The sequence below is a fragment of the Mytilus edulis genome, chromosome 8, assembly GCF_963676685.1.
Source record: "Mytilus edulis chromosome 8, xbMytEdul2.2, whole genome shotgun sequence".
Lineage (NCBI taxonomy): Eukaryota > Metazoa > Mollusca > Bivalvia > Mytilida > Mytilidae > Mytilus > Mytilus edulis.
Genome location: NC_092351.1, coordinates 73,251,550 through 73,323,638, shown reverse-complemented (window position 1 = coordinate 73,323,638; position 72,089 = coordinate 73,251,550). Strand labels below are relative to the sequence as shown.

Sequence of the window (72,089 nt, the reverse complement as noted above, 5' to 3'; positions counted from 1 at the left end):
TATAGTAGCCTTCAAAGTAATAATGTAAACTAATAATCGCGTATGTTTGGCTGAAGAACTATAAGGATTAAACACATTTTTTCTAGAGGTTATTGATGTGTAACCCGGGTCTCTAACTCACAAACTTGACATAAAAGTCCTTCGGACTTTTATTCAGTTTGTGAGTTAACCGCCCCGGTTTACACAGCAATAACCTCTAGAAAAAATGTGTTTAATCCTATAATAAAAACTAAAAGGGATCATTTGAAAAAGAAAGTTTGTTATTTCCAATAAAAATATTTACACGTATTTTGTTTTATAAAAATAAAATTATCGTTGTCTTCGAAAAATATATCTATCGCTCCGTCACACTCATCACCTAACAGAGAAATACACATCTTTACCCAAATCACTGTAAGACAAGGTCGGGTTATTAACAGGTCCAGTGTAAGGCAAGGTCAGTTTATTAACAGATCCATGTCAGGCAAGGTCAGGTAATTAACAGGTCAATGTGGTAGGCAAGGTCGGGTTATTAACAGGTCAATGTGTAAGGCAAGATCAGGTTATTAACAGGTCAGTGTAAGGAAAGGTCAGGTTGTTAACAGGTCAGTGTAAGACAAGGTCAGGTTATTAACAGATTGGGTTATTAACAAGTCAGGTAATTAAAAGGTCAGGAAATTAAAAGGTCAGGTTATTAACAGGACAGATAATTAACAGGTCTGTGGGTTTAATGCATTTCATGTCAAAGGAATATTTTAGATTGGAACAGAATATTCATTGCCGAAGGAACATCATGTTTTCAGTCGATGAGTTTAATGATATATCATGGGAGCTACACGTGTTTGTCTGGGGACTGAAATATCGACAACAAGTGAATAAAACTTTACTTTGAGGAAACGAGCAACTATTTATTTTATGTGATTGAGATAAAATGTTATTTTGATTGTGTATTCAAAGCTATGTATAGCGATATATCTAAAATAAGAGTTATAAAGCGTGTCTTATAAGACAAAATATATAATTACATTGTTTTTTTTTGTAATGAAAAACAGACACTCAACATATAAAGATGACAAAATGACAAAACATTTACGGAAGCAGTGAAACATTTTCAGTTAGGATAGAATGTTGGTGAAAAGTTTCTATTTGATAAGTCTTTATTAGTATTCATTATCTTTGTGGTAAAAATCAATTTCAAAATCTCACTCCACTCAATGAACCCATTTTTCCAATTCTGTGGAGAGCTTTGATTAACAAAAGCAGTGTTGGTTTTGGTTGCTGCTTCTTACTCCAGATCTGCAGAATCTCCTTAGTCTGTTCCAGCAGTTTGGTTTTATTTTTATACTGTATTTGTTGAATAGTAGTTGAATCTAGATCCAGCTCGATGGCAAGTTGCATAGAACTATTTCCAATATGATTCGATAAATCCAAAAGTAATTTGTTTGATGGAGGGTTGTTCAAAGTATCTTCTGGGATACCTAAACAATAAAATGAGTGTACTCCAGAATAGTTTGGTCAGTTCAAAAATGTATAAACAGGTACAGTCTTTGTAGTTTAAAGAGACATGCATGTTGTTTTAATTATATACACTACGCTATGATGTTTTCACTACCTCTTTCCTTCTTTTCTTACGGTTTCCCTTTATTGTCAGTACAATTACTGTGTTTAATAGACTTGTACGGAATCAAAGACTTTAAAAAATGATCCCATTTGTATGTATAAAAATACAGATTAAATAAAATGAACATATATTACCTGATACATCTGGTTTGACATCTCTAAGTACCTGAAGTAAAACGATATTACTTTAAAACATCACCAAGGATACCTGACTTTTAATTTAGTTCGCAAGATACTCGAATCAAAACATTTAGAAGACTTTGAAGAGTAAAAACAACACATTTCCAGGATCTCGTGCTAAAACTGGCTAAGGCAACTAATAACAGGGATTAATGTTTCAAATGAATGATTAACCCGTTTATTTGAACTTATTTTATTTCAGTGTGTTGGCATATAGGTCAGCATATACAGTTGGTGCATTCAAGGCGTTGTTCGGGATTTAATTTTATCAAGAACGCTTCAATCATTCCATAAATATATAGTTAAATTTGTCAATACAACGGAATTATAAACAACCGTCATACAAATGAGAGGTTGAGCTAGCTATAATACCAGGTTTAACCCAATATTTACACCCGAACACTCATGTACCAACATGACCAAGTCAGGAATAAAGCATTTTTTACTTGTTCAGTTGATTGAGAGCGTTTGATTTTGTCAGTTTTATCATACCACTGCTGGTGAACGTTTCGTTTCCGAGGGTATCACCTCCCAACTAGTCAGCACTTCGGTGTTGACATGAATATCAATTATATGGACATTTTTATAAATTTCTTGTTTTAATTTTTTGCGAACAAATAAGGATTTTCTCATCCCAAGAATAGAATACCTAAGCCGTATTTGTCATAACTTTTAGGAATTTTTGGATCCTCAATGCTGTACAGCTTTGTTCTTGTTTGGCTGTATTAATATTCTGGTATGAGCGTCACTAATGAGTGGTATGTTGAAGAACCGCGCGTCTGCCGTATTAAATTATATTCCTGGTAACTTTGATAACTAATTATGAAAGTCTTCTTTTTTGAATTTACCTTCAAGTTCGTCTTTGGTATACATTTGTTTTGTAGTGTTATTATTTTTTATAACCTACAAAACATCACCAAAGATACCTATGACAAGTATTTGTTACGCCAGACAAGTTTAATAAACGACTGAAGATTCCAAGATAAAAAAGAATAAGTTCAAGGAATTCAAAACCGACAATATCATGGCCATTAAGAAAAAGAGATGAGAAGACAAACAACAATAAAACACAGAAAACACTAACAAAATCAAAACCGTTGTCACCACAGGTGGTCCTGAATTGTATGCAGATATGTATGTAACTGACAGTTGGAGACTTATTTACCCCCATTGTTTTAAACAACATTAAACCGCATAAATCACTAAGCAGTCAGCATAAATCATCGCTGAAATTACAACATGTACGACAACATGTGAGATAATTCTGTATATACTACAAAAAATCTCCCGTATTAAACTTGACCACTGGTTTAATGCCACTGATGGTTGAGGTTTCACCTTAAGGTTATCAGATGCAGTACATTAGTCAGGACTATCGTGTTGGCATGAATTATCATTGGTCAAATTAGTACATAACTGTTTACAAGATATTAAATTTTTCGAAATACTAAGGATTCTCTACCCAACGAATAGATAAAAGCTGAATTTGGCAAAACCTTTCGAAATTGTGTGTCCTGATTACTCTCCAACTAAGAACTTTCTTTGGCCTTTCTAAAAAACTTATTCGTTAAAAGTACTGGTCGCATGCCTGGATCATAGTTGGTACTCTTTTATTTGTTAAGTCATGTTTTGCTTTCAACTTCTCAGATCTTTACGAGAGGTAACATCACAGATTATGATTTCATCAAAATTAGGAAATACATAAAACATTCTTACCTTACAAAGCAGATGGTGACTAAGCTCTAGTTTCTCCAGAACACGAACAATCATGTGAAAAGTAAAGTTTCTAATTTTTTCCCTGCAGGACCGAATTGCTACGAGTTTAAGATCATCTGGAATTTGAAACTGAAATTGGTATTCGAAGTTTTCCCATTCGTTTACACTTAGACCTAATTCAATTGCAAGTTCACGACACTTCCCTGGAGAGAACTCTGCAACCAGTCTACGCAAGTGTTTGTCCGACGGACATCGTTCTAGTGCCATTCTTCCAAGTCCTAAATTGTTAAATTTGCTAATGAGTTAAATATTTTAGCACACACACACACACACACACACACACACACACACACACACACACACACACACACACACATATATATACTACACTTATACGTAAAAGTACTAATATCTGAAATAAAATGAAAGATCAAATTCTGAAAAAGGATGAATTTGCAGATTACCATTTTTGAGAAAAATTCCATCATAATGACGTCATTATAAACAAAACCAGTTAAAACATCCATCAAATAAATATTAAATGAATTTTAGCTGTAAGAATTTTTAAATTGATTAAAAACTAAAACATGTAAAACAAGAGGCTGTCACAACGACAGCAAACCGGATTTATTAATATTTATTTGTGTCCTGGCAATATCACAAGAACCATTACTGATGAATGGTGAAAGTGAAAATCGTCAATATCAAATTTGACCTCCATTTTGTCATCAGTATCAACATCTTAAAATTTGAAAAGCTTAGATTGAATGGTTCATGAGTAAATGCAACAACGTGAATGGAAACGCCATTTCACAATCTTTCAAGAACCATAACTCCTGAACAGTAAAAGTCAAAATCGTCATAATTGAACTTGACTTTTAATTTGCCATCAGTAACAACATATAAAAATTTCAAAAGCTTTGGTTGAATGGTTCATGAGAAAATGCACGGACACGACGGGAAACACCATTTTTCAATCTTTCAAGAACCATAACTCCTGAACGGTAAAAGTCAAAATCGTCATTATTGAACTTGACCTCCATTTTGTCATCAGTAACAACATATTAAAATTTGGGAAGCTTAGGTAGAACAGTTCATGCGTAAATGCACGGACACGACTGGAAACTCCATTTTTCAATCTATCAAGAACCATAACTCCTGAACGGTAAAAGTCAAAATCGCCATTATTGAATTTGACCTCCATTTTGTCATCAGTAACAACATATTAAAATTTGGGAAGCTTAGGTAGAACAGTTCATGCGTAAATGCACGGACACGACTGTAAACTCCATTTTTCAATCTTTCAAGAACCATAACTCCTGAACGGTAAAAGTCAAAATCGCCATTATTGAACCTGACCTTCATTTAGTTGTCAGTAACAACATATTAAAATTTTAAAAGCTTTGGTTGAACGGTTCATGAGTTAATGCACGGACAACATTTGATTCCCGCCCGCCCGCCCGACCGCCCGCCCGACCGCCCGCCCGACCGCCCGCCCGCCGTACATCCCCAAATCAATAACCGACATTTTTGTCACAAAAATCCGGTTAAAAAGCAAACAAGTTTTGTTTTTGTAAGCGTGTACTTAAATTAGCCTGTCACAAGTCAAGCATTTAGGAAAAGAAAATCTTTGATTAACGTGTTTGTGTGGTAAAGAATATGATGTCGATGTTAAAACTGTAATAGTCTTGGTAGAAATTATTCAGAACATGCAGACTCGATTCAATACTTGGGGTTTGTCTTGTTGATTTACCTGTTAGTGTCAAGGCTTGTTCAATTGTGTGGTTCTGTTGTCTTATTGATATGAACCCGAAATCTCATGTTCTCATACTAAATGCATTTGTGGATATCATTTTAACATATTTATCAATATGTTTGTTAAGGGAGTTCAGAACACACAAGGGAGTTTACTCTCAAATCAGCTGAGTGTTTTAATCTAATACTTTTAGTCAGTAGGAATCTACCTTTACAACGATCAAAATTAGTGTTTTCAAACTGTTATGTCTAAACAAACTATTTCTGTAAAATCCTCGTTTAGTTTTTATGTGATTTACTTTTTATGTAGTTCAAATTTCTTGCATTATTCATATTTTCTTTTAAACAGGTCAAAGTAAAATTTTTGTTATAACTTAATAAAAAAAAATCGAGCCAAATCTGTTTTAATCAAAGTGTTAGGTAACCCCATAAACTTTTCGTAGAAAACAACGAAAACCAAGCGAAAGTTATGCAGTGTCGATTTCAGATATCACACAATCTTGTTTAAGCAGTTATTGTGTAAAGAGGACATCCTTAATTATGAATCCGGATAGTATAAAGATGTATAAGTTTAACATATCACTTGATATACTAACACGCCATGTGATCGGGAAGATGGTTTGTTACTGCTGTTTAAAATTTAAGTGGAATACTAGAAATATGCAATAATAATGTTGGTCATAGAATCTTGTTTGTAGTTGTTAATTTGTGTCAATATCGAGGGAAAGATCAAGACATGCGCAAAGCAGACCTTCTAATAAATGTGACAATGAGGTAGTAAATTATGCAAAATTATAGAATCGAAATGACTTCTGCAGTTTAAACCTCTGATCACGGCTAAAGCCCTCATAAAGAGTGATGTAAAGCCAGTCTTGTCAATAGAGTTACCTATGCAAGTGCTGAGACATTTATCTGAAGGTTCCTGGAATAAATAAAAAATAAAATCATAAGTAAGACTTAGTATGCTCTACCGGAGCATTAAACTTCATCATAAGTGCCTGAAGGTGATCGTGTTTGTCAATATCTAATCTTATTTCAATAGTATTTATTTAATATCTATTAATCGGCCATTTATAAAAAATAAGAAGATGTGGTCATTGCAAATTAATCGTTTTTTTATATACTTCTCACTTAAATTCAGTTGTTCATATGTATTCAGTTTACATAGAGGCTGCAACTTAAAAAAACAATATGTATAAAAATTGTTTTGATTTTCTGAGGATATTTGATCTTCTCTCTTTTTGATAACTTATGCAAAAACGTGTCTATCTACCTTTTCCGAAAACCAAGCTTGAAGGTATCCAACTTCGTTTTTCTTTCTGTGCTGACTACAAAACCACGGCGAGTTGGGACGTATTTCATTGTGATGGAAAAAGCATATATCGGACTTGCAAAATACACCTAATTCAATTTCGAATGGCATTGCCTGATGTTTTGAAGAACTGTTTTGAGCATCTGACAAGGTAGAGTAGAATTGGCAAATTCCAAACATTGCCGTTGTAAGACATTCTTGAATAGAAGACGCTAGAGTTGGAATAATGTTCTTCTTGTTCACAGTATGTACAAGTGAAACCACGACTCTGTTGCCTTTCACCTGGACAGCAATTTCGTGACTGTTGCCAACTTCAACCACATAAAGATCACTGAAAAGCAATGTGTTTTCTCTTTTATTCTCTGTAAATGCATATTGCTTTACGTGCCACATGGTAACGAGGGAACCAAGGAAACGATAAGACAATGCTGGCGGTATTATTTCCTCTATAAATTTATAGGCCATGACAATTGAATTATTATAATTCCGAAACTTTTCCAAATACTTTGTGTCGTTTGTTCTGGTTATCATACATGGAACAAGAAAACGCGAAACATCTCTCAATGGTCTACTGGAAAGTTCAAAGCTAGTTCTCGGAGCGATGATAACGTCCAGATGTACCAACAGATCGACCATATATTCCTTGTATTTCAAAATATGCATGAACTCTTTTTGTGTCCACAAATGATATATATCTTCTCTGTCGATGAATCCAGTTTCTTGGATGATTTTCAAAATTCTAGGAAATCGCCCGCTTTTACACCAAAACTGCTTTTCTGTCACTATAGATCTGAGAACTTCCACTAAGTAGGCTGGTGATATGATAACATAGTCACGGAGATTTTCTACATTAAAGTACAGAAGCTTTCCAAGTGAATGCTGAACTTCTAGAAATGTTACAATTTGCTTCTCAGATAACGCCATTGATTTTTTCTTAGAATTTAATGATTTGATCTGCTCTAGCGAAATGATATTAGTACCTTCTTCAACTTTCATGGTCAACTGCAGATCTAGTGGAATCCATGCTGTTGGCATTTCTTCACCCCATCGTGGATGCTCAGTCGCTCTTTTCATTAGACGTTGTTGAAGCTCTTTAATTTCTGGATCTTCTGGATTTGTGGAGTTGATGAAGAGTAAGGGTTTGAATTCTAAATGCTTCAAACCGGCGTGTGATTCGAATATCTTTTGTATTTTATCTTCAAGCTTTCTTCGGTATGATTTGAAACTTAACTGAAATAGGAAAAAGGACGAATCATATGTACATTGATTAAATCATTACAAATTAAAGGTAACTCAAGTTTACGGTAAAGATTTTTATGGGTAATAATCAAATTCTTTTGTTTTCATACTTCATTCAAGAATAGGCAATACATATTTACACAAGCATGTTTGTATCAAATAATTGAGGAATGATCAAATTACAACAATAACTCAAACTTGTATAAATATAAAAAATAAAATAACAAAAATGCCGAATTAGGAAAATTCAAGCCCGAAAATCCCTTGTTAAATTGAAATAAAAGCTCAAACACAACAAAAGTAAGGAAACAAACATCGTGCAGAAAATGATGGATAAAACCTTGTTTTGTAGCTAGCTAAACCTAATACTTGTATCACAGTCGTAAATAATTTCTTTGTATTGAAAAATGTGTGACAAACAAGCTTGCAAATCGAAAGTTGTAACAGTATATATTAGACCTCTTTATTTCACTGACGAGGAAATGTAACACTAGGCCACCGAAAGCTGAATTAATAAGTTCAGTGCAGATGGCCGAGAGGTCTACAGCGACTGACACAGTGCATGCGGTGTTGTCTCGATATCCGAAAAGTGCAGGTTCGAATCTCGGGAAATTTGCAGTTATATACATATATGCAGACATGTATATAGCTATCTTTACTGTTTGTTGTAGAAAATTGAAAACAACACGTTTAATAATTTCTTGCGTCCGAAGCGTTTTTCTGGATTTACCTTCATCAGAAACGCTCAATTCCAAACATTTGGAGGTTTTAATACTCCATATAATGGTTTGGAGTCAAAAGATGGCATTAATTTTGAGTGGCAATCTGGAAATTCAACAGAATCAAACATGTTTATCAACTGGGACACGTGCCACCCTGATAATTTTGAAGTGGGAAGTTGTGTGTTAATTTTTAATCTTAAATGGTATAACAATCGGAGAACAATATGCTCCAGTCCCCAATTTTTATTTGTGAATACAGGTAGGTTATGTTATAATTGTTAATAGTTCTATATTACTGAAATTTGAATTTTTTGAATTGTTTTTTAAATAAGGTATTTACGTTTATATAAATCTGATAGTTTCAGAAATGTTACCGTGTTCATAAATGATACTATTGATTGGGTTTATTTGGTTCAATTTTTTTTTACACTTATCGTAAAATAATTTTAAAAAAAATCACGAATAAGACAAGACCTTATTTATTAAAATTTAATAGAAGAGAGGTGATAGATACCAAAGGGGCATTCATACTCATAAGTGGAAAATAAACTCACAACGCCAATGGCAAATAGCGGAAAAAAATAGAGGCTCTCAAGAGCCTGTGTCGCTCCCCTGACTCTACTTTGGATTTGGAAATCGTGTAAAAATAGATAAATATTATGACATAACCAAATAATGAATTTTTAAATTTTGGTCGACTTATTTCATAAAAAAATTTCCGGGAGGCCATCTTGAACAGTAAATCAACAACACTTCATCAGCATGAGTTTGACTGTCCCTCTGGTATCTTTCGTCCCTCTTTTGCACCTTATAAATGTTATAAGGAACATTCAAGTCATGTTTTGTTACATTCTATTTAGTAGTGCTCAAAAAGAAGTTCAAAATGTAAAATGTTAACGACGACGACAGACGACGATGACCTAGGTGAGCAAACAATTCCAAAAACAGCGGTTCACAAAACACAACTTAGAAAACTAAAGCCTTAGCAATACGAACTTGTGAAAAAGAGAGTGAAGGTACTAATGGCATGACGTGGAAATATCTAAATCATGTCTAATAAAAGGGAACAATATCATGGCCAAAATCAAATACGAAAATGGAACAAACACCAATAACAAACATAAATATAACACGAACCCTTTTAAGTTGATCTGTATTAAAGAAGTTAAATTACTTTCGATGCCCAACCATTTTATATTGAGAACGGGTTATAAACAAAATGTCTTGCTCTGGTTTGGGTTAAAAAATATATAATCTGTCAATTATATAAAGATTGCCGGCGCTCCTTATCCCCTCGAATCTTATTGGTCTTCCCCTTACATACATTTTCATTATGACAGCTATCATTGTTATATAATATGTATATGAGATATTATGATGCATTTACCTTCGATATCAACGAAACCATGTCCTTGTGAGTAGCAACAAATATTATTTTAGGAAACCCTTCTTTCGATCTTTTACAGAACGTCAATATTGAATTCACCCAGTGTAATAGGTAAACTGAAATAAAATAGAACAGCATACTGTAAACAGTTTTTTTTTCTCCAGGAAACCTTTGTTCGCTTTCTTGATGACTTGCAGCAATGTATTGTTTTTGCCTATGTATCCACATGTGATCAATAAAAGCAAAAATCAGTGATGGTTTTATTCGCGACGATTTATACTTTCATGTTTTACTTTCGAATGTCATGTAAATCAATAACGCGCCAAAACTTGGTATGCTATTGATGGGATGCTAATTTAATGTTTTGATTGTCAAAATATATAATGATCCAAATGCTTGGTTAAAATGTTCTTCAACTTACCAATATATTTTGCCATCCAACTATTTTGTTTTGAGCGTTATTGATGTTTCAAATTAGGGTGAAGGTTGACCCACGTTAAAACGTTTAAACCCGCTGCATTTATATGCACCTGTCCTAAATCAGAATTCTGTTTTTCAGTAGTGGCCGTTTGTTAGTGTGGTTTAGGGTCGTTTCTTGTTTCTCGTTTTTATATTGATTCGGCCGTATTTTTTTCCTGTTTGGATTTTATTACACTAGTTATAGGGGAGCGGTTTATAGTTTGCTATTCGGAACTAGTCAATGCCTCGTGTTGAATGCTATACTTTGACCTATAATTGTTTACTTTTAAACATTCTGACTTCAATTAAGAGTTGTCTCATTGACACTCATACGACATCTTCTTATTCTTATATAGTTTGATGCCTAGGTTAACCAAAACTCATTTTGTTCTCAAACATTAATGACACACAATGCCATACATATCTCTATAATTTTGATTATTTTTATGGTATGTCGTATATGACTCCTTGTAATTTAGTTCATTTTCCTACATATTATGCAGCTAAAACTTTTCAAAGTTATTGGAATAAATACGTTGCATTCATTAAATATCTTAGTGTGTTTGAAATAGTAATTTGATTTCCATTATCGACCAAATTGCAAAGCAGTGCGTCTACAGATAGATTCAATTCTGCTATGCAGACATCAACAAAAATGCATACTATGCACATTCCATTGCACTTAGATGTTTAAGCAGGTTTTGAAAGATTGTTTGTTAGTTTATTTTATGTTTACCTGCCGCTGTTGGTTTCCCAAAGTGTCCTGGTAGAAATCCAAGGTCAGATCTGTGCTTGTGTATACCAATACTTCCATCAAACATCAGAATGAATATACCCCTGCTGGTAATGAACAACTGGTGCGTCATATGATACTCTTTCTGGCCTCCAAAGTCCCAGATATCTATAGGTACTACCATCTGCTTGTATTTTCCTTCTTTAACTGCTTTAACCATTAACTCATGTAGTTTATCGATAGACATATCGCTTGAAATCTCCTTCAGCAACTTGCTGTCAAGTTGCCCCGATATCATTTGGTTTGTTTGTGTTTTTCCTGTCGATAATTCTCGGATAAGTTGTTTCACACTTGAATCGAAAACTGATGAAGTTTTTATCTTATCAGAGGTAGAAGACTGACCATCAGGTCCTTTGTGCTGATTATATTTGCTATGCTCGTCTTGAATACCCTCTAGTGTGGAAGTAGGATTATTATATCCTTCAGATCGCTGATTATCAATAAAATTGCCTTCATATGACTTCAGATCTACAATTATATCCGCAGTTTTTCTCTTTGAATCATTATGAGATGATGCATTGGGCGTGGAAACTTCTACACCTTTCAATATACCACTTCGACGATCGTAATTTGTTTTCATTTCTTGATATTCATATTTTCTTGTGGTAGCTTCTTTTGAATGGAGATTTGGTCTCTTATCATCCATTTCTCTTTTTGATTCCTTATTAGATGATGAGTTGTACTTGATTGCTTTTGCACCATTCAATGACCCTTTGTTAAGATCGTTTTCTTCTTCTTTCATTTCTGGATATTTGCATTTTTGTTTTGGTTCCAAAAGCTTTTGTTTTGTATGGAAATTTGTACTGTTGTCCCGTGCTTCAGAGGCAGCCTCAGCACTTGAAACTGTCATCAGCATATTTGTCAGTATCTCAGTGACTGCGTTTCCTATAAAACAGTATACTAATATGTTAAGATGTTCAGATGTACATCATTAATAGATCAATATATACTATACTTTCGTGAATAATAAATGATCAATCATAGTATGAAGTCAAAGTCTAAATAAAATTCAAAACGTTTGGCTTCAAATTGATTACACAACCACATACATATCAATATATAAACACAAAACTTATACGATTCAAGCAGCATGCATTCATTTATAGAGATACCTTTTTCGAAATAGATCCATTTCATTCCGTCCACGTCCATACCAGCTCTTCCCATGTAGATCCATATACCATCTGTAGACTTTCTTGATTGTAGAACTTGCTCACCGACGAGGATTTTTGCTAAACAACTCTTCCCAACAGAATTTGGACCTACAAGATAAACTCTGTTCCAAAAACTCTGAAATGAGCTATCCCGTAGTAATTCTTGTAAATCAGAAGCTGTTCCTAGCCCAAACCCCCTGAGTTGATGCCAAAGCTCATCTGAAAATGTAAAAAGAAGTTGATAGTTATTTTCTCTCTTGTGTTGTTTCAAACATTTACTTAGAACATTTTATTTACAACACGCATCGCTGTCGTCATACAGCTACTTCGACTGTTTGACAACCAAACTTAACAAAGTGAGCGGTTTTCTCAAGAGATCGGACTCGGATAGATACACGGTTGTTAGAGATGATTATCCCTGTATTTACATTCTATTATGCATCTTATGATTTTGCTGATCATCATACAAGTCAAAAACCACTTATAAACCCGGAATGAAATATTCAGCATAACGGCAGACATGTTTTCATTTATGGGTGGGACATTAACGCTCGTTTCACTATACTTATATATTAAGAGTTTTTATGTGTTGTTTTTGTGTTCAATATAACTGTGTATTGTCATTCGAAAATGAAAGTAATTGCAGACAAGCATATAAACTCAAAAAGATAACATGCATTGAAATTTTATATTTGCAACAGAAGCGCATTACTCCTACAAAAGACTCATCAGTGACGGGCAATTGACATAAAATAAAAAGGCCAAATAAAGTACAAAGATATAGAGTATTGAGAACTAAACACAACTTCCTAAAAGTGTAGCCAAATACAACTAAGGTAATCCCATGTTTTAAGTATCCGACGCAAATGTTCAAATTTAACCAATAAGAAATAATTTTAACATTATTAAATAGCTAATCATTAAAACCACATACTAAATTGTTTAAACAGCTAACAACTGGCGACAAAAAGTTTCATAAGTGTTTAAAACTTAGATGTACAGCTGAATATTGAAAAAAATGTAAATACGTTTGTAATCGGTACTTTGTATAAACATGATAAAGATACATAAATTAGTTTGTTTCGAAAAATAAGTTCGAACCTTTCAAAAACTTCTAACAAACCTAAAATAAGTTATAAAAGTTCACCAATAAAGGCATCAGTAGCATACCGCTGTTCAAAAGTCATAAATCGATTGAGAGGAACCAAATCATCTGAGTTACAAAATAAAACCTAAGGAAACACAACAACCATAAGGGGAAAACGACGAAACAAAAGAAATACTAAAATGCAACGAAAAACAAACGACAATGCAACATACATAGAAACGAACTATTAGACAATAACTGCCATATATCTGAAGTTGAACAGGACATTTTTATAAACTAGAAACTCCAAGGAGCCTGTGTCGCCCACCTAATATTTTTATTTACAATTGATGCATGAAATAATGCAACCCTTATACTTTTGCTTCAGTTTTGGAAATATATGTCAAAAACTGAATTTCCCCCTATATTCTTTTTTAGGTATGTCTGCCATGTTGGTTGGCAGGCAGGGCCATCAGATATGTTCTTTAAACATGATACACTAATGCTGATAAAGGCAAAGTTTGGTCAAATTTGTCTTAGTTGTTTTATAAAAATTTACGACAAATTGTTAAATTTGACATTAAAGGGCAATAACTCCGCCTTGGGTTAATTGACCATTTTGGTCACGTTAACTTATGTGTAGCTATTACTTTGTGAAATATTATTGCTGCTTACAGTTTATCCCTCTCTATAATAACAATCATGATCATACCAAAACTCATAATTTCCTTAAAATTACTAATTCAATGACACCAACCCGACAACAGATGGTCTGATTCGTCTGAAAATTTCAGGACAGATAGATCGTAACCTTATGAACATTTTTACTTATTTTCAAATTTGCTCTAAATGCTTTTGTTTCAGAGATATACGCCAAAAAACGCATTTTACCCTATGTTCTATGTTTAACCATGACTGCCATGTTGGTTGTCAGGCTAGGTAATCGGACACATGTTTCAAATAAGATACCCTTATATAATGATTGTGACCAAGTTTGGTTAAACTTGTCTCAGTTGTTTTAGAGGGGAAGATGTTTTTAAGATTACAAAAATTTACACAAAATTATTGAACATTTACTATAAAGGACAATAACTCCTTAAGGGGTCGATTGACCAATTTGATCATATAAAAAATGAAGATGAAGTATAAATGCCAATGTGACAAATCTCCACAAGAGACCAAAATGACCAAAATGAAATTACCAGCTATAGATCACCGCAAGGCCTTCAACAATTAGCAAAGCTCATATCGCATAATCAGCTGTCAAAGGGCCCGAAATATCAATGTATTCAAAGGCAACAGTAGTATACTGCTGTTCGATATTCATATTCATCAACAAATCCAAGTAACAAACTGAAACTGAGGGCAACGCATCAAATATTAGAGAACTACGGCACAACAGAAACACAACATTAAAACAATTCAATAGAGAAAACTAACTGCCTTATTTATTCTAAAAATGAACGAAAAACAAATATGTAACACATAAAGAAACGACAACCACTGAATGACAGGCTCCTTTTTTAGGACAGGCACATACATACATAACGTAGCTGGGTGAAACATGTCAGCGGGTTCTCAAACCTCCCCCTTACCGGGGTCAGTGATGACCTATTTGTAGATCTCACTTTGCTGAACATTATTACTGTTTACAGTTTTGCTCTATCTATAATAATGGTCAAGATAATAAAATTAAAAACTGTAAAATTTACTTAAAATTACAAATTCAGGGGCAGCAACCCAACAATTGTTGGGTTGTCCTATTTGTTTGAAAATTATTTCAGGACAGATAGATATTGTTGTTTTTTCTATGCTCGGGTTGTTGTCTCTTGGATACATTCCCCATTTCCATTCTCAATTTTATTGACCTGATTAACATTTTTACTTTGTCAGATTTGCTCTAAATTCTTTGGTTTCAGAGATGTAAGCCATATACATTTTACCCTTGTGTTCTATTTTCAGCCATGACAGCCATCTTGGTTGGTTGGCAAGGTCATCGTTCACATGTTATAAACAAAATACTCCAAAAATTATTGTTTCCAAGTTTGGTTAACTAGAGCCTAGTAGTTTCAAATGAGATTTTTTTTGTAAAAGTGAACGGCGACGGACGACGGACGACGATGTTAGGTGAGTTTAAAATGGTGGATCAGGTGCTAAATGTGAAATGGCGACTTAGGTACCTGACGAACAATTCAAGTTAGCTATAGAAAATAAAATCTAACAGACTTAGACGAAAGTACCGTTTTCTCCTTGACAAGACTAATGTACGTTGTGGCAATAAAGTTTGTCGACTGGTTGTATGTGTTCCTATTGGCACAAATTGTGCCCTTTACAAAAATTTTGATAATGTATCATATGTTAACATATTATTGTATATGTAACGTGTTTGGCGTATACACTTTGTATTTATAATCTTTTTCCCAGAATGTGCGATACTCCAATCAGTCTTTTAATCAACTCAAAACCTAACTTCAACTTGGAAGCTTTACTTAAAACAACGCGACCAACCTTTTAATTTTAAACTATATGTATAACCTCAATTTATCCTTAATTCTTTCACTGACTCAATGACTCCTAAACAACTATAATAACCATTTCAAACACTGTACAAGAGAACAAGCTTCAAAATCCTTGGTTCCAGAGACACCCAGACCCTGAGACAACTTTTTCGAAGCACAAAAGTCGCAAAACTATTACAAGCTATCCGTTCGAGGGACTTCAGCCATTCCCGTGAAGAATTACAATTTTTTAACAACCCCATAGCTTGCAACAACAGTAAAAACTTTTGAACCGCAAATATAAACGGCAATAACTGTCCTTTCCTAGACTAAGATACACCAGTTTTGCACAGGAAACTCTATACAAAAAAAAAAAAAAAGTTGCGATTTCCCCCTGTTTTTTTATGTGTTAAATCATCTGTCTTGGCACCATCATACAGTGCTTATATCTCGCAAATTTGTTCACCATGCCAGTGTCTGTTTTGACTTGTTCAATTTCTATGAATATAATACTAGTATATGTTTTACTGGTAAATTTCTGAGTCATTGAGCTTCGTTGTTTTCCTCTTATAGTTGATGGGTTTGCCTCGGTTTTAGTCTGTAACCCAATCGATTTAGGACTGTTGAACAGCGGTAAACTACTGCATTTATTTACATGTGCTTTGCATCGTTCAGTTGAGTTTAGCACATTTCAAATGATTTGTACAGTATTTTCATGTGTCGTACTTCTTCACCACTGTCCCACGTTAAATAGAGTTTAGCGCCAGCATATTTAACCTGACCAAAATGAAAGCCGGTGTTGATAAATATATAAACACGTTAGCTGCCAGACGTTTATTGCCGCGAAAGACCGAAAAAGGATTGACGACATGTCTACGGTCAACTTTACTTGAAAAAGAAAGAACATCAACAGTGTCTTAATAATTGCTCAAATTTGCTCTCATATAATGATTTTAACATATCCTTACATTTCTCCTTTTCTTCCTGAAAAGAGAATCATAAGTGTAGGTTATTAGTTAAGTGCTCACATGTACATGAAACAACCATCCCACGTAATACTTGGAAATAACCAATAGGTCATATGAACAAGGTGAGGTACTTATCGATTCATTATGATTATTAGATACTATAGATTCCGAGTGACTTAGGTAACATAACGTTCCATGTATGTTTGTGGCTAATTCGCTTTGCACTATGCCCGTCGCGCTAGACCACTCGACCACATATGATCGACAAAAAATCAAGCTTTTAGTGGCTGGGTGTAAAAATTCCTAGTCAGTTTTTATCTAGCGTCGTACCACAGTACATAATATATAAGGTATACAGATCAGCTAAATTATCTATCGAATATCCATCTTTCATTATCATATATCCCATTAACAAGGGAAGCTACAACCTAACTGACAGTAAACCTAGCATAACCGTTAAAAGTATACACATATATTATTATATTAGATCAATAGTATTAAAATCGGAAAGAATGTCGACTAATTAAATAGAATTTAACAATCCTAATAATTAGGACGCATGGTCTATTTTTTAAAAATTTTGAAGAGTTAGTAATCGAAGATGATTCAAATCAATGATAAAGGACCACAAACATATATATGAACGATCATAGTTAATCCCCTTAAATTAAAATACTATTCAGTATACACATACGCGTAACAATTGAAGTAATTTAATACAAGAAGTATGTAGAGCTAACTTCCATGTAAGGAATATGACAGTTGTTATTCATTCGTGTGACGTGTTTGAGCTTTTGGTTTTGCCATTTGCTCATATTGCTTCGGGACTTTCCATTTAAAACTTTCCTGTGAGATCGGTATTGCTGTTAATTAACTTTTCCTTAGTTTTTGTTTCATTCTTAGGTCTGATTTTTTTTTACATCTTTATTCTTCTTGAATTGTTTTTGATAATAAACAGTTTATATAACAAACATAATGCATTTTTTTAACAATTTTACACATGAAATGAAATTCCATAATCTCAAAATGCTATTCAGCGCTGTATGTTGCAGTTGAGGTCATATTATAACAAAATTTGCAACGTTTTCATCGACGGAACGTCGATTATAAAAATGAATCAGTTCGTGTCTAATAGATAATATAAAGTTTAGCTTCAAACATATTTATTCTATTTCGATTTTGTTAATGATGACTTTGTCATACATTTTAGGAAAAGATTCTTAAAAGCCAAAAGTAGCAAAAACATCAGGAGTTTTGGGCTATTTTTATGAGAGCTAAAAGGGTACTTGATTTGATCTTTAGTTTTGAAAGGTTGTTATTTAGCTATCCCAATTGATACTGTTTGAAAAATTTGGAAGCTCTTTAGGGGTTTATAATTTTGTGTACCTATTATATCGTTAGAACTTTAGAGAACATATCCCAAGTGCCTGTGAACAAAAATTCTTATTGATTACTAATTGGGTTTTGAGAGTTCAGATGTTGGCAGAGGTATAACCATTTTTTTCAAATGAGATAGATACAACACGTCAGAAATAAAGCAAATAAAATATTTATGATGTGTATAACACAAACTTACTTTGCACAGATGTGCATGCAACTTTATATTTGTGTATTCCCACTTATAAATAGATTTTATGTATGAATCATAAAGACATAAACACAAAGAAACAATGGTTTCATATATAATTCATTGTAAATGCACAGGAAATTCCTTAATGGAGCAAAATATAGATATTTCGTGAATATTCTGTTCAATTGTAAGTACTTAAAAATGTCCATAAGACGACCAATGTTATGCTTTGAGCATTTGTCCAAGGAAAAGTTTAGTTAACGTATTGCTTATATCTCAACTTTTTTTAATTTTTAATGTTAAGTTAATGGTTTATTATTTGAATCCAACTTCGACAGATGGACACACTGAAACAGTAAATAATACCAATTCCTTATGCAATAAATTGTTGAATATCATAGAAGGGATTCAGATTTCCAACTCTATACAAGAGATGCAATTCTATGGTTAAACTTCTGTGAAAGCCCATTAATTTTTTTTTAACAAATTCTAGATTACGATTTAACAAATCGTTATCACTAATTGTGTTATTCATTAACAGGGATTTTATTCATTATAACGAATATGATACATAAGTTACATGTAGTACCCAAGATATTTTTATATTCGTGGACATGGATTAATTCCCGTTTTCACAAATAGTATTTTTCGTTATTACAGATTAAATTGATGATAACGAATCTGCTGAGTTATAAATTATATTAATAAAGATTTACAATGCGTTATCATACGTTTTCAAACCATAAGTTATCTTTTTTTAAATTGCGAAACCTTATTCAATCTGTTATCATTTATAAACAAAATAGCTTTGAGAAATCACGAATTGCAGTATATGTAAATACTAATTTTGCAATCAGATTTTTCATAATTCTTTTAGATTGGGCCTCGTTAATCTGTAATTTCTAATTCTTCAGTTCATTTACTCGTTTTCTTGTACTGAAGCCTATTTGGGACGTACCAAAAATATATTTTTGAATTGAAATCACGAACTTATGTATCATTTTAACAGTATTTGTATTTCTTGATAACATGTTATAAACGTGATAACGAATTGTATATTTAAGAATATCACAAAATTGTATAATTCGTTAACACGTACTTGACGTATTAAATTCGTAATGACGTAAGTACGTATTTTGTTGTATTTCGTTATTATTGATTAAATTCGTTATCACATTTTTATTTAATCAAATGGTTTTAAATCATTATAAAAATTTCATTATTCGTGATTCCGAGTTAAATACATCGGGATCACTAATCTAATCAATTATCACGAATAATGAAACTAATCATAACGATTCGAAAAAAGCTAAACCTCTCACTTGTATGACATAATATTTACAACGATGCATGAACAAAACAAACAGACACAGTAGATAAAAATGTCAAATAATATAGGGCACAGCAGTCAAAATTGTGTTATGGTCTTTATCACTATAAATTACGAATGTTACAAAAAAGGCATACATCAAGTTGAACAACCTTATTTTGCTTTTTTATTATACGATTTTATTTATATACTAGTATGTAAAATCCATCCATAAAGTGTTGTATTTAGATTAACATTTAACTTTGACGTAGAATCGTGCGTTTTACCTTATAAAGGTATACATAAAATAATATTGCCGTTCAATGTATGACGGTATACATAAGTACAGAGTCACGTCAAATGGATATTGTTGGAAAATGTTTATCCCAAATGCAGCTGAAGTGGGTATATTTCTAATAAGGTGGGGAAATTGATAATTCAAAAATCAAACTTGTCTCGTTTGTCATATATTCTGGTACTGAGATGACTGTGTATGTAAAATTCGAGGTATATGTCTTAAATGTGGTGGAGGAAGCGGTGTTGTTTTTTCAATCAGAAAAGTTTGGATTGTAATGGAAAAAACATCATCAATATATTTGAAAATGAAATCAAATAGCTTAGCTTATTTAATATTCTTGTTTTCGACAAGTGTCTGAAGGAATTCCGATTCATAACAAATAGTAGAAGAGGTCGGCAGGCAGTGGCGCACAATTCGTTTCCATAGGAATGCCGACAATTTGTTGAAAAGGTCTAGCTCCCAATGCAACAAATATGTTGTCATTAAGAAACCCCAGCACAATGATGACTTTTCTTCTGTGTAGCCAGTTATACCCTTAAGTTCACTATTAACAAAATATGCCTAATGGTATCCAAAATTAATACATTTAAAGCGTATGCTACCATTTCTATGTTGAAAAGCTTTGTTTGTTATTTCTATTAGACGATTTTTTAATTTCACATGGGGAATGGTGGTATACAAGGTTGAAAAATCAAAACTTTTGATAGAACTTATTTAATTTAAAATCATCCAGAAGTTCCTTATGGTTTTTAAGAATCCCTATATGGTCAACACCACTACGCGAGTAAACAGTTTCACAGTATTTCTAAAGACCTTCTTCAACTGTGGACAAAATTCAGGCAAATTAATGGACAATTCTTTAGTTGAACATACAGATGAGCTGGCCATTTACCGTTGATTGTACGGCATTTTGTGAAGTTCAGGTATCCAATACGAACAAGGTAAGTCCTCCAATTTTTTGTGCAATGTAATGTTCATTGAAGCCATGATGGTCTCATGATTATGTCAAATGATAAGTTTTTGTATGTGGGATTACCCGATTATCAACCATTATCACGAATTAAAAAAAATATATGATAGTGAATCGATCAATTATCACCTGAATCACGAATTACAATGATATGTGATAAGGCATTAAATCTATAATTACGAATTATAAAAATATGTGATAATGAATTAAATAAATAATCACGAATTAAGAAAATATGTGATATCGAATCTAATCAATAATCACGAATTATCAAAAAATTTGACAACAAATTAAAAACAAAAAAAAAACCCCGAATTACAAGAAAAGAACCCACTGTTTCTACAAATTGTATAAATGCATTCGTCATAACAAATTCGTTCTGTGCTAACGAATTATTCAATTCATTGTCACGTTTTTATTCCTTATTCACGAACAGCAAACATTTTTAAAACAAATGCCGACAATACGTAATAACAATTTAAGTTCTTGATATCGAATTAGTTTAAATATGTATTTGTAGTGTATTTGGAAAAAAGCTATTACAACTTATATTAATTCCTTTCCATTTTGCTGGTGCAAGTTCTGCCTGGTAGCGGCATTATCCTGCTCTTTTACGAAATCAACAAGGGTGAATTTTTTGTGCAAGGTATATTGCTCTATCATTACACGGGTCAGCCATTTATCGCCCCCTTCCGACAGATATTGATCGTTTCTAAAACTACTCAAAACTACTCAAAATGGTATCAACGGAGAGCCGAAACTTCAGTCCCTGAAATTTTATTTCAAGTATGTAAACGCACCAGAAACAATAGTGTTTGTAGTTCGATGCGCTAACTTCTACATTACACGGCTCTCAAAATATCGAAATCAAATTATATTGTAGGAGGTCCCAAAAGGCTCATTAACTATGTGATTTCTTCACCTAAAATTTCCATCTTATTAACATAATATGTTTTCGAGGTTACAATCATTGATTTCCCTCATGTATTATTCGAAACCGAACAAACATATTGCTTCAAAAATACCAAATAATTTCAATTGTAAGCTTTATACTAAATGACACTTACTTTTGATATTTCTGCATTCGCATCTGTTCCTCTGCGAAGTAATTCACTTACAATGTCTATGTGTCCATTGTTAGCTGCAAAATCGAGTGCTAACCAGCTCTAAAAATATGTTAATTACTTTATTCTTTATGCAATCGATTGTGGCCTACTCAATTGGTTTCTATGATTAATAAAGTCAACAGTAGTATACCGCTGTTCAAAACTCGTAAATCCATGGACAAAAAACAAAATCTGGGTAACAAACTAAGCGCCTTATCGTTTGGTAAGCATTTTTTGTTTAGTTTATTTTTCCAATGTTTAAATATGAACTTTTTCCAGTGTGCCAGTCTTGATATTGACATCGGGGAAATTTATTGGAAAACGAGTTCATTGTTATTGTAGTTTAACGCGGTAAACAACATGATATATTGACAGACTTTAAAAATGCAGCACATATTTTGTTTATCTTTTTTTCATAGAATCATGTTTTATATTTTGTATTTCATTGTTTATGATGCTTCCTATGCTTCTTTTTGAATAAAAGAATCAATACCTGAATTCTTCAGACAATCAAACATCGCAGTATGTTTACGTCGCACGCAAATTAAGATACGCATACATGATTTTTGGGAGGATTTTCTTTGATAAACGTTTGCCTGAATCAATTGTCAAGTCTTAATCAGTATAACGTTGTTGATTTTCCCTTTTGTTAAGACTGAGAAATGAACATTAAATTTAAGTCATTAGAAATTTACAGAATTTTTTACACTTTCTTTTGAGAACAATTTCGCGCAATAAATTAGTTTTAGTCCCTTAAACTTCAAAACAGGTAGACATAACTCGCAAGTGACCTTCTATGGACTCGGTCATTCTGCTGTTTAAGGTTACGTCATTCAATCAAATTAGATTATAAAGCCTACAACGTCAGTTTTTAACCAAGTCGTTGAATGTCATGGCAGGCAGATCTAGATTTACATCAGAAATGTTTCTCGTATGCTTAAATGCCACATAATTCACTTTTTATTGTTTATAAAAGTTTCAGTGTACACCACATTGCTGCAAAAACAAACTGAATTTGGTGACTATTGGCAAAATCAGAAGGAAGAACACTTTATTCCAATTCCCAACAGTATTGGTTAACCTTTTTGTCAATCATTAAGGGACTTTAATATCTGTTTTTGCCATTGACAATTGCCTCGACCAACAACTAAGAGAAAAACAGGATTGTTATGCATTCCGCATAATTTAAACGTTAAGTTTGACATAACTAAATCAAACTTGAAACTTACCTTAGACGATGCAGAAATGAATCTACTTTATATTTGATTAAGTATTTCATGGGTAATATGTGTTCTTTTATATGTATCTTCAAACTGTCGGATAAAAATGCAAAAACAAGGAAAAGCCAAAATTGAGAACTTAAATTTGATCTTTGACCTTGACTTCATTTTCTAAGTAAGGACATAGGGTCCATAAATAAAAATATTCCAGGGTTATTCGGTTAACGGTTTTTGAGTTAAAAATATATCGACAAATTTATTTAATAAAGGTAGATAACTAATACAAAATTTCTTCGAATCGCTTCCATCCAATAAGCCAAAAATTCTAGGATGTAACAATCTATCTGTAAGAAAGATGTTTTGCGTTATTTATTTTTGTTACGAAGGAGATGCACAAACAGAAAATAGAGAGATCACTCTAACAATGAAAAACTGTTCGGCTTAGCAGGGTGAAATCTTAAAGCGCGTACACTGTACGGTACAGTATAAGATATATCTAATCGACATATTTGGAAACAAAAACATATTACAAGAACAAAATTTGGCGGTAGAAAACAAAAAGAATTATGATTTAAAAGAAATTGTTCAGAGAACAATTGAAAGCCTTTCCACATCAATTTTCAAAGTTATTAAAAAAGCTAGTTTCTGTAATCAAATTCCATTTACTTTTGGGTAAAATACGGAAGATAACTAGCTACATCCGGTGAAGTTAATGTCACTTCCGGTCTCATATGATAGCTTAATTCACACAGATTCCAAAAATATATAGTTTCTATATACTTTTGCCTGTAAACCAGGAGATAATTGGCAACTTCCATTTGTTTAAGTCACTTCTAGTCTTTAGTGATAATATGAGGCAGGCATTACCTGAAAATGGGGACGAAGACTGTATGAATTATTTTTTGTAACTTAATTATGTGTTAAGAAAAAGAAACGGAATTACCGTAACGTTTCCGATTTTGGTTCTGTTGTTGAGATTTTAGTTGTGACGTTTTAAAAGTTATGACGTCATATGCAATGTAAACAAAGAAATGCTATCATTAGGTAACGTTTTTTCATATCAAGGAATTATTAAAAATAAAATTTGAATTATGTTCCTTCCTATTTATACTAGACTGATGAATATATATTTTACTCAAAGATTCATAAAAACGAGACCGGAAAAAGGAAGTACATTGTAGATTTCTGCGCAGGTCCGGGATTTCAAAACATGACATAAAAAAAATTGAACGATTTTAGTTTCATTAGTACAATGAAAAATTCGGGATTTCCCCGATTTTCTTTTATTGAATTTTCTACTGTTATTGGGGACTTCGTCCCCATAATAGTTATCAAAGGTATATGTTAATGTATTTAAATTACAAAATATATGGTTTTCTTTATCATGAAAAAAGTGCAAAAAGTTTCTTTTCTGCTTGTCATTTTTTCAAGGTCATATGTCACTTAACCTTTTTGTGGTTTTATGAAATTAAAGTAATAATCAATTAACATTAAAATTAGACATTTCAGGGGCACTGACTCCTATAAGATGCCATAAGATTGTATCAGACCAGATGTAACATATCTTTTTTACCATAAAGCAATCATTTTGCACTTGTTCTTTTATACAAATCTTTTGAAGTGTTGGAGGAAATGCAAAAACAAGGAAAAGTCAAAATTTAGAACATGACCTTGACCATTGATCTAGACCTCAATTTCAAAGTTAGACCTAGGGACCCCAAATAAAAGCATTTCAGGGTTATACGGTTAACTTTTATAGTTATTAACACACACCGACAAATTTATTTCGGAACGGTAGATAACTTATATAAAATTTCATCGAATCGTTTCGATTCAAATTAGACAAAAATTTTAACGGATGTAACGAACATGTAATAGAAATTTTGTCGCTATCTTTTTTTGTTACGAAGGAGATGGAAAAATAGGATAAACAGTAAATAGGAAGATAACTCTTTCAAAGAAAATTGTTCGGCTTAGCAGGTTGAAATTAAAAAGCGCATAAACTATACAATACAATATGAAAAATATCTGAGCGACATATTGCAAAACAAACATTTATCGCAAGAACAAAATATGCCGAATTTAAAAACAAGATTAAATGTTAATAATAATTAAAAACCACTTGTTCAGAGAACAATTGAAGGTCTTTTCAACAACAATTTGAAGTATCTGTTAAAAAAAAAGCTAGTTCTGGTTTACTCAAAGTTGACAATGACATCCAATCGTACGTTTCTTCATACTGATTGGATACTTTTGAGTGAAAAAGGGAGATAATTTGCTCCGGCCTGTGACGTAAATGCCCCTTTTGGTCTCATATATTAGTTTCTTTCACACTGATTACAAAACTATAGGGATCTATATACTTTTGTTTGTAAGCCAGGAAATAATTGGCCACTTCTGGTTTATCGAAAGTCACTTTTATTCTATAGTGATAAGAAAATGTACCAAAATTACAAAATATGTTTCCCGAATACTTCTGCATAAAAAAAAGCAAAAAATGCTACTTGTGGTTTTCTCAAGGTCACTTCCGGTTGTCATTTCAAGGTCATATGTCACCCAACCTTGTTAAAGGTCTTATGGCTTTGTAAGGAACCATATTGAAGTTATAATCAGTTTTCATTCTAAATTGACCTTTCAGGGGCAGTAACTCCTATAATATGCCATTAGACCGTTGGTTTTCCCGTTTGAATAGTTTTACACTAGTAATTTTGGGGCCCTTTATAGCTTTTTGTTCGGTGTGAGCCAAGGCTCCTTACCTGTTAAAGGCCGTACATTGACCTATAATGGTTTACTTTTATAATTGTTATTTGGATAGAGAGTTATCTCATTGACACTCAAACTACATCTTCCTATATCCATGAGATTGTATCAGACCAAATGCAACATATCTTCATAACAATAAAGCACATATTTTGCTCTTGTTATTTTGTATATATCTTTAAATGTGTTGGAGAAAAGGCAAAAAAAAGATATATCCAAAGTGACATCTTGACCTTTGACCTTGACCTCAAAAATTTATAAACTGCACGAAATAATATAAGAAATGTCTAAGCAACATATACCGACAGTAAATTTCAAAATTTACCAGATTTTTTTTTTAATGAAATACTTGAGGCTTTTCCACAAAAAAGGGGAAAGACCTAATAATAATTATAATTATCAGAAACAATTTAAATAGGTCTTGCCACAGAAATCTGAAAGACCTCATTGAAATCTAATTGATCAGAGAACAATTGCAGGTCTTTCCACTTCTTAGAATTTATTTTGATATGAAAATTTCATTTCAAGTTCAGATTCTAGAAATAAATGGTTGCTTTACATTTTTCTTTGAAATAAGGGAGGTAATATTTTACTTCCGGACTGAAATTTCAATTTCGGTACCATTTAATAGTTTATTTGACACTACATTTCAAAAACATTGTGTTCTATATACTTTAACATGGAATAAGTACAATAAATAGGTACTTCAGATTTTTACAAAGTCACTTCCGGTTTTAGTTTTCATAATCATATCGCTTGAAACCTTATGCATGAGGTCATATGGCTTTAAGATGTATAAATATGAATCTAAAGCCAAGGTAAAAATCAAGACCGTCAAATTAACTTATGACCTTTAACTCAGTTTTAAAGTCACCAACTAATGACCTCAAATCAAAGACCCTAGACCCGTTAAATGTCAACATACCCTTTCAAACTAAATGTATGTGTGACGAAATGTCGCAACTAACAATTAAAGAAATATATGTTGCCGTTATCTTATACGGTTTTTTAAAAGAATTGAAATAAGCTAAAATCAAAATTTAAAATATGACCTTGACTTCTGACCTTGACATAATTTTCTTATATTGAGATCAAGATCAAATCAAAAACTAGGACAAATCATGCAAGGGATATAAACAGCAAACTAATAAAATAAATTTGTCGCTTTGTTTTCAATTATGGAGGAAATGCAGTCACAAGGAAAACAGTGTTCGGGGTGATAACACTTGCAAAGAAAACTGTTCGGCTTAGAAAGGGTGAAAATAAAAAGCGCATAAATTGTATGATATTATATAAAAAATATCTTAGCGACATATTGCGATGAAAACTTAGTTTAGAATATCATATATAGGGTCATATGATAGCTTATTATTCACTGATTCCAAAAATATATGGTTTCTTTACATTTTTTTTCTAAAGAAGGGAGATAAATTGTTGTTTCCGTTTGAAATATGTCGCTTCCGGTTTTTTTTTATAAGTAGGTTGATACTGATTCCAATTATACATTGTTCAATATACTTTCCAAAAAAAAATAAAGTTAAAAAAATAGCTACATCCGGTGTACACAATGTCACTTCCGGTTGGATTTTCCACTGTCATGTGTCTTGAATGAACGCAAAAAGTCCCATGGCTTTATCATGTATACCTATGAGGTAAAGGCAAAGGTCAAAATCTAGAACGTCAATTTTACCTAGGACTTTGAGTTACTTCAAGGTAATAAACCAAGGACTTCAAATCAAAAGACCATAGGTCTAAATTATATACGGTTAATGAGTTATATCATTATATCATTAGTGTTTAGTATAAGAGGGGAGAAAACTGCAAATTTATTTTAGCGTATCCTTTCAAAAAAAAATTCTGTGTTACGACATGTCGCAATTAACAATTTAGTAAAAATGTGTTGTCGATATCGTATACGGTTTTTGGAAATAAATGGAAATAAGCCAAAATCAAAATTTTAAATATGACGTTGACCTCTGACCTTGACCTTATTTTCTATTTTTGGATCAAGAACCTCAAATCAAAAGATCCTAGGTCTCTATCACTTATGGTTTACAAGATAGAAATGCACATCACTTATATCACATTCATAAGGGAAGATAACTCTCATATGGAGTGTTCATATCGCTTCGGTCTAAAAAAGATGCGAAGGTTAGAACGAACAATTGTATTAAATAAATTTGTCACTTTCTTTTACGGTTACGGAGGAGATGTAGTCACAAGTTAAACAATGTTGGGGAGATTACTCTTACAAAGAAAAAGTGTTCGTCTTTGAAGGGTGAAATTTTAAAGTGAATGAACTATACGATACAATATGGCAAATATTTAAGCGACATATTGCGAAACAAATATTTATCGCAAGAACAAAATGTGAAAGAAAATAAATTAATCAGAACAAATACAATAGGGCTTTCCACAGAAAAGTGGAAAGACTTAATAACCAGAATAAGTACAATAGGTCTTTGCACAAAAAAGTAGAAATACCTAATAATACTAATCAGAACATATACAATAGGTCTTTCCATAGAAAAGTGGACCGATCTAATCTAATTATATGAATTATCATACTTTTACACTGGACCAGGAACGCTCTTAATTGCCTATCAGTTATATATGCTATCCCCCACTTCAAACTCTTTGCATCAGAAATAGCATGATTTGATTAATCTTTCTTACGTATACGATTTATTTGTTTTACTGTTTAATTCAGAAGAAATACCAACATAGCTAGATAACACAATTTAGTATCTAATTACTAACACAATTCTATAATATAATTTCAGACCTAATCTTGAACTTCATTTTCTATATCATTTTTTTTAGAAATTTACCTCTGACATCAAATTGTAGCGTCAAACCTGTCTTGTAAAAGACAATGCGTGGTTATGTTGTGCTGTTGTTTTAAGTGTTCGTTTTTATTATGTAGTTAGTCATCACTTCGGTGTTGACATGAATATCAATTATATAATAATTTGTTATAAATTTACTGTTTGAAAAATAATGAATTATTCTAAATACTGAGGATTCTCTTATCCAAGGCATAGATAACCTTAGCCGTATTTGGCACAACTTTTTTTAAATTTGGGTCATCAATGCTCTTATACTTCATTAGCTTTATAACTATTTTGATCGGGCGTCACTGATGAGTCTTGTGTAGAAAAAAAAGCTCGTCTGACGTATTTAATTACAAGCATGGTACCTTTGATAACTATTAGCATGTCGAAATGTATTATTGCATTGTTTATTTGTGTACACTATATGTCCATTCTATCAGCACAGGTATACACTCATTTTCTTACGATCTCATGCAAATATAGCTGTTACCTGTACGTTTTGAAATCGTTTGATGTTGATGCTTATAATACTGTAAATACTTTATATGCATGTGTTAATTTCATTGTTGTTCCTCTGTCTCTCTAAAACATTTCTACATATTTTGTTATTTATTGTATAAAACAGTTATTGTTGCTAATGTAAATGTGGATATATATTCAATGTCTATTGAACTACTGATTTATTAAAGGTTTAAATGTAGTATTCGGTTCTTATTTATTTCATATATTACAGTGAATGTTAAAGTATACTACATTTGCATCCTTTGGCGAAGTGACTTATTTTTCATGAACATAACACGGTCTTACCTCTTTACTAACGTCTACAGATTGTGCGTTTGGATCTTCAGAATAGTCAAGGAGAATAGTAACTACTTCCTTGTGTCCATTTCGTGATGACAAATGTAGTGCTGTAAATCCCTGTGAAGTAATGATACAATTGGATATTTCAAATCATTTAACTTTATTGATAATTTTACTAGTGTTAAGATATCAAGCTATTCTTTTACCAAAAAACTACCCTGAATTCGTCATTTTGCAATTGCATTTGAAAAATACTTGATTGACAATCTTACTTTTTTTCAGAATCACGGTTGTTGACTATTTTAATTGGTGTAAAAAAATAAAACAAATATAAAAAAAAACTTTATACACTTCACAAATTTCTGAGTATAGTTTACAGATTTCCTACTGATATTTACGATTTCATAACTAGCATTTACAATTAAGAAACACCATGACGATTGAAACAAAGAGTTATCTGTGAAGTTCCGGATATGATTCGTATTTCCGCCTAATTTTCTCACAAATCGCGCTATTCTTTCTCATATTAACCATTTAAATATATAGAATTACGGTATGAACTCATGTTTCCCGAATATGACTAAGAACAAACGCCAAAGCATATTAAAGAAAGGAGAATTACTTTAACACTGACAAAATCAAATTATATCAATTAACAGATAAAGTGAAAAACAACTACTTAAAGTGAATCATACATCTATACTTCTGGTTTAAAAAGATTTGAACGGGATAATCAGTTCTAAATTATATCAAAGAGAACAGTGAATAGTAAAATATCATATTCGACTTCTTCGGGTATAGGGATCAATTGCCTACATAAACATGTCACGACTTGACCTCTTTAACTTTTACTCACGTCTGCAGTTTTAGCGTTTGAATCTGCATCATGGTCAAGGAGAATAGTAACTACTTCTAAGTATCCTTCTTTTGATGACAAATGTAGTGCTGTCTCGCCCTGTGAAGTAATAATACAATTTGATATGTCGATTCATTCAACTTTAGTGATAATTTTAAATCATAATCGTGCTCTTGTACTTCTCTTACCGAATACTATGAAAATGTATTACATATATATGTGATCGTATTTATTTCATGTAAGTTTCTAAAATCAATCTTAAAATGGCTGAGCTATTGCACAAAATAACCCAAATATCATACAAAGCATGTGTTAGCATGATTAGAAACTTAGAAGCCAAGACGAAATTTTTCTTGTGCATCTTTCAAAAGTTTTTTTTTACTGACGATTTCCCTCTGATTGTTTTAATAATTTTCCCAAGTACCGTTTGCTTGGTGGCAATTATTTCCAAAAAACATTTACTGGGCGAATAGTTAATGATTAGCTCTGTCCATATTGTTAATTCTAATACTGTTAAGTGTTATATCGTTTCAAATAAACTCATCATAGATACGAGCATTGTAACTTATATTTACGCCAGACGCGCGTTTTTTCTATAAAAGACTCATTAGTGAAACTCGAATAAAAAAATGTTAAAAAGGCCAAATAGAGTACGAGATTGATGAGCATTGAGGACCAAAAGTTCTTAAATATTTTACAAAAGACAGCTTAGGTTATCAGGTAGAAAAGTCTTAGCCTTACAAAAGTTCAAATATTTGTTAACAGTTAATATATAAGTATGAACATGTTAATGATAACTCGAGTCAACACAGAAGTGCTGACTTCTGGGCTGGTGGTACAATGTGCCATCGAGGAATTAAAACTCGACCAGCAGTGGTATCGACCCAGTGGATGTAAATAAACTCAACATAGATTACAAGATTGAACTTTATATTTACGCCAGCCGCGCGTTTCGTCTATAAAAGACTCACCAATGACGCTCGAATAAAAAAATGTTAAAAAAAAATACAAATAAAGTACGAAGTTGAATAGCATTGAAGACCAAAAAATCCTAAAACTTTTGCAAAAGACAGCTACGGTAATCCATTCCTGAGCTAGAAAAGCCTTAGTATTTATAAAAAATTCAAAGTTTTATTAACAGTTAATATATAATTATGAACTAATCAATGATAACTCGAGTCAACACAGAAGTGCTGACTACTGGGCTGGTGATATCCTCGGGGAATTAAATCTCCATCAACAGTTGCAGCGACCCAGTGGTTGTAAAGAAAATCATCATAGATACCAAGATTCACGATAAACGCGCGTTTCGTCAACATAACACTCATCAGTAACGCTTGAATAAAAAAAATGAAAGAAAGGCCAAATAAAGTACGAAGTTGAAGAGCATTGAGGACCAAAAATTTCTGAAAGTTTTGCCAAAGACAGCTTAGGTAATTTATTATTTGGCTTTTATATAACGTTTTTGGATTCGAGCATAACTGATGAGTCTGATGTAGACGAAACGCGCGTCTGGCTTAAATACAAAATTTAATCCTGGTATCTATGAGAGTTTATCTATTCCGTGTTTGTTTTAAAAATTATTATTGTTATGATTAACACTTTGTGTTACGTGGGGAAAATGGAAGTTTTGTTATCTTTGAAATAATCGTGTGGAGCATAAATCAATTATGACTAAATAAAAATTTATCACAATACAAAAAAGAAAGTTTATCGAATAATATTTACGAAGGCGTATGGCAATTATATAAGAAGGGGTATTTTTATTGCGTAATTTTTGTGAATGTCAAAGCTTTTATTAATATGACAATTGCAGTAAAGATCAGGGCACAAACCAATTTTTTCATTTCCATGCAAATGTATTTTTCAATATTTTTATACATTTCGGGCTAGTATATTCAAAATCGATTGATGTTGATGCTTATGAATAGTGTAATTGCTTTCTAAAGTCACATTATGTATGTGTGGTTTTGTTTTATTGTTGTGCTACTGTCTCCTTCTTGAATTCCCAAAATAATTGATTGTTCATATTCATGTTTTGTTTTTTTGTTTAAACCGTTCGGTTTAAGCAAAGAGATTTTGTCGTAAGTCTTGTTGATGGAAATATAGTATGAGAAAAAAACAAAAACTCCAAGACAAACTGGAAAATGGAGCATTATATACACAAAATCAATTGATATCGATCAAAAAGTGAAATCCAACTGCCTTATTTGATTCATACACCTAAACTTTTGGATTAATAAAGATTTAAATGGAATACGCAGTTATAAATTATATCATAAATAACAGTGAATAGCAAGTGTTCTTCGGGTATGGGGATCAATTGCCTGTGTGAACATGACACGACATGACCTCTTGAAATATTTACTCACGTCTGCAGTTTTTGAGTTTGGATGTGCAGCATGGTCAAGGAGAATAGTAACTATTTCCTTGTGCCCATTTCTTGATGATAAATGAAGTGCGGTTTCGCCCTGTGAAGAAACGGTACAATTGTATATTTCGATTCATTTAACTTTATGGATATCTTTAAATTATTGTCATGCACTTGTTCTTTTCTTACCGTATACGATGAAAACGTATTACATCAGTCTGTGATCGTATTTATTTGTGTAATTTTTAAAATTTATTCCTCAAACGGCTGAGCAATTGTCAAAAATATTATAACAAACATGCGTGAAGGTGAAATACCACCATTGATTTTCCCCTATTAGTCTTTGTTAAATTTGCACTTTTAAAAAAATTCTGTAGAATTTATCTTTGTTTCAAATAAAGAAATACTTGGCATGAGTAAAGGTTTATCCTGTCCAGTACTATAGAAAAAAATTCACATAACATTTCATTGCATATAAGAAAATAACCATCACTGGAAGTTAACTAATCAAATTTCTCCCCTTATTTTATCTGTGTACAAGGTTTAGTCACCATATAACCTCAAGATTACAAAATATTCTATAGAAATCCCAAAATAAAAAAAAAAGGTGTTTTGAAATACCCAAGACATATGTTTATGACACAGAAATATTTTACTGCAATAAAATGTAGGATTAATTACCTATAACTGTCAAATTCAAGGGAATATTTTTTCCGACCTATTTTCGTATACAACCGGATGTGACGTACCATGATTTGGTGGTATTACACCTAAAGAAGACTTTATTGTTTAATAAACTGATTGTGACTTTTTTCCTTTGTAATACCGGTTATTTCAAGCTTTTCTGTCAAGTTTTGTCATAATCAGTTCAATAGTTTGAGAAAAATCTAGTATAATGAAAGACGACATCTACAGCGATTCGAGCAAAATTTCTTCGACAAATCCAAACCAAGCCGCATCAAGATAAATAATAGTGTGGACCAATAAATGATCAAATATTTATCTTATCTGCCTACAAACAGTTGAATATGATACTCAAGATGAGTTTAGGTAGAAAAATACCACTAATGGACCTCTTTGACTTCTTTATAAGGTCTCTTTTGGTCAATTTTAGCTCTCATTTCCTCAAAATTTCAACTTTTCAGGCCAAATAAGTAAAAATAATTGGGTAACTTTCACTAATTTATGATAGAAATGTTTTCAGAAATGAGTAATTGAAGTATTTCAGCAGAATGAACAATCCATATACAAGTTTACCGTCTCCAAGGAGGTTTCAATAAGTCCTTACGTCAAAATTAAATTTACGCCGCGTTCCAGAGAGGGATCTAAAAGGCTTTTCTTTTAGTGAATAATTTGTCGTTACAGCATTAAAAATAATTTCATTAACTTATAAATATATATCTATCTAAGTATTTCCTAGGAAAATGTTCTATCATAGCAGATTATAAGAAGTAAGGAGAAAAAGCCCCCCCCCCCCTCCCCCAAAAAAAACCCAAAAACTTAATATCAAGGAACAGTCCTATTTCAAGTAAAAATTCTCATAAAATGTGTGTTTGGAGACTCAATCCAATCAGAATATCTTAATTTTTGTAATATTTCAATTAAATAACAAGAAATTTTAAGACATGAGATTACTCACAAGGTCAAAGGTGACTGTACAGCTTCCCATATTAGGTGTAATACCACCATTGATTTCCCCCTATTAGTCTTTGTTAAATTTGCACTTTTCAAAAAATTCTGTAGAATTTATCTTTGTTTCAAATAAAGAAATACTTGGCATGAGTAAAGGTTTATCCTGTCCAGTACTATAGAAAAAAATTCACATAACATTTCATTGCATATAAGAAAATAACCATCACTGGAAGTTAACTAATCAAATTTCTCCCCTTATTTTATCTGTGTACAAGGTTTAGTCACCGTATTACCTCAAGATTACAAAATATTCTATAGAAATACCAAAATAAAAAAAAAGGTGCTTTGAAATACCCAAGACATATGTTTATGACACAGAAATATTTTACTGCAATAAAATGTAGGATTAATTACCTATAACTGTCAAATTCAAGGGAATATTTTTTCCGACCTATTTTCGTATACAACCGGATGTGACGTACCATGATTTGGTGGTATTACACCTAAAGAAGACTTTATTGTTAATAAACTGATTGTGACTTTTTTCCTTTGTAATACCGGTTATTTCAAGCTTTTCTGTCAAGTTTTGTCATAATCAGTTCAATAGTTTGAGAAAAATCTAGTATAATGAAAGACGACATCTACAGCGATTCGAGCAAAATTTCTTCGACAAATCCAAACCAAGCCGCATCAAGATAGATAATAGTGTGGACCAATAAATGATCAAATATTTATCTTATCTGCCTACAAACAGTTGAATATGATACCCAAGATGAGTTTAGGTAGATAAATACCACTAATGGATCTCTTTGACTTCTTTATAAGGTCTCATTTGGTCAATTTTAGCTCTCATTTCCTCAAAATTTCAACTTTTCAGGCCAAATAAGTAAAAATAATTGGGTAACTTTCACTAATTTATGATAGAAATGTTTTCAGAAATGAGTAATTGAAGTATTTCAGCAGAATGAACAATCCATATACAAGTTTACGGTCTCCAAGGAGGTTTCAATAAGTCCTTACGTCAAAATTAAATTTACGCCGCGTTCCAGAGAGGGATCTAAAAGGCTTTTCTTTTAGTGAATTATTTGTCGTTACAGCATTAAAAATAATTTCATTAACTTATAAATATATATCTATCTAAGTATTTCCTAGGAAAATGTTCTATCATAGCAGATTATAAGAAGTAAGGAGAAAAAGCCCCCCCCCCTCCCCCAAAAAAACCCCAAAAAACTTAATATCAAGGAACAGTCCTATTTCAAGTAAAAATTCTCATAAAATGTGTGTTTGGAGACTTAATCCAATCAGAATATCTTAATTTTTGTAATATTTCAATTAAATAACAAGAAATTTTAAGACATGAGATTACTCACAAGGTCAAAGGTGACTGTACAGCTTCCCATATTAGGTGTAATACCACCATTGATTTTCCCCTATTAGTCTTTGTTAAATTTGCACTTTTCAAAAAATTCTGTAGAATTTATCTTTGTTTCAAATAAAGAAATACTTGGCATGAGTAAAGGTTTATCCTGTCCAGTGCTATAGAAAAAAATTCACATAACATTTCATTGCATATAAGAAAATAACCATCACTGGAAGTTAACTAATCAAATTTCTCCCCTTATTTTATCTGTGTACAAGGTTTAGTCACCGTATTACCTCAAGATTACAAAATATTCTATAGAAATACCAAAATAAAAAAAAAAGGTGCTTTGAAATACCCAAGACATATGTTTATGACACAGAAATATTTTACTGCAATAAAATGTAGGATTAATTACCTATAACTGTCAAATTCAAGGGAATATTTTTTCCGACCTATTTTCGTATACAACCGGATGTGACGTACCATGATTTGGTGGTATTACACCTAAAGAAGACTTTATTGTTAATAAACTGATTGTGACTTTTTTCCCTTGTAATACCGGTTATTTCAAGCTTTTCTGTCAAGTTTTGTCATAATCAGTTCGATAGTTTGAGAAAAATCTAGTATAATGAAAGACGACATCTACAGCGATTCGAGCAAAATTTCTTCGACAAATCCAAACCAAGCCGCATCAAGATAGATAATAGTGTGGACCAATAAATGATCAAATATTTATCTTATCTGCCTACAAACAGTTGAATATGATACTCAAGATGAGTTTAGGTAGAAAAATACCACTAATGGATCTCTTTGACTTCTTTATAAGGTCTCATTTGGTCAATTTTAGCTCTCATTTCCTCAAAATTTCAACTTTTCAGGCCAAATAAGTAAAAATAATTGGGTAACTTTCACTAATTTATGATAGAAATGTTTTCAGAAATGAGTAATTGAAGTATTTCAGCAGAATGAACAATCCATATACAAGTTTACGGTCTCCAAGGAGGTTTCAATAAGTCCTTACGTCAAAATTAAATTTACGCCGCGTTCCAGAGAGGGATCTAAAAGGCTTTCCTTTTAGTGAATAATTTGTCGTTACAGCATTAAAAATAATTTCATTAACTTATAAATATTTATCTATCTAAGTATTTCCTAGGAAAATGTTCTGTCATAGCAGATTATAAGAAGTAAGGAGAAAAAGCCCCCCCCCCCCCCCCGCCCCAAAAAACCCCAAAAAACTTAATATCAAGGAACAGTCCTATTTCAAGTAAAAACTCTCATAAAATGTGTGTTTGGAGACTCAATCCACTCAGAATATCTCATTTTTTGTAATATTTCAATTAAATAACAAGAAATTTTAAGACATGAGATTACTCACAAGGTCAAAGGTGACTGTACAGCTTCCCATATTAGGTGTAATACCACCATTGATTTTCCCCTATTAGTCTTTGTTAAATTTGCACTTTTCAAAAAATTCTGTAGAATTTATCTTTGTTTCAAATAAAGAAATACTTGGCATGATTAAAGGTTTATCCTGTCCAGTACTATAGAAAAAAATTCACATAACATTTCATTGCCTATAACAAAATAACCATCACTGGAAGTTAACCAATCAAATTTCTCCCCTTATTTTATCTGTGTACAAGGTTTAGTCACCATGTAATCTCAAGATTACAAAATATTCTATAGAAATCCCAAATAAAAACATAATGGTGCTTTGAAATATCCAAGACATATGTTTATGACACAGAACTATTTTACTGCAATAAAATGTAGGATTAATTACCTACAACTGTCAAATTCAAGGGAATATTTTTTTTCGACCTATTTTCGTATACAACCGGATGTGACGTACCATGATTTGGTGGTATTACACCTGAAGAAATTAAAATAAATTAAAAATGTGATTTAAATAGTATTTCGATCTTATTGTTTCAATCATTTTTCCTTTTTTAAACCTTGTTTGGTCTAGAGTATTAGTCGAAACCAAGCAGAGAGCATTACTAACATTATACATGCTGCTTCGAAAATGAACAAAAAAATAGAAATCTCTGTTTGCAATCTTCAGATTGACACTTACTTTTGTTGTTTCTGCATTTGCATCTGTTCCTTTACGGAGTAATTCACTTACAATGTCTATGTATCCAGCGGAAGCTGCGCAATGGAGTGGTAACCAACCCTAAAACATTTTAAATAAGTTGATTCTTTATGCAATAGATTGTTGCCTACTAAAGTGGTTTCAATGATTAAATGTAATCATGTTAACGAATTCATTGATAGTTTATTCTCAGTTTCTTATTGAAATCCTAGATTACAGTGAAAATGAAAGTGAACTACAATTGTATTCTGCGTGGATAAGATATAGATTTTCGGATGAAGATGACATAACATAACCTTATAAACGTATTACTCAGGTCTGGATATTTTGCGTTTTGAAATAAAAAAAAAAGGAATTACATAAAAACTAACAAAAAAACAACTGCTTAATTTAGATCATACATTTATACTTCTTATTTAGTAAAGGTTTAAACGGAATACTAAGTTACTTATATATGTAACAGTGAATTTGTGGAATCAGTGATAATGTAGAATCACTGGTCAGTTTAGGGATAACAACTGTATGGTCAGTAGAAATAATGTCAGGGATTATACATAATAACTGAAATGATGAATTAGTTCTATTTGTATAGAAATTGAATAAAAGTTAAATAATTCCTTCCACAAGTTCATATCAAAACATCAATAAAAACATTAATTGTGAAATGTTAAGCAAAATATATTAAAATGATAACCTCAATCCATTAAAATGTGAGCACAACATATCAAATTTAAGGAACAATATATTAAAAGGTTTAGAACAATATTTCAAAAACAATCATATATCTTTACGAACTTAATTTGGATGACATCGACTATTGCAACTTTGCTTTTCTACAGGCACATCTATTTGATTCACATTTTTTTTTTACCACAACATTTTTATAAACCTTTAAATTCGATTAAAATTTTCCTACACGTCTTAGAGAAATAAAAATTTAATTACAAACATCTGACGTACTTAAACTAGAAGCTCAAGAACTTTTGTCGCTCATCTGATCTATTTTGGTTTTGGACATCGTGTAAAAATCAATTAAAATCATAACAGATACTGCAAATCATTCGTACTGCTTCTGTTTTATACATTTAGTTGTGTCAGTTCTCTCAGTTTGAATTTCTTGTTCATTTGCACATAAAATTCTCAAAACAGATGTTCCATAACCTTCTTCATCTGTCCATTTGTTTTAACATAGCACAAAGAACATGGATGCATTGTGGATTTACACTTATAACATTTTCATGCCCCACCTACGATAGTAGAGGGGCATTGTGTTTTCTGATCTGTGCGTCCGTTCGCCCGTCCGTTCGTCTGTGCGTCTGTCCCGCTTCAGGTTATAGTTTTTGGTCAAGGTAGTGTTTGATGAAGTTGAAGTCCAATCAACTTAAAACTTAGTACACATGTTCCCTATTATATGATCTTTTTAATTTTTATGCCAAATTATTGTTGTGCTACTGTCTCATTGTTGAATTCCCAATTTTGTTGTTGTTCAGATTCATGTTTCAAACAAAGAGATTTTGTCGTTTTGTCATGTTGATGAAAAAAAGGAGTATGAGAAAAACCGAACTCCAAGGCAAATTAGAAAACAGAGAATAACATAAACAAAATCAATTGATATCAATCAACGGTACAATAGAAAAAAAACAACTGCCTTATTTGAATCACATGAATAAAATGAAACGATATCAATCAACGGTACAAGTTAAACAACTGCCTTATTTGAATCACATGAATAAAATGAAACGATATCAATCAACGGTACAAGTTAAACAACTGCCTTATTTGAATCACATGAATAAAATGAAACGATATCAATCAACGGTACAAGTTAAACAACTGCCTTATTTGAATCACATGAATAAAATGAAACGATATCAATCAACGGTACAAGTTAAACAACTGCCTTATTTGAATCACATGAATAAAATGAAACGATATCAATCAACGGTACAAGTGACAAACAACTGCCTTATTTAAATCTTACATCTAAACTTTTGGTTTATTAAAGAAATTTAATGGAATACTCAGTTATAAATTATATCATAGATAACAGTGAATAAGTAAGTATACCATGTTTGCCTTCTTCGGGTATAGGGATCAATTGCCTGTGTGAACATGACATGACATGACCTCTTGTATATTTCGATTCATTTAACTTTAGGAATATCTTTAAATTATTGTCATGCACTTGTTCTTTTTTTACCGTATACGATGATAACGTATTACATCTGTGATCGTATTTATTTGTGTGATTTTTAAAATTTATTCCTCAAACGGCTGAGCAACTTTCAAAAATATCATATCAAAACAAGCGAAATTAAAATAAATTAAAAATGTGATTTAAATAGTTTTTCGATCTTATTGTTTCAATCAATTTTTCCTTTTCCTTTTTTAAACCTTGTTTGGTCTAGAGTATTAGTCGAAACCAAGCAGAGAGCATTACTAACATTATACATGCTGCTTCGAAAATGAACAAAACACTAGAAATCTCTGTTTGCAAGCTTTAGATTGACACTTACTTTTGATGTTTCTGCATTTGCATCTGTTCCTCTACGGAGTAATTCACTTACAATGTCTCTGTCTCCAGCGGAAGCTGCGCAATGGAGTGGTAACCAACCCTAAAATTTTTTAAATAAGTTGATTCTTTATGGAATAGATAGTTGATTCTTTATGGAATAGATAGTTGCCTACTCATTAGATACTATGAAAACGTATTACATCCGTGATCGTATTTATTCATGTGATATTCTTTATTAATTCCTCAAATAGCTTAGCAATTGTTAAAATATCATGCGCGAAAAAATAGAAGAAATAAGGAAAAAAAATATCATACCAAAACATGCGCGATGAAATAACACATTACTCACGTCTGTATATTTTGCGTTTTGCATTAAAAAAGAATGAAAATTACATAAAAACCGACAAAATAAATACACACCAATCAATGGAACACGTGAAAACATTTTTTAGTTCAAAAGGGAGAGTCCATAAAAGCTGTCAAAAAAACACGGAAAGAAATAAACGAAGCAAGTGCAAAAACATCTGTTTCAACAAGAGGAAGTCCATTAAAACTGATAAAACAAACAATGTCAATAAACAGAGAAGGGAAAAACAACTGCTTAATTTGGATCATACATTTAAACTTCTTATTTATTAAAAGTCTAAATGGAATACTCAGATGCTTATATATATCAAAGATTACAGTGAAAATGAAAGTAAACTACAATTGCCTCCTTGATATGAATTTTCTTGAGAAACATGACACGACATAACCTCATTAACTTATTACTCACTTTTGTATCTTTTTCGTTTGGATCTGCATCATGGTCAAGGAGAATAGTAACTACTTCAATGTGTCCTTCCCAAGATGCCCAATGTAGTGCTGTCTCGCCCTGTGCAATAATGATACAATTTTATATTTCAACTCATTTAACTTTAGTATTGATTTTAAATCACAATCATGCACTTGCACTTCTCTCATTGGATACTATGAAAACGAATTACATCCGTGATCGTATTTATTCATGTGATATTCTTTATTTATTCCTCAAATGGCTTAGCTATCTTTGACGTCTTTAAATGTGATTTTGAACTAGCGTTTTCCTCTTATTGCTTTAATGATTTTTGTTATGTCTTAAACCTAGTTTGTTCTAATGTATTAGTCGAAACCAACCAGAGAGCATTGATTATATTATACATGTTGCTTCAAAAATGAACCAAAAAACTAGAAACCTCTGTGTCCAACTTAATTTATTTCAATTATCACAATTTGATAACTATTGTGTGGTTACAAACTCGTTGATTTGTTTTCATGATATTTCGTCGAAAAACTTGTTAACCTCATATAAGCGTATATGACAGAAACATGTGAAATACTCAGTTTTGATTTATATCATAGATTACAGGGAATGTGAAGTCTTCTTCAGGTGTAGGGACTAATTTTCTCTATAAACATAACATGAATTAACTCATTAATTCAATACTCACGTCTTCATCTTTTGCATTGGGATCTGCTGCCTTCTCAAGGAGAAGAGTAACAACTTCTTTGTGACCCTTGTTTGATGCGATATGTAGTGCTGTCACGCCCTGTGCAGCAATGATACAATTTGATATTTCGAATCAATTAACTTAAGTGATATTTTTAAATCATTGTCATGCACTTTTTATTCTCTTACCGTATACGACGAAAACGTTTTACATCTGTGACTGTATTTATTAGGTCTTTCCACTTTTCTGTGGAAAGACCTATTGTTTTTCTTCTGATTATTTTTTTTTTTTTTTTTTTTTTCTTCCGCCTAATTTTGTTCTTGCGATAAACATTTGTTTCGCAATATGTCGCTTAGATATTTGGTATATGATATCGAACAGTTTATGCGCTTTTGAAATTTACCCTGCGTAAACGAATACTTTTCTTTGTAGGAGTTATCTCCCCAAACACTGTTTTCCTTGTTAGCGCATCTCCTTCGCAACCGTAAAAGATTATGACAAATTTATTTTACAAAATTGCTCGTTATATCCTTCGCATGATTTGTCCTATTTTGACCGAAGCGATATGACCGCTCCATATGAGAGTTATTTCCCCTTTTGCATCTGATATAAGTGATATGAATTTCTATCTTATAAATCATAAGTGATAGAGACCTAGGATTTTTTGATTTGAGGTCCTTGGTCCCAAAAAATGAAAATTAGGTCAAGGTCAAAGGTCAAGGTCATATTCTAATATTTGAATTTGGCTTATTTTCACTTATATCCAAAGACTGTATAAGATATCAACAAATTATTTTTACTAAATTGTTAGTTGCGACATGTCGTAAGATGTAAATTTTGATTGCAAGCGTACGTTGAATGTAAAAGGGAGTTTTCTCCCCTCTTGTATTTAAAAATACGCGTTTGGTGATATAACTCATTAACTAAATATAATAAAGACCTATGGTCTTTTGATTTGAGGTCCTTGGTTTATGACCTTGAAATTGATCTCAAGGTCATAGCTTAATTTGACGTTCTAGATTTTGACCTTTGCTTTTATTCTATATGTATACATGATAAAGATATACAACTTTTAGAAAAAGGTATCAAACCATTTAACCTTGTAAAAAACAACCGGAAGTGACCTTTTGTAAACCGGAAATAGCTAATTTTTTGTACTTTATTAATATAAAAGTATATAGAACCAGATATTTTTGGAATCAGTGTCAAGTAAATATTCAAATATAATCGGAAGTAACATTTTTCAAACCGGAAGTAACAAATTATCTCCCTTATTTAAAAAAAAATGTATGGAAACAATATATTTTTGGAATCAGCTTACCAGGAGCTATCATTTGACGATTGAAATGACATTTTAAACTTAGTTTCACAACTTTTCATATCAAAATACATTGTTTTGATGGAAAGACCTTCAATTGTTCTCTGAACAATTGGTTTTTAATTTTATTTAAGTTTCTTATATCAATCATAAAGTTGTTGAGCAATTGAAAAACAATATAAAAAAACGTGTGTTAGGAAATTAAAAAAAACGAACTCTATCTTTTTTTGATTTTCAAAAGAGATTTAATTTCATTTATGCTAATTGATAAATATTTTGGTTCGGGTTGTAGAATCATTTAAACGTTTAATCAAAACTTTTATTCAGTTTGATTCAAGGGTGCTCCCAAACCAAAAATCTTTAATCCTTACTTAAGTATGAAAAATGTGTATGAATTATCATACGTAACTACAGGATTAGGTTCGCCCCTACATTATTATCAGTCATACAGGCTGTTTAAAGTTGCTTCAGAAATTAATTTATTCAAACTAACGGGAAGGATTGTGCCTGATATTCATATGATGAAGACATAATCTTTCAATCAGTTAAATTGAAGTCTGAAGTTGGCAGATCAGTTTACTGCTAGTAGTCTGTTGATATGTATGTATTATGGTCATTTTGTTTATTTTCTTTGGTTACAACTTCTGACATCAAACTCTGACTTCTCTTGAACTGAATTTTAATATGCGCATTGTTATGCGGTTACTTTTCTGCATTGACTAGAGGTATAGGGGAGGGTTGATATCTCATGAACATGTTTAACCCCGCCGCATGTTTGCGCCTGTCCCGAGTCAGGAGCCTCTGGCCTTTGTTATAGTCTTGTATAATTTTTGATTTTAGTTTCTTGTGTACAATATGGAGTTTAGTATGGCGTTCATTGTCACTGAACTAGTATATATATTTGTTTAGGGGCCAGCTGAAGGACGCCTCCGGGTGCGGGAATTTTTCGCTGCATTGAAAACCTGTTGGTGACCTTCTGCTGTTGTCTGCTCTATGATCGGGTTGTTGTCTCTTTGACACATTCCCCATTTCCATTCTCCATTTTATTAGTTGCTTTAGAAATTAATTTAATTTAGCTTTCTCATAGTAGGTTTCCATTTATAAATGATAATAAAATTAAATGGAGGTCAGGTTCTAATTCTTTTTTTTTACATTCTCAAGCACATTTTTTTTCATATTTCTGGCTGTAACGTTCAAAACCGCTCATTTTTATATTATGTTTATATTAACTTAAGTTACCCACAGCCCAAGATGGCGGACTCTTATCTCGTTGATATTTAATTCTTACAAAATCTACCTTTTGTGACGTTTTTCATGCATAATGTAAATATTTATAGGATTCTTGAATAAAGAGATCACTAACAATTATCATAAGTTTGTAATTTAGAGTTCACTAAAATTCAAGGCCAATTTTAGAAAAAAGCATAAGACGTCCGTAACGTTTTGATCGAAACTAAACAGACTGTCCGTAACTTTATTTTCAGATGTGGGTAACTTTTAATTTAAAATTTTAAGAGTTATAATTTCAACAATTAAAGGACAATTAACATCCTAAAACCCTTTATTTGTAACCTACACGGCCGTTTATACTGCTCATTCACAACCAAATGTGACTTTATTAACGCATCATACTTACACAACGGAAGTTTTATGTGGGGTTTGTATTCGATCAAAGTTATGGTTTGAACTTTTATTAACTAAAGTGTGTCTTATCGACGTTTTTCGCTTCGGACCATGGCTTTGTCATACTCTTTAATTTTTTTAGTTTAATAATCTGTTTGCGGTTTACTTTCACCTCTGTTTTTTTTTATGTGTATTTGGCAAAACTTTTAGGAATTTTGGTCCTCAATGCTCTTCATCTTCGTACTTTATTTGGCCTTTTTGACTTTTTTGGATTCGAGCGTCACTGATGAGTCTTTTGTAGACGAAACGCGCGTCTGGCGTATATACAAAATTTAGTCCTGGTATATATATATGATGAGTTTATTTGATGAATACTCTTTGACGCTACTCGGTATTTATACATGCCATCAGTTGGTTATAATGTTATGCTTTTTGGAATATGTTTCCTTGTATGTTTAGTTGTTTTCTCTTTGTATGTTATCAGAGATTGTTATACTATTAAATGACCCTGTTGTCTTAGTGATTTATATTTTCACATACTATGTCTAATTGTTAAACTATTCTGACTGCTCTATTCCCTTTATTGTCACTGACTTTTACCTATTGTGTCTTTTATATTTGTTCAATTTAATGAAATTTAACGCAACTTGCAGACAAGTGAAATATGCAGCTAGCTGTAAAACTAGGTTTATCCATTTTTACAATATGTCCTTTCCTCAAGTTTTCTCATTTACTGCAAATCTTCAAAGTTGGAGCATCGAATGCAACAGGCCACAAAATTGTAATAGAATCGTATTATGTCATAAATTGGACTTAACAATTAAGTGATTTTGTTTTAAAAGATGGAAATGAAATGTCTTTTAAATATACTCGTTTTTGGCTGAACCTTTGATAATTGTCATGAGATTTTTGATACAATATAACAATATATGTCTAAATAACCAAACGACAAGAGACTCAGAACATATACAGTAGCTAGCTGTGGGCGCAATATCGTGCGCAACGTCACAGTGCGCCCAGATTGCAAACCCCCTTCTATTTTACTGTCAATGCTGATGGGATTTTTGTTTTAGTGGGGATGAGAGAAAAGTTTTTAAAAGACAGAAAGAAGTTTGTGCACTGAAGTCTCGCATAGTCTTTCCACTGCCTGGGCAATTTGGGTTCCCCTTCAACATCCAGGATTCATACTACCCTTGTTATTGCTGGCAGACAATCAGTAAGTGTATAAACGCCATATGTATGTGTGAAAAAAATAATTGTGTAGTCTACTTGTTCATTAATAAAAATCAACAATGATGTTTCAACAGTTTATCTGCAATGGTATAAACCACCCTCCGAAATGGGCGATTTGGGTACTCCGACGTTACACAAAATCAGACCCGAGTTTTACGGATGTATCGTTACTTTTTTCATATTTCCAATTTTGTCTTCCATCGATACAATGAACTATAACATACTATTTCTAAAAATCTACTTCATTTCTGATTATTTATTCGATACAATCTATATCATAAGTTTAAACATAACAGCCACGTATGTCGATTCTTTGAAAGTTACGGACATGACATCCATATTAGTATAATAAAAATTTACGGACAAGTTGTTTTGAAGTGACGGACAGCCTAAGTGTTGTTTTTTTTTCAAATCGTGCTGTGATCGTTTAATTTGTAGAATTTAATCACCTATTACGTTTAGGAGTTTCCCTAAACGATTAATACAACTTTTCAATTCAGTGGTTTAATTGTTGCGTTCATGGTATTGTTATTCTATATAAGATTAGTCTTTGACCGACGCAAGGCGTAAGTTACCCACAGCTGTTTAAGCACGGTGGTTTAGTTATAACTTTTATCCGGTGTTTTTTAAAGATGATCCCAAACAAAAAATCATTGATCCTCACTTAAGTATTAAAAAATGATATGAATTATCATACGTAACCACTGGATCAGGTTAATCCACCCTAGATGTTTACCAGTCACCCCGCTTCAAGTAGTTTCTTCAGAAATTAATTTAATTTGCTTTCTGGTAGTAGAATTTCGTTTTATAAATAATATTTACATTGAATGGCGCTCAGGTTTTCACTGCTGAGTCTTTTGTAGACGAAACGCGCGTCTGGCGTACTAAATTATAACCCGGGTACCTTTGATAACTATCTAACTATTTTTTTTACATTCTCAGGCCCAGTTTTTTTCATAATTCTGGCAGTTACATTCAAACCCGCTCAATTTGTATGCTTATATATACTGTAAATACTATATATGGTTATTTTAGATTTTTTTTCATTGTAACAGTTGTAAAACTGTCTCTTTAATAAACAACCACACATTTTGTTATTCGTAATTTACATTTTTTGTCTAACATGTTGAAAATGTTCAATTTTATTTAAAAATGTTTTTATGGTTCAAACATCTATTATTTTTTTTATAGAATTGAAAATGAAACATGTGAAATACTCAGTTCTTGTGTATATCATAGATTACAGGGACATTGAAGGTCTTCCTCAGATAAAGGGAATAGTTTTATTCACGAACATAACATGAATTAACTCATTTACTTATTTCTCAATTTTGTATTTTTTGCGTTTGAATCTGCATCATGGTCAAGGAGAACAGTAACTTCTTCCAAGTGTCCATTGCTTGATGACAAATGTAGTGTCACGCCCTGTGCAGTAATGATCAAATCGGGAATTTCACAAAAATACTGAATTCCGAGGAAAATTCAAAACGGAAAGTCCCTAATCAAATGGCAAAATCAAATGGTAAAACACATCTAACGAATGGACAACTGCCATATTCCTGACTTGGTACAGGCATTTTCAAATGTAGAAAATGGTGGATTGAACCTGGTTTTATAGCGCCAAACCACATGTATGACAGTCGCATCAATTCCATTATTTTTATAACGATGTGTGAACAAAATAAACTCATCATAGATACCAGGACTAAATTTTATATATACGGCAGACGCGCGTTTCGTCTACAAAAGACTCATCAGTGACGCTCGAATCCAAAAAAGTTGAAAAAAAGCCAAATAAAGTACGAAGTTGAAAAACATTGAGATCCAAAATTCCTAAAAGTGTTGCCAAATATGCCAAAAACAGACATAATCGTTAAAATACGTTTTCATAGTATCCGGTAAGATAAGTTCAAGTGCATGATCATTTCTTCCGTTTGTATTTTCCTCGGAGTTCAGTATTTTTGTGACTAAATAAAAACTTATCATAGGAAAAAGAGAAGGTTTATCGAATAATAAAAACACTTTTAATTAGTTGATTCTTTGATGTAATAGAGTTGCCTACTTAAGTGATTCAAATGGTTAAAATTTAATTATGTTGACGAATTCATTGATAATTGATTCTCAGGTTCTTATTTATATTCTAGATAACAAGTGAAAATGAACGTTAACTACAACTGTAGTCTGCGTAGATAAGATATAGTTTTTAGGAGGAAGATAACACGACATAACCTTATAAACATATTACTGACGTCTGTATATTTTGTGTTTTGCAATTTAAAAAAATGAGAATAAAATAAAGACCTACAAAATAAATACATACCAATCATGGAACACGTGAAAACATTTTTTAGTTCAAAAGGGAGAGTCCATAAAAGCTGTCAAATAACACGGAAAGAAATAAACGAAGCAAGTGCAAAAACATCTGTTTCAACAAGAGGAAGTCCATTAAAACTGATAAAACAAACAATGTCAATAAACAGAGAAGGGAAAAACATCTGCTTAATTTGGATCATACATTCATGCTTCTTATAAATTTATTAAAAGTCTAAATGGAATACTCAGATTCTTATACATATATATATCAAAGATTACAGTGAAAATAAAAGTAAACTACAATTGCCTATTTGATATGAATTTTCATGAGGAACATGAGACGACATAACCTTATTTACTTATTACTCACTTTGGTATTTTTTGCGTTTGGATCTGCATCATGGTCAAGGAGAATAGTAACTACTTCTTTGTGTCCTTTTCTTGATAATAAATGTAGTGCTGTCTCGCCCTGTGCAATAATGATACAATTTGATATTTCAAATCATTTAACTTTAGTATTAATTTCAAATCGTCATCATGCACTTTTATTTCTCTCACCGGATACTATGAAAACGTATTACATCTGTGATTGTATTTATTCAAGTTATATTATTCCTCAAATGGCTGAGAAATTATAAAAAAATATCATAACAAAACATGCGCGATGAAATAACACATTACTCACGTCTGTATAATTTGCGTTTTGCATTAAAAAAGAATGAAAATTACATAAAAACCGACAAAATAAATACACACCAATCAATGGAACACGTGAAAACATTTTTTAGTTCAAAAGGGAGAGTCCATAAAAGCTGTCAAAAAACACGGAAAGAAATAAACGAAGCAAGTGCAAAAACATCTGTTTCAACAAGAGGAAGTCCATTAAAACTGATAAAACAAACAATGTCAATAAACAGAGAAGGGAAAAGCAACTGCTTAATTTGGATCATACATTTAAACTTCTTATTTATTAAAAGTCTAAATGGAATACTCAGATGCTTATATATATCAAAGATTACAGTGAAAATGAAAGTAAACGACAATTGCCTCCTTGATATGAATTTTCTTGAGGAACATGACACGAAATTACCTCATTAACTTATTACTCACTTTTGTATCTTTTACGTTTGGATCTGCATCATGGTCAAGGAGAATAGTAACTACTTCTTTGTGTCCTTTCCAAGTTGCCCAATGTAGTGCTGTAGAACCCTGTTAAGGGATGATACAATTTGATATTTCATTACATTTATTTAACTTTAGTATTAATTTTAAATCATAATCATGCACTTGTACTTCTATCACCGGATACTATAAAAGCTTTTTACTTCTGTGATCGTATTTATTCGAGTGAGTTTCTTTAAATTTGGATCATACATTTATACTTACTTCTTAAAGTATTTAATGGAATACTAAGTAACTTATACATATCATGGATTACAGTTAAAATGAAAGTATACTACATTTGCATCATTCATGGATGAGATTTATAGTTTTTTCGGAGGAAGATGATACGACATAACCGTATTAACTTATTACTCACGTTTGTATGTTTTGCGTTTGGATCTGCATCATGATCAAGGAGAATAGTTACTACTTCCTTGTGTCCATTACTTGATGCCAGATGTAGTGCTGTCATGCCCTGTGAAGTAATGTTACCATTGATATTGCAGTACATTTAACTTTTGTATTAGTTTTAAACCATGATCATACACTTGTACTTCTATCACCGGATACTATAAAAACTTTTTACTTCTGTGATCGTATTTATTCGAGTGAGTTTCTTTAAATTTGGATCATACATTTATACTTACTTCTTAAAGTATTTAATGGAATACTAAGTTACGTATACATATCATGGATTACAGTTAAAATAAAAGTATACTACATTTGCATCATTCATGGATGATATTTATAGTTTTTTCGGAGGAAGATGACACGACATAACCGTATTAACTTATTACTCACAATTGCGTTTGGATCTGCAAAATGATCAAGGAGAATAGTTCCTACTTCCTTGTGTCCAGTGCTTGATGCCAGATGTAGTGCTGTCATGCCCTGTGGAGTAATGTTACCATTGATATTGCAGTACATTTAACTTTTGTATTAATTTAAATCATGATCATGCACTTGTACTTCTCTTACCGGATACTATGAAACCATATTACATCTGTGATTGTATTTATTCAAGTGATTTTTTAAATATATTCCTTAAATGGCTAAGTAATTGTCAAACTATCATACTTAAACATGCGCGAAGAAATAAAAACAAAGTGAAACTCTACCTTTGGCGTCTTTTTAATGTGATCTTTCACTAGTGGCTCCCTATTGACGTTTTAACCATAATTGTTATGTTTTAAACCTTGTTTGTTCTAGAGTATTATTCGAAACCAAGCAGAGGGCATTATTATCATTATGCATGTTGCTTTGAAAAAGGACAAAAAAGTAGTAATCTATATTTGCAAGCTTCAGATTGACACTTACGTCAGTTATTTCTGCATTTGCATCTGTTCCTCTACGGAGTAATTCACTTACAACGTCTATGTATCCACTGGAAGCTGCGCAATGAAGTGATAACCAGCCCTAAAAACATTTTAAGTTGATTCTTTATGTAATAGATTGAGGCCAACTTAAGTGGTTTCAATGATAAATAATAAATCATGTTAACGAATTCATTGATAATTTATTCTCAGTTTCTAATTGATATTATAAATTACAAGGAAAATGAAAGTAAACTACAACTGTATTCTGCTCGGATAAGATATAGTGTTTTGGAGGAATATAGCACGACATATCCTAATAAACTTATTAATCACGTCTGTATATTTTCCATTTTGCAATTTAACAAAGAACAAAATTACATAAAAAACTGACAAAATAAAAACACACCAATCAATGGAACACGTGAAAACTCATTTTTTTTCAAAAGGGAGAGTCCATAAAATCTGACAAATGACACGGAAAGAAATAAACGAAGCAAGTGCAAAAACAACTGTTCTAACAAGGGAAAGTCCATTAAAACTGATAAAATCAAACAATATAAATAAACGATGAAGGGAAAAACAACTGCTTTTAATAATTGGGATCATACATTTAAACTTCTTATAAATTTATTAAAAGTCTAAATGGAATACTCAGGTTTTATATATATCAAAGATTACAGTGAAAAAGAAAGTAAACTACAATTGCCTCCTTGATATGAATTTTCTTGAGGAACATGACACGACATAACCTCATTAACTTATTACTCACTTTTGTATTTTTTTCGTTTGGATCTGCATCATGGTCAAGGAGAATAGTAACTACTTCAATGTGTCCTTTCAAAGATGCCCAATGTAGTGCTGTCTCGCCCTGTGCAATAATGATACAATTTGATATTTCAACTCATTTAACTTTAGTATTAATTTTAAATCATAATCATGCACTTGCACTTCTCTCATTGGATACTATGAAAACGAATTACATCCGTGATCGTTTTTATTCATGTGATATTCTTTATTTATTCCTCAAATGGCTTAGCTATCTTTGACGTCTTTTAAATGTGATTTTGAACTAGCGTTTCCCTCTTATTGCTTTAATGATTTTTGTTATGTCTTAAACCTAGTTTGTTCTAATGTTATAGTTGAAACCAACCAGAGAGCATTGATTATATTATACATGTTGCTTCAAAAATGAACCAAAAACAAACTAGAAACCTCTGTTTTAAAGCTTCAGATTGACACAGCCCTAAAAATATTTTAATTATTCGGGTCTTTATCATGTTTATAAAACTAATTGTGTCCAACTTAATTTATTTCAATTATCACAATTTGATAACTATTGTATGGTGACAAACTCGTTGATTTGTTTTCATGATATTTCGTCGAAAAGCTAGTTAACCTCATATAAGCGTATATGACAGTTTGTCTAACCTTTTGGTTGCTCGAATCTTTTCTTCTGAAAGTCAATGGTGCCGAAAGTTTTAATAAATGAATATTTGGATTTGGTTCATATTTTCGGTTCTTGTATTTTTAAGTGTTATATCATTTTGTAAGCACGGTTTTCTCTAATTTATTTTCCAAGGTTTTAACGTTGACATTTCTATTGTATCAGTCTAGATATTTTCATCCCGGAAGTTTGTCGGATAGCAAGTTCATTTTAATTGCACTTTGACATTAAAAAAACCTCATGACTTTATACATCAATATAAGGCAATAATGAAAACCGTTAAGTTCTGTATGGGACTCCTTACAAAACTAGCGAATTTTTTTTATACATTTGTATATCCAGTTTTATTCAAAGTTGATTCTTTTTTGAATTTGCATCATGGTTAAGGAGAATAGTAACTACTTCCATGTGTCCAAATGTAGTGATGTACAGCTCTGTGCAACAAAGATACAATTTGATATTTTGATTCATTTTACTTTAGTGATATCTTTAAATCATTGTCATACACTTGTTATTCACTTACCGTTTACGACGAAAACGTTTTACATCTGTGACCGTATTTTTTTTTGTCCAATGTAAAAATATCTTTATTGCATATTTGCTGTAACAATTTACTAAGTTTAACTTAGTATCCCTTATGTTAGATTACCTAATAGTTAAGGGAAGCACTATTTGGAAGATATTATTTCTTCATAATATTAGTATTCATAACATAATTTATTTCACAAAATAAATTTGATAAATTCTTGTAACTACACTTACATATTTTTTTCTTTTTTTCTTTTTTAATATTTTTTTAATAGTACTTATTTTTCCAGAATCAATATGATCCCTGTTTTCATTACTATTTGGCATAGTGTTGTTTTTCACATGTGCGTTTTCATGGTATCGTTTTGATGTGTTTCGTCTAATTATTATTATTATTATCCACAGGATTTAACTTATGTGATAATAATATACGGTGAGTATTTAAGTTTTCTTTAGTTATCTACTGATCTTGTTGTTGATGTCGAAATGTATAGGTAATGCACAAGTGTAATTACATTGAAAAGCCAAAAATCATTAATCCTTACTTAAGTATACAAATAATTATATGAATTATCATGCGTAACAACTGGATCAGGTTAATCCGCCCTTGATGATTCTCAGTTACACAGGCTGTCACCCGCTGAAAACTAGTTGCTTCAGAAATTAATTTAATTTTGTTTTCTTATAGTAGGTTTCCATTTATAAATGATAATAAAATTAAATGGAGGTCAGGTTCTAACTCTTTTTTTTACATTCTCAGGCATAGTTTTTCATATTGTATGCTGTATCATTCAAAGCCGCTCGATTTGTATGCTTATAAATACTGTAAATGCATTATATGGTTGTTTTTGTGTTTGTTTCATTGTTGTAAATCTGTCTCATTAATAAATAACCACACGTTTTGTTATTCATATTTTACATATTTATGTCTAACATGTTTAAAATGTTCAGTTTTATTTCAAAATGTTTTCGTGTTCACAGAAAGAATATCTATACATTTATACTACTGTTTTGTAAGATATTTCAATGAAACATGTGAAATACTCAGTTTTGATTTATATCATAGATTACAGGGAATGTGAAGTCTTAGGTGTAAGGACTAATTTTCTCTATAAACATAACATGAATTAACTCATTAATTTAATACTCACGTCTGCATCTTTTGCATTGGGATCTGCTGCCTTCTCAAGGAGAACAGTAACAACTTCTTTGTGACCCTTGTCTGATGCGAAATGTAGTGCTGTCACGCCCTGTGCAGCAATGATACAATTTGATATTTCGAATCAATTAACTTAAGTGATATTTTTAAATCATTGTCATGCACTTTTTATTCTCTTACCGTATACGACGAAAACGTTTTACATCTGTGACTGTATTTATTTTATTTAATTTGTTGAGCAATTGAAAACAATATAAAAAAAAAAGTGTGTTAGGAAATAAAAAAAAAAAAACGAACTCTATCTTTTTTTGATTTTCAAAAGAGATTTAATTTCATTCATGCTAATTGATAAATATTTTGGTTCGGGTTGTAGAATCATTTAAACGTTTAATTAAAACTTTTATTCAGTTTGATTCAAGGGTGCTCCCAAACCAAAAATCTTTAATCCTTACTTAAGTATGAAAAATGTGTATGAATTATCATACGTAACCACTGGATTAAGTTCGCCCCTATATTATTATCAGTCATACAGGCTGTTTAAAGTTGCTTCAGAAATTAATTTATTCAAACTAACGGGAAGGATTGTGCCTGATATTCATATGATGAAGACATAATCTTTCAATCAGTTAAATTGAAGTCTGGAGTTGGCAGATCAGTTTACTGCTAGTAGTCTGTTGATATGTATGTATTATGGTCATTTTGTTTATTTTCTTTGGTTACAACTTCTGACATCAAACTCTGACTTCTCTTGAACTGAATTTTAATATGCGTATTGTTATGCGGTTACTTTTCTGCATTGACTAGAGGTATAGGGGAGGGTTGATATCTCATGAACATGTTTAACCCCGCCGCATGTTTGCGCCTGTCCCGAGTCAGGAGCCTCTGGCCTTTGTTATAGTCTTGTATATTTTTGATTTCAGTTTCTTGTGTACAATATGGAGTTTAGTATGGCGTTCATTGTCACTGAACTAGTATATATATTTGTTTAGGGGCCAGCTGAAGGACGCCTCCGGGTGCGGGAATTTTTCGCTGCATTGAAAACCTGTTGGTGACCTTCTGCTGTTGTCTGCGCTATGATCGGGTTGTTGTCTCTTTGACACATTCCCCATTTCCGTTCTCAATTTTATTAGTTGCTTTAGAAATTAATTTAATTTAGCTTTCTCATAGTAGGTTTCCATTTATAAATGATAATAAAATTAAATGGAGGTTAGGTTCTAATTCTTTTTTTTTATATTCTCAAGCACATTTTTTTCATATTTCTGGCTGTAACGTTCAAAACCGCTCATTTTTATATTATGTTTATATTAACTTAACCGACGGAAACAAAGTGGACGAAGCAACGGGGGTGTAACGGGTGCAACGGGGGGTGTAACGGGTATAATAGAAAATAGACATTTAGGACATCAAACCAACAAAGACAATGAAAACTGCATTGATACCATACTGGATTTTTGTGAGAATACACTTAAAATTGAACATGCAAAAACAGCAATAAAGATTGAAAGTGCGTTCCGTTTAGGAAAGTTTAAAAAAGAGTCAGTTAGACCGCGACCAATAGTCGTAAAATTTAAGAACTTTTCAGATCGTGAAATGGTACGAAAAATGTCAAAACGTTTGAAGGGTTCCGGTTTCGGAATAAGTCAGCAATATCCGCTTGAAATTTTGGAGAAAAGAAAAAAACTGCTACCTGTGATGTTTCAGAAAAGACAAGAAAAACTATCAGCTTACTTAGTTGACGATAAATTGTATTTCGATGGTAAATTATGGGAGAAATAGGAATCCGAGGAGGATGATATTAGTGAAAAATCAGTTTCGAAAAATTTAAAAATATGCTCGTGGAATATTTCAAAGGGCTTACTACGTAAATTAGCAGACGAGGAATTTGTAAATATGTTGTGTGAATACGATGTTATATGTTTTAATGAGTGTTGGGTCAAATGCCCTAAGGAATTCGATGTAATTGGATATGAAAAGAAGTATTTATCTAGAGAAAAGTGTTACGGGGGTGGCGTAATAGTGTTCTATAAGAAATGGTTAAAGTCTTATTTAGAAATTATCGATTGTTGTATTGATTGTATGATATGGATAAAAATTAATAAAAAATTAATGTTCGATAATGAAAATTTCTTTATTTGTGCTATATACATACCACCCGATAAAAATGTTTATTATAGAAAGTATGATATTGACGTTTTTGATGTTTTACAACAACAAATTGAAATTTATTCAAAATTAGGGAACATTGCCGTTATTGGTAATTTAAACGGTCGAGTGGGTAACGAACCAGACTATATTTTACAAGACGGGTTAAACAAAGAATTACTGGATAAAGTTGACAATTTAATTGACTATAATGCGGATGTACCGTTAGTTGATAGATTGACTGAAGATTTAAAAACACCGAACTCTTTTGGTAAACGCATATTAGATTTGTGTAAATCTGCGGGTCTTAGGATATGCAATGGACGTTTCGGTGACTCAAGTAAACAGTTTACATTTCAAAATAAAAATGGTTGTAGTGTCATAGATTACATGTTGTTATCTTGTAACTCATTTTCAATTGTTAATAGTTTTATTGTAGGAAATTTTACAACTTTTTCATGTCATGCTCCATTATTTGTAGATATTAAATTAAAAGGTTTATGCCAGAAAACTGTATGTACATGTAAAAAGATAAAATATAATACGATACGATGGAATGAAGAGTTTAGGGATGAAGTCAGAGAAGATCTAATACATAATGCACAGAAATTCGAAGAACTGCACAAAATTATTACAGAAGACGCCGATGCTATTAATAATACTGTGAATGAAATGAATGCTATTTTGACAAATATATTTGAGAAATATACACATAAAGAAGTAGAACGAACAATACGCTGTGATAATTGCACTGGTCGTAAACCGAATACACATTCGAAATTTAAACCAGACAAACCATGGATAACAGACGATTGCAAATTACTATATAAGAACTATAAACATGCACTTATGCAGTTTAACCGAAATCATTCCGAGGAAAATAGACTAAAACTGAACTTAGATAAACAAAAATATAAAGTTACGGAGAACAAACTTAAACGAAATTATAAAAACAAACAAGGAAACATGTTTAACGCCATGAGAAAATCGAATCCGAAACGTTTTTACCGAAAATTTAAAAACCGAAAAAAAACTTTTTCAAGTAACATTTCAATAGAACAGTTTTTTGATCACTTAAAAATCTGATGTCTAAAGATGACAATGATGCAAGTGCTGAGGATCAGATAGAAGGAGATGACGTGTCTATTTTCGAAGAATTAGACAGAAATTTCACAGAAAAGGAACTTGAAGACAATGTTAGAAAATTAAACAAGAATAAATCTCAAGGAGTGGACAATATTGTGAACGAATATATAATTGAAAGCAAGCCAGTTTTATTACCTTTATTGTGTAAACTCTTTAATGTAATTTTATGTACTGGATTCTTCCCAGAACTTTGGGTGAAAAGTATTATAGTGCCGTTATTTAAAAAAGGTCCGGTTAATGAACCTGAAATTACCGAGGTATATCATTAGTGTCTCATATAGGAAAACTTTTTACAGCTACTATCAATACGAGACTGTTGAAATGGAGCGAGGAACACAGTATCATCACAGACGCACAGTTCGGATTCAGACCTGGCCACGGAACCCATGATGCCATATTTGCTCTTCATTCCATCATATCAAAATCTTTGAGAAACGGAAAAAGGTTATATTGTTGTTTTATTGATTATAAAAAAGCTTTTGACAGTGTTAAGCATTTTAAACTATGGATGAAATTAGCTAAATGTGGTATAACCGGAAAATTGTTACATTTAATAAAATCAATGTATTCTAACTTGAAATCATGTGTTAAACATGAGGGAAATTTTTCTGAGTTCTTTAACTGTGATATGCGTCTAATGCAAGGGGAATCCTTGTCGCCTTTTTTATATGCTATGTATGTCAATGATATTGAAATAGAGTTAATAAAACAGGGTTGTCAATCATATGACATGAGAATGCTCAATCTTTACTTATTAATGTATGCTGACGATACTGTTATTTTCAGCGAAAATATAAACGATCTTCAAAAAATGATAGATGTTGTACAAATATGTTCTGAAGGGTATAATTTACATATAAATATGTTAAAAACTAAGATTGTTGTATTTAGAAACAGAGGTGCTATCAAACCAGAAGAAAAATGGTTCATTAATGGAGAGAATATTGAGTTATGTGATGAATTTGTAGATCTAGGTATTCTGTTAAATTATAATGGTATTTTTACGAATACTCAGAAAAGGTTGTCAAATCAAGGTAAAAAAGCTGTTTTTAGTTTATTCAGTAAAATTCAAGAAGACTTTTTTAATACAGAAACACTACTGTCTTTGTTTGATACATATGTGTCAAGCATAGTGAATTATGGTAGCGAAGTTTGGGGATATCATAAAGCAATTGATATTGAAACTCTTCACTTATATTTTTTAAAGAGGATTTTGAAAGTTAAGAAGAGTACTACAAATTACATGGTGTATTTTGAACTAGGTAGAGTCCCTATGTATGTACAAAGATACTGTAAAATGATGAAGTATTGGTGTAAATTGTTAAACACTGACAATTGTATTCTGAAAAATTGTTATGCAGAAATGCTGGAGGCTAGCAATGTAAAAAGTAAAAATAAATTGAATTGGTCAAGTAAAATACGAGATTTATTATGTAATTATGGCTTAAATCATGTCTGGTTGACACAAAATGTTTTAAATGTAGATGTTTTTATAGCTGATTTCAAACAGCGTGTTACTGATAGGTTTATATCTGAAGCAATGTCATTTTTTGAGGAGTCTTCTAAATGTCTGTTTTACAACTACATATATGACAGTCATGGTTTGCAGTTTTATCTGAGTAGACCTGTTAATTTTAGATATAAATCATTAATAAGCAAGTATCGTATACATGCACATAATTTGAACATTGAAACTGGAAGGTTTTTCAATATAAACAGAAACGATAGAATATGTAATGTGTGCAACTGTGATTCTGTTGAAGATGAATATCATTTTATTTTGGAATGTATTGGATACAAAGATATTCGTATGAAGTATATCAAACCTTATTATTGGAGAAATCCATCAGTATTTAAACTTATACAATTGTTATCTGTTCGTAATATAAAAGAACTTAATAATTTTGGAAAGTATTTATGTATTGCCGAAAAAATTCGAAATCGTTGAATGTGTATATCATACTTTAACTAAGATTGTTAAATAATGCTAATTAATATCATGCTCCTGCATTTGTTTTCAATTGTATAAATGGCATATTAATGAATTACCGTATTGTAATATTTGTTGCTTATTATATTTAATGTAATATTTATTGTACTTGATACCTATAAGTAGTATTGCTTTTGGAATAAAGAATATATAAGTTACCCACAGCCCAAGATGGCGGACTCTTATCTCGTTGATATTTAATTCTTACAAAATCTACCCTTTGTGACGTTTTTCATGCATAATGTAAATATTTAAAGGATTCTTGAATAAAGAGATCACTAACAATTATCATAAGTTTGTAATTTAGAGTTCACTAAAATGCAAGGCCAATTTTAGAAAAAAATCATAAGACATCCGTAACGTTTTGATCGAAACTAAACAGACTGTCCGTAACTTTATTTTCAGATGTGGGTAACTTTTAATTTAAAATTTTAAGAGTTATAATTTCAACAATTAAAGGACAATTAACATCATAAAACCCCTTATGTGTAACCTACACGGCCGTTTATACTGCTCATTCACAACCAAATGTGACTTTATTAACGCATCATACTTACACAACGGAAGTTTTATGTGGGGTTTGTATTCGATCCAAGTTATGGTTTGAACTTTTATTAACTAATGTGTGTCTTATCGACATTTTTCGCTTCGGACCATGGCTTTGTCATACTCTTTAATTTTTTGGCCTTTTTGACTTTTTTAGATTCGAGCGTCACTGATGAGTCTTTTGTAGACGAAACGCGCGTCTGGCGTATATACAAAATTTAGTCCTGGTACATATATATGATGAGTTTATTTGATGAATACTCTTTGACGCTACTCGGTATTTATACATGCCATCAGTTGGTTATAGTGTTATGTTTTTTTGAATATGTTTCCTTGTATGTTTATTTGTTTTCTCTTTGTATTTTATCAGAGATGGTTATACTATTAAAAGACCCTGTTGTCTTAGTGATTTATATTTTCACATACTATTTCTAATTGTTAAACTATTCTGACTGCTCTATTCCCTTCATTGTCACTGACTTTTACCTATTGTGTCTTTTATTGCTGGGTCTTCCAAGTGCTCCACAAAACCTCTTTCTAAATTATTAACATCCATTTTATCAGCAATCAAAGACGGGCTTCAAAGTTATTGTGAAACTGCCTATTCTAGAGGTGGCGTGAATCAGATGTGGATACTTAAAAATTCCAAAGATCTTTTAGAGTACATACAATCTAACTCTCTTTCATCTTGTAACAGTATTAAAACATTTGACTTCTCTACTCTTTACACAAGTATTCCACATTCCAAACTTAAAGACAAATTTAAAGAGTTGGTATTACTTTGCTTCATAAAAAAGAATGGCCAACGTAGATACAAGTATCTTGTCTTAGGGAGGGATAAATCCTACTTTGTAAAGAATCACTCTGATTCAAACAAAAAATTCTCTGAAACCGATATTATCAAGATGCTTGATTTCTTGATTGACAATATATTTGTTACGTTCGGAGGACGTGTTTTTCAACAGACTGTCGGCATACCAATGGGAACAAACTGTGCCCCTCTACTTGCTGACTTGTTTCTTTATTATTATGAGGCTGACTTCATGCAGGATCTTCTTAGGAAGAAAGATAAGAAGTTAGCAATATCCTTTAACTCTACTTTCCGCTATATAGATGACGTTCTTTCACTAAACAATTCAAAATTTGGTGACTATGTGGAACGCATCTATCCCATCGAATTGGAGATAAAGGATACTACAGATACAGTTAAGTCAGCTTCATATCTTGACTTACATCTAGAAATTGACAATGAGGGTCGGTTGAAGACAAAACTTTACGACAAAAGAGATGATTTCAGCTTTCCAATTGTGAACTTTCCATTTCTAAGTAGCAACATTCCAGCAGCACCTGCATACGGGGTATATATCTCTCAATTGATACGATATTCCCGTGCTTGCATTTCCTATCATGATTTTCTTGATAGAGGGTTACTGCTCACAAGGAAGCTATTAAATCAAGAGTTCCAAATGGTGAAGTTGAAATCATCCCTTCGTAAATTTTACGGACGCCATCACGAGTTGGTTGACCGTTATGGAATAACCATTTCACAAATGATATCGGATATGTTCCTCACGTCGTAACTACAATCCCCTTCCCTTTCATGAATTTGACCTACCGAATTAGACTATTTACCGGATTTGTAATCACATAAGCAACACGACGGGTGCCGCATGTGGAGCAGGATCTGCTTACCCTTCCGGAGCACCTGAGATCACCCCTAGTTTTTGGTGGGGTTCGTGTTGTTTATTCTTTAGTTTTCTATGTTGTGTCATGTGTACTATTGTTTTTCTGTTTGTCTTTTTCATTTTTAGCCATGGCGTTGTCAGTTTGTTTTAGATTTATGAGTTTGACTGTCCCTTTGGTATCTTTCGTCCCTCTTTTAGATTTGTTCAATTTAATAAAATTTAACACAACTTGCATACAAGTGAAATAAGCAGCTAGCTGTAAAACTAGGTTTATCCATTTTTAGAATGTGTCCTTTCCTCAAGTTTTCCCATTTACTGCAAATCGTTAAAGTTCGAGCATGGAATGCAACAGGCCACACAATTGTAATAGAATCGTATTATGTCAGTAATTGACTTAACAATTAAGTGATTTTGTTTTAATAGATGGAAATGAAATGTCTTTTAAATATACTCGTTTTTGGCTGAACCTTTGATAATTGTCATGTGATTTTTGATACAATATAACAATATGCGTCAAAATAATCAAGATACAAGGGACTCATAAAATATACAGTAGCTAACGTTGGGCGCAATATCGTGTACAACGTCCCAGTGTGCCCAGATTGCCAATCTCTTTTATTTTACTGTCAATGCTGATGAAATTTTTGTTTTTGTGGGGATAAGAGAAAAGAGTTTAAAAGACAGAAAGAAGTTTGTGCACTGAAGTCTCGCATAGTCTATCCACTGCCTGGGCAATTTTGGTTCCCCTCCAACATCCCGGATTCATGCTACCCTTGTCATTACTGGCAGACAATCAGTAAGTGTATACACGCCACATGTATGTGTGAAAAAAATAATTGTGTAGTCTACTTGTTCAAAAATAAAAATCAACAATTATGTTTCAACAGTTAAGCTGCAATGTTCGGAAACCACCCTCCGAACTGGGCGATTTGGGTACTCCGACGTTACACAAAATCAGACCCGAGTTTTACGGATGTATTGTTACTTTTTTCATATTCCCAATTTTGTCTTCCATCGATACAATGAATTATATCATACTAGTTCTAGAAATCTACTTCATTTCTGATTATGTATTCGATGCAATCTATATCATAAGTTTAAACATTACAGCGACGTATGTCGATCCTTTGAACGTTACGGACATCCATATTGGTTCAATGAAAAAAGTTACGGACAGCCTATGTGTTTTTTTTTCAAATCGTGCTGTGATCGTTTAATTTGTAGAATGTAACCAACTGTTAAGTTATGAGTTTCCCTAAACGATTAATACAACTTTACAATTCAGTGGTTTAATTGATGCATTCATGGTATTGTTATTCTATAGAAGATTAGTCTTTAACCTTGGGTAAGTTACCCACAGCTGTTTAAGTACAGTGGTTTAGTTATAACTTTTATCCGGTGTTATTCAGAGATGATCCCAAGCAAAAAATCATTGATGCTTACTTAAGTATAAAAAATGATATGAATCATCATACGTCAGGTTTATCCGCCCTAGATGTTTATCAGTCACCCCGCTTCAAAGTAGTTGCTTCAGAAATTAATTTAATTTGCTTTCTGATGATAGATTTTCGTTTTATAAATAATAATAAAATTAAATAGCGGTCAGGTTGTCACTGATGAGTCTTTTGTAGACGAAATGCGCGTCTGGCGTACTCAATTATAACCCTGGTACCTTTGAAAATTATCTAACTATTTTTTTTTAAATTATCAGGAACAGTTATTTTCATATTTCTGGCTGTTACATTCAAAACCGCTCGATTTGTATGCTGATAAATAGTGTAAATGCTTTATATGTTTTTTTTTTAGTTTTTTCATTGTTGTAAAGCTGTCTCTTTAATAAATAACCACAAGTTTTGTTATTCATATTTTACACTTTTTTGTGTAACATGTTTAAAATGTTCAGTTTTATTTAAAAATGTTTTTGTGTTCACAGAAAGATGGTTCTAACATATATTTTTTTTTATAGAATTGATAATGAAACATGTGAAATACTCAGTTCTTGTGTATATCATAGATTACAGGGACATTAAAAGTCTTCCTCAGATAAAGGGACTAGTTTTATTCGTGAACATAACATTGATTAACTCATTAATTTATTACTCAATTTTGTATTTTTTTGCGTTTGAATCTGCATCATGGTCAAGTAGAACAGTAACTACTGCCAAGTGTCCATTGCTTGATGACAAATGTAGTGATGTCATGCCCTGTACAGTTATGATCAAATTGGAAATTTCACAAAAATACTGAACTCCGAGGAAAATTCAAAACAGAAAGTCTCTAATCAAATGGCAAATTCAAATGGTAAAACACATCTAACGAATGGACAACTGCCATATTCCTGACTTGGTACAGGCATTTTCAAATGTAGAAAATGGTGGATTGAAACTGGTTTTATAGCGTCAAACCACTTGTATGACAGTCGCATCAATTCCATTATTTTAATAACGATATGTGAACAAAACAGACATAATCGGTAAAATACGTTTTCATAGTATCCGGTAAGAAAAGTTCAAGTGCATGATCATTTCTTCCGTTTGAATTTTCCTCGGAGTTCAGTATTTTTGTGATTTTACTTTTATGACTAAAGAAAAACTTATCATAGGAAAAAAAGAAGGTTTATCGAATAATAAAAAATGGGCTTAAAAGGAGAATTGCATAAAAACTGACAAAATCAAACGACATCAATCAACAAGAAAAAAAAAGGGGGAAGTCTATAGAATCTAACAAAATCAAACGACAGCAATGACCGGGACTACTAAAACATAACTATTTAAAAAATGGGTGTTCATAAAATTAACAAAATCAAACGATAGCAATGAACGGAAAAAATAAAAGACACGAGTTTCAAAAAGCGAACGTTCACAAAAATTTAACTAAATAAAACGATATAAGTAATTGGAAATAGTGAAAACAACTGTTTCAAAAAATTGAAATTCATTATAAATGACAAAACAAACGATGTAAAAAATCAACAGAATAAGTGAAATACAACTGTTAAATTTGACAATACATATTTTCTTCTTTTCTATTAAAGGTTTTGATTGAATACTCAGTTTCTGATTAATATCATAGGTTGCAGTGAAAATGAAAGTAAACTACATTTGCCTCCTTCATGGATAAGATATATTATTCTTGAGGAACATGGCAGGACACAACTTAATACTCACGTCTGTATTTTTTACGTTTGGATCTGCCGCATGGTCTAGAAGTATAGTAACTACTTCCTTGTGTCCATTCTTTGATGACAAATGTAAGGCAGTAGAACGCTGCAGTGATGATATAATTTGATTTTTCAGAATATTACATTTAGGTGATAATTTATTTTAATTTAATGTTTGATGCATAATTGTGAAAATATATCTTTATTACAGGATCCAAAGACAGTCTTTATTTTGACACCACTTAAGTTTATTGAAAGGTAAGTTCATTTTATTGCAGTTTGACATCAGAATTAACATCAATACAGGGAAGGCAAAAGTTTATATCACAAAGTTAACTATGCGATGCCTTACAGAACTTAAGATTGTACTGACACCTCTATTCTGCTAGTTTACATATTGGTTTTGGATTGATCTTTCCAAAATATAGGGAAAAAAATAATTTTCGGTGACACTTTTGCACAAGATACATTTTATTCGGACTCATGATTTGATGTTACAAATTTCTAAAGTCACAAGTCGGTAATATAGTATTCGTGGAAAATGCTAAGTTGGTGGCCTACCTACTAATTGATATACACCAAGGAACCGCGGTGACCAGGTGGTGTACGCATTTCAACTTTTGTATTATTAAACTCTCAACACTGAAGATGGAGTTCTGGTCCCGCACGTAGAAGGTGCACTCGACTCCAATCCCGATTAACAAGGATTGTGAGTTTACCCACAGATGGTATATTTACTGTTTGCAAAAAGTATGAATTGTTCTTAATAATAAGGATGTTCTTAATCCAGGCAGAAAACCTTAGCCGTATTAGGAACAACGTTTTGGAAAATTTGGTCCTCAATGCTCTTAAACTTTGTACTTGTTTTGGCTTTCCGATTTTTTTCATCTGAGCGTCACTGGTTAGTCTTGTGTGGACAAAACGCGTGTCTTGCGTATTGAATTTTAAACCTGGTACCTTTTGTTAACTATTATTCGTGTGTTTTCTTGTCGTATATGTTCTCCCATTTATTTGTATCGAGTCCTATCATGTAATGTTGTCCTTTTTAATGTTATAATTAACATTGCCACAAAAGCGGGAGGTTTTGCTAGCCACAGAACCAGGTTCAACCCACTATTTGTTTCTTAAAATGTCCTGTACCAAGTCAGGAATATGGATATTGTTATTTAAGAGTTCGTTTCTGTGTGTATTACATTTTAATGTTTAGTAGTACTCCTCTTATATTTGATGTGTTTTCCTCAGTTTTAGTTTGTAACCCAGATTTGTTTTTTTCTCAATCCGTTTATGAATTTCGAATAGCGGTATACTAATGTTGCGTTTATTTGTTTTAATGTTGTGCTAGTGGCGGCATAATGTTACAAATGACATGAAATTAAAAAGCAGCACATCATAGAAATCGTAAAAATGCCGAAATTCTCCAGATGCCGTCTCATAAAAAGATAACATTTAGCATGTTTAGTATACAGCTCCATGCTAATTGTTTTAATCATTCTCTTCAGGTTGTAAAAGCGTTTAAACATTTGATGATAATTATTTTTAAGAATTCTAAAGTCAAAACCGCAATATGCAATATACATTTTGTAGTTTGGGTCATATAATTATTAGGGACTATGAAAGATAATAAATAATACATCACTATTTCCTTTTCTAATTACTCACGTCTATTTTTGTTATGTTTAGATCTGCAGCGTTATCAAGTAAAAGAGAAACTACTTCCTTATGACCATTCGCAGCAGACATATGTAATGGTGTATTGCCCTATAATGGTAACGAATATACAATTTGACATTTAAACCTTTTTTATTACATGTTTTTCTAAAAAAAAAATTAAGCATGATATTAAAAGTGTATTATTCTTAACGGATCCTCAGACAATTATTCACAGAAGAATTCTCATGAAATAATTTAATTTGTTTGATGACACGTTTACTTTCTGGTGGCATGACGGGTAAACGACACGATATTAAGAGACAGCACGTGAAAGACAAAAGTTAACATCCTGAAATATGCCAGGGTGCACCGTACACAACATAGCGTTTATGATGCATATCCAGGCGGATTGTTTTAATTGTTCTTTTTATGTTGTTTCAGTGGATAAACAATCAATGTAACCTTGCCTTGGTATTTAAGTCAATCCGAATTATTTTGTTTTGAATAGAACTGACATGAATCAATGATTTCCAGTTTCTTGTTATTATGTAATTTTTTACACTTGGTCGATTCCACTTCTAATTATGTCTAATTAGTTATCAAAGGTACCATGATTATAACTTTATACGCCAGACTCGAGTTTCGTCTACATAAGATTCATCTGTGACGCTCAGATCAAAATAGTAATGAAGGCAAACAAGTACAAAGTTGTGAGTCTTACGTAATATATAAAACTTGATAGCTTTTGTATTGGGATAACATAATTTTGATAGTAATATATGTGACTGTTTTCCATTTAAAAGGGATGTGATGGTTTACCTTTTTGAATAAAGTAAACATTTTTGAAAGATTTTATCCACGAAAATATTTTTGGTTGATATTGAATTTTTTTATTGTTAAAGCCTCTGACTTACATTTTCGATATATAAGTCAGGGCCAAACCACCGGCGGCAGAATTTTTGTTTTTGAATATTCCTCTGTATGAATAAAATGAAGTGTTATCGAGATGAATACGGTAGTAAAATACAACAACACAACACAATCTACATATAACATAGGATACGCTTTGAATATGCCCAACATCTAAACAAAAAATGAGAAAAATAATCAAATTGTGTTCTTGTTTTGTGCTGTTCTGCCATTGTCTCAGCTAAGTGGAGGCGGCTAAATGTTGGAAAAAAACATACGTATTTCTCTTCTTATTCATGAATATACCTGTCCTAATTCGGATTCTATAGTTCATTAGTTGGCGTTGGTTGATTGTGTTGTCATAAATCATGCCATTGGTTTTATTGTCTCAATTGTTTATCATGTAATCATGTCGGAGTTTGTACGAGTTTTGTTTATTGTACGATGATCTTTAGCTTATATCTACGCAATTCATGTTTACTGGTTATTCAAAGGCAATCGATATCATGACCAAAAAGAAACGGATTACCAACACTCTCAAATGATTATGTTTTGTTCCATCTTGTGATATTTAACATTTACAGTATTAAACAATAATAACAAAAAAATACCAAAATAATGTCCATTCCTTAATTATGAATGTAAATGTACAGTTTTAGATGGAAGTTTGTTGGAGAATACTAATAAATGTGTAGGTAAATACTAACTTCCTTGTCAACATGATTTATCAAGTCTATATCTTTGTCAAGCAGTACAGAAACTATTTCTGTTAGTCCATTTTCAGCTGCCTTAAGAATGACTGCTCTATCCTACAAAATTAGTTTTGTCAAAATATTTAAATAAATAGTATTTGAAATACAAAATACAGAGGTAAATGTGCAGGAATGTCAAAATTATACCACAAAAAAGATGGTCAAATTCGAGCAACAAAATTAAGACTACAGACAATATAATATAATATGTGAAGTTTATTGTTTGAATACAAAAACAAATTCTCTTCAGCACTGCAAGAATAGTCTGTTACATAGCATGTATATATATATATGTATTATTAGTTACATAGTGTGCTAGTGACCTAATACGGTATATATTTACTGACCCCATATATACCGTATTACGTCACTAGCACACTATGTAACGAATTTATCTTACCGACTATCTTTACGTGTGAAATTAAGACTAGTGATTCTCAAAATAGCAAATCTTCAATACTGTTAGCACTAAGAAAATACTTCCATTGATCCTACAAAACAGATGCCAACAATACCGATTTGTAAGGTTTAAATGTGTTTTATGAGTTTGTTTCAATCTTAATCATCAATTTCTTCGTCTGTTGGAACTTTTAAGATTTTTTCTCAGTACCGTCATGTTTTTTATAAAGGGACATAACACCATTACTAACCGTGTATGAAATAAGCCCCGCCCCCTTCTTACCTAATAGGAATATAAAGGGACGTAACTCCACTACTAACCGTGTATGAGATAAGCCCCGCCTCCCTACTAACCTAATATTAAATATACACGGTTTGCACGCGGACGCTTTTAACCAATCATATTCCTGGAAATGTATAGGAGGTAAGATAAATAGTGTTATTCTTAAATGATATAAGCAATTCAGCCCTTATACGGATAAATCAGCATATGCAGTACTGGTGACGTTGTCCATATTGGTTTTCGGACAGGGCCAATACGGGACCATTACGGAAAAAGCCATATCGGCCACCCGTATAAGTCCATGTGCTGATACGGGTCGTTAACTTCCGGTTTAAATTTATTACGCCACAAGTAGCTTATCAGTTACCTTTTGATGTTTCGTTATACATTAGATACATTTATATTCTGAACTTAATATCATGAACAAGATTACATGATGTTCAGTGTTTTCTAACTCAGCCTTTTCGAGTACGACTTCCGATTATTTTGCTATTTCATTTCCTTTAATCGATCAGCAGAACACAGACGATTCTAGAGCAAGAAAAGTTAAACTGTCTGATTTATTCTTCCCAGCTTCTTTATATTAGCTAGATAAAATGAAGTGTAAAAGCATAAAATTAAGTACTTGGGCGAATAATCAAAATTACATCTGAAAATGTTGACAAAAAAATCCATCTTGATTTGTAAAAACAAGTTCAGATATGAATTTCTGTACCTTCTTCTACTTTGAGATAAGTCTAGTTTAATTGAAGAACTAAATTCATTTCATAAAAGTGTTATGAACTTGCTGTTTCTGTATTTGCTCTGTTTAAGATTCTCAATCAGCTTTATTGGTCCTTGACTATTTGAGTCTCGGGCCCAAAAAGATAATCTCAAATCTATATAACAGAGCCACTACAGAAACAGCCAGTTAATGACATTATGATATATACTCCTGGATAGAATCTATGAGAATATGTTACATGTAAGAACTGTGAAAATGTTGAACCGTTATTGTGAATTCTAGCAGGCAATATTGAAATTTGACCAAATTGTATTTCGACTATTTCCGTAACTATTATAAAAAATAATAATATTTTTTTAAAAACAATTATACAGTTCAAGGAGCAGTTTGTAGTGTTTTACAGGTAAGATATTTTGATTGCTACGTGATCCGTTTATTCTATTGAAAATTGTAAAATTATATAATCTGTTGTTTACATTTCTAATACACATTTTGTATATCATCATTATGCGTATTATGATAAACGCCAATAACAAGAACTCATAAAGCCAATAAACCAAATCATTGGAATACTAACAATAAAAGAACGAACAATATTTAATCAATATAAAAAGAAACATTAATGTCTTACAATATCTCAGATAATTAGAATGGAATTTAAAACAAATCAATAGATAAATTACTTTATTAAAGATATATAGAGATGTCCAAATCATTCAGTCCAAACAGACCGCATAACAGTCCTCAATTCTCTACAACTTTGTACTTTATTTGGCCTTTGAAAAAACATTTATTCGAGCGTCACTGATGAGTCTTTTGTGGACGAAATGGTGTCAGGCGCAAATATAAAATGTCAATCCTGGTATTCATAATGAGGTTATTTTTTTACATAATCCAGAGATGTAAGAACTGATCTTACATGATGTGTGTTAACATATATATCTAGAAGAACAGTCGTGTTTGACAACTGTATTCAGTAGAAAAGTACCAGTTTTGTAAACCTTAAATAATAATTTAAGACTGATACATTCTTAAATTGTAGACTATTTCAAATCTATTTTTTTTTATCTGTAAATAATCAAAATGTTGAACATGTCTAACTAATGTGTGCTAGATATGTTCGTAGGTATACTATTTAATTGATTTTAGACACTTTTAATTTCATTCAAATTGGTAGATATTAAAGCTATGATCAGCGAGGCCGAATAAATAAAATAATACTAACATAGTCCATCAGTCTGCTTGGATCACAACCGTTGTGAAGAAGTTCAGACACTATTTTCTTATGTCCATTCTGAACTGCCCAATAGAGTACAGACACGCCCTGTCAAATAATCATTACTCTTACCAAGTATAAAAAAATCATAAGAATTAACATACGTAACCACTGGATCAGGTTAATCCGCCCTAGATGATTATCAGTCACACAGGCTGTCACCCGCTTCAAAGAAGTTGCTTCAGAAATTACTGATAAATAGTTATAAAAATTAAATGGAGGTCAGGTTGTAGTTCTTTTTTACATTCTCATGCAGTTTTTTCCATATTTCTGACTGTTACATAGATATAAGAAGATGTGGTGAGAGTGCCAATTAGACAACTCTCCATCCAAATAACAATTTAAAAAAAGAAACCATTATAGGTCAATGTACGGCCTTCAACACGGAGCCTTGGCTCACACCGAACAACAAGCTATAAGGGGCCCCAAAATTACTAGTGTAAAACCATTCAAACAAGAAAACCAACGGTCTAATCTATATAAAAAAAACGAGAAACGAGAAACACGTATAAATTACATAAAAAAGACGACAACCATTGTACATCAGATTCCTGACGTAGGACAGGTGCAAACATTTGCAGCGGGATTAAACGTTTTAATGGATCCAAACCTTCTCCCTTTTTCTGAAATAATAGCATAACATCACAACATAGAAAAACACACGATAAAATATCGTAAATTAATACACTATGAACGAATAAATTTGATCGGCGATATCTGAATGGAAATGCACAGTTAATAAAATATTAGGGACGAACAATCAATATAAAAAGAAACATTGATGTCTTACAATATTTCAGATAATTAGAATGGAATTTAAAACAAATTAATAGATACATTACATTGTTAAAGATAGATAGAGATGTCCAAATCATTCAGTCCAAACAGACCGCATAGCAGTCCTCAATTCTCTACAACTTTGTACTTAATTTGGCCTTTTAAAAAACATTTATTCGAGCGTCACTGATGAGTCTTTTGTGGACGAAATGGTGTCAGGCGCAAATATAAAATTTCAATCCTGGTATTCATAATGAGGTTATTTTTTACATAATCCAGAGATGTAAGACATGATCTTACATGATTTGTGTTAACATATATATCTAGAAGAACAGTCGTGTTTGACAACTGTATTTAGTAGAAAAGTACTAGTTTTGTAAACCTTAAATAATAATTTAAGACTGATACATTCTTAAATTGTAGACTATTTCAAATCTATTCTTTTTTTATCTGTAAATAATCAAAATGTTGAACATGTATAACTAATGTGTGCTACATAATTTCGTAGGTATAC

General features: G+C 31.9%; 2 protein-coding genes and 3 long non-coding RNA genes across 5 annotated transcripts in view; all 5 read right to left on the bottom strand.

Annotated features, from left to right (window-relative positions):
- LOC139484329 (uncharacterized) overlaps positions 1-13,691 on the bottom strand; it is a 14,241-nt gene extending 550 nt beyond the window's left edge. Inside the window, exons 1-9 of the mRNA XM_071268067.1 lie at positions 13,637-13,691; positions 12,275-12,535; positions 11,106-12,047; positions 9,911-10,026; positions 6,524-7,792; positions 6,139-6,172; positions 3,496-3,773; positions 1,735-1,765; positions 1-1,457 (exon numbers count right to left, since the gene is read on the bottom strand). The exon at positions 1-1,457 is cut by the window's left edge and continues 550 nt beyond it. Coding sequence (XP_071124168.1) covers positions 1,174-1,457; positions 1,735-1,765; positions 3,496-3,773; positions 6,139-6,172; positions 6,524-7,792; positions 9,911-10,026; positions 11,106-12,047; positions 12,275-12,535; positions 13,637-13,691 — 3,270 coding nt within the window. The 3' untranslated portion in view covers positions 1-1,173. The remainder of the gene's footprint in view (positions 1,458-1,734; positions 1,766-3,495; positions 3,774-6,138; positions 6,173-6,523; positions 7,793-9,910; positions 10,027-11,105; positions 12,048-12,274; positions 12,536-13,636) is intronic.
- Positions 13,692-22,082: 8,391 nt separating this feature from the next.
- On the bottom strand, positions 22,083-33,069 carry LOC139486237 (uncharacterized). The gene is made up of 4 exons (XR_011655524.1): positions 32,966-33,069; positions 30,594-30,692; positions 29,744-29,854; positions 22,083-22,182 (listed from the first exon to the last, which is right to left on the bottom strand). It is a non-coding gene; the product is annotated as an uncharacterized lncRNA (long non-coding RNA).
- A 7,500-nt stretch (positions 33,070-40,569) lies between these two features.
- Positions 40,570-42,169, bottom strand: LOC139486235 (uncharacterized). Its single transcript, XR_011655523.1, has 3 exons — positions 42,039-42,169; positions 41,345-41,443; positions 40,570-40,669 (listed from the first exon to the last, which is right to left on the bottom strand). It is a non-coding gene; the product is annotated as an uncharacterized lncRNA (long non-coding RNA).
- Positions 42,170-48,859: 6,690 nt separating this feature from the next.
- LOC139486234 (uncharacterized) lies at positions 48,860-50,164 on the bottom strand. Its single transcript, XR_011655522.1, has 3 exons — positions 50,066-50,164; positions 49,636-49,734; positions 48,860-48,994 (listed from the first exon to the last, which is right to left on the bottom strand). It is a non-coding gene; the product is annotated as an uncharacterized lncRNA (long non-coding RNA).
- A 257-nt stretch (positions 50,165-50,421) lies between these two features.
- On the bottom strand, positions 50,422-70,861 carry LOC139484328 (uncharacterized). The gene is made up of 8 exons (XM_071268066.1): positions 70,748-70,861; positions 68,072-68,173; positions 66,465-66,563; positions 64,813-64,911; positions 54,129-54,227; positions 51,775-51,873; positions 51,007-51,105; positions 50,422-50,580 (listed from the first exon to the last, which is right to left on the bottom strand). Exons 1-8 carry the CDS (start codon positions 70,754-70,756, stop codon positions 50,422-50,424), a joined length of 765 nt encoding a protein of 254 aa, XP_071124167.1. The 5' UTR covers positions 70,757-70,861.
- Between the last annotated feature and the right edge of the window lie 1,228 nt (positions 70,862-72,089).

Bases quoted from the DNA above. Each gene is read 5' to 3' on its own strand.
- LOC139484328 (XM_071268066.1), bottom strand. The intron at 64,912-66,464 runs GTGAGTAATTAG...TCATCACTGCAG, and splicing joins TAAACATAACAAAAATAGAC to CGTTCTACTGCCTTACATTT. The intron at 51,106-51,774 runs GTGAGTAATAAG...AAATGTTTTTAG, and splicing joins CAAACGAAAAAAATACAAAA to GGCTGGTTATCACTTCATTG.